At 39.8% G+C, this 72,089-nt stretch overlaps 2 protein-coding genes and 1 pseudogene across 2 annotated transcripts; 2 read left to right on the forward strand and 1 right to left on the reverse strand.

The window, feature by feature from the left end:
• Window positions 1–9,392: 9,392 nt before the first annotated feature.
• LOC114281370 (heat shock protein 83) lies at window positions 9,393–16,220 on the forward strand. Its single transcript, XM_028223813.2, has 4 exons — window positions 9,393–9,737; window positions 9,826–9,967; window positions 10,063–10,343; window positions 14,428–16,220. The coding sequence occupies exons 1-4, from the start codon at window positions 9,600–9,602 to the stop codon at window positions 15,988–15,990; spliced, it is 2,124 nt and encodes a 707-aa protein (XP_028079614.2). The 5' UTR covers window positions 9,393–9,599; the 3' UTR covers window positions 15,991–16,220.
• A 1,811-nt stretch (window positions 16,221–18,031) lies between these two features.
• LOC114281349 (pentatricopeptide repeat-containing protein At3g57430, chloroplastic) lies at window positions 18,032–20,344 on the forward strand. Its single transcript, XM_028223798.2, has one exon. It carries the CDS (start codon window positions 18,143–18,145, stop codon window positions 20,279–20,281), a length of 2,139 nt encoding a protein of 712 aa, XP_028079599.2. The 5' UTR covers window positions 18,032–18,142; the 3' UTR covers window positions 20,282–20,344.
• An 11,880-nt stretch (window positions 20,345–32,224) lies between these two features.
• LOC145805494 (small ribosomal subunit protein eS10z-like) lies at window positions 32,225–40,586 on the reverse strand (annotated as a pseudogene).
• Window positions 40,587–72,089: the final 31,503 nt, after the last annotated feature.

Genomic DNA, 72,089 nt, shown 5'->3' on the forward strand with positions numbered 1-72,089 from the left:
GCTTTGGCCAGGGACCACATCAAGTGATTTCAGGCGATCAGGGTCCAACAGATCGGCCGAGAAGAAAACGGCCGAGCAGATGAGTTGGCCAGCCTTGCTTCTATGGTCGACAGCTCATCTCCCAACCCTCTTTTGATTGAATTCCTTCCGAGGCCCAACATTGAGAAAACCGGGCAGATAGAAGTACTCTGCGCCGAGCTAGGTCCTTCTTGGATGGACCCAATCATCATTTTTCTCAAAGACCGGACGCTTCCAGCCGACAAGAAGGAAGCACATAAAGTGCAGGTGTAGTCAGAGCGATTTTGGCTCTCTCCATCTGGCGCTTTATACAAGAAGTCTTTTTTCGGTTCTTACCTGAAGTGTGTGCACCCGAGTAGCATGGAAGCCTTCCTATACTAAATTCACGAAGGCATCTGTGGCAGTCACATAGGGGGCAAATCTTTGTCCTACCGAGCTATTTCGCAGGGCTACTGGTGGCCGTGCATGCAAGCCGACGCGCAGAAGTATGTTCGCAAGTGCGAGAAGTGCCAGAAGTTTGCCCACCAGATCCACCAGCCAGCCAGGGAATTTCTTCCTTTTACTAGCCCTTGGCCCTTTGCGATGTGGGGGCTAGATATAGTAGGGCCACTGCCAACCGCACTAGGCAACCAGAAGTTCTTCATCGCGACCACAGACTACTTCACCAAATGGGTTGAAGCAGTGCCTTTGGCAACAATCAAGGAGAAAGACGTCAAGTGGTTTGTCTGGCAGAATGTGGTAACGCGGTTTGGCATCCCCAAAATTCTGATCTCTAACAACGGCACCCAATTTGACGGACGCCTTTTCAGAGGATTTTGTGAAGACTTGATAATAGAATTTTATAACTCCACCCCGGTTTACCTACAGTCTAATGGTCAAGTCGAGGCGTCAAACAAGACCATCCTTGATGGGTTGAAGAAAAGGCTGGAGAAGGCAAAGGGAAAGTGGGCCGAGGAACTCCCCAACGTCTTTTGGGCATACCGAACAACCCCACGGCGATCTACCAGGGAAACTCCTTTTGCTTTGGCATATGGCATGGAGGTGGTCATACCTTTGGAAGTTAGAATGCCTACCCTCAGAAGTGAAAGTTTTGAGCCTGAGCTGAACGCCGAAGCCATTGCCCTGGAATTGGACCTCATGGACGAACGCCGAGAAAAGGCTCTCATCCATGTGGCCGTCTACCAACAAGAGCTCTCAAGGAAATACAACAAAACGGTGCACCCCAGACCATTCAAAGTAGGTGATTGGGTCTTGAGGAAAGTCATGGGCAATACCCTGGTGCTAGGTGAAGGCAAACTAGGGGCAAATTGGGAAGGACCCTACAAGATAACCGGTCTGGCGGGCAAGGAGGCATACCACTTGGAGGACTTGGATGGTAGAGGAATACCCCGGCCATGGAATTCAGCCAACCTCAAACTGTATTATTTCTAGCTTTTGTTTTTTTTTTGCGCAAAGGAATTTTTTGCCTTACACTTCAGAATGTAATATTCTTTTTGTCAATATATAAAAGTGTCTCATCTTTGCCTTAGCATTCTGATTGTTGCTTTTTAATTGAGATTGCAACCGAGATGATTTACTCCGGTTGAACGAGTTGATGATTTGCTCAACTCTGAGATTGCAACCGAGATGATTTACTCCGGTTGAACGAGTTGATGATTTGCACAACTCTGAGATTGTAACCGAGATGATTTACTCCGGTTGAACGAGTTAATGATTTGCTCAACTCTGAGATTGCAACCGAGATGATTTACTCCGGTTGAACGAGTTGATGATTTGCTCAACTTTAAAGATTCTCAACCGAGATGATTTACTCCGGTTGAACGAGTTGATGATTTGCTCAACTTTGAAGATTCTCAACCGAGATGGTTTATTCCGGTTGAACGAGTTGATGTTTTGTTTAACTCTGAGATTGCAACCGAGATGATTTACTCCGGTTGACTATGCTGATTATTTATTCAAACCGAGATGTATTGTTCCGGTTGAAACAGTTGATAATTTATTCAATTATATGCTTGCAACCGAGATGTCTTTTTCGGTTAATTAAGTTATGCAAGATGGTTAGTGTTGCCGAAGTATTTTGTCCGGTTGAAGTTACTCAGCTTTAAGACCGTGCAAACACTTGATGAAATTAGAGCTTTTTCATTGATGTGAAAATAAGTACAAAAGGTGGGGAACTTAGCCCGGTTACATGTTCAGACAAAAAGTAAGAAAAAGAAAACTAAGCTAAGGGGGAAAGGTTAGTGAATTCATCATCGGTTGCCTCCAAGTTGACCGTTGGTGATTGGCCTTGGACACCGGTCTCAGTTTGGCCCGGCTGCTCCTACTCTTGGCGGTCCTGTTCCTCAGCATTTGCCTCGATTTCTCCTTTGAGTTCTTTCTCGGCCTCAGCCTGCAACGCGCAGAAGACGTCGTTGGCATACGGCACGAGATAGGTCGATAGCCGGCGGAGAGGCAAACACGTCGGTCCCAGGACCTTGGCCGAGATGATCGCAAGCAGACTTCTAACCCGCTTTGAAGTATATATCTTGGGTGGCAAAGACTTGTTTTTTGTAGTTGTCCTCGGCCTCTTTGAAGCCGGTATTATTTGCGTCCTCCAGCTCCTTCTCCCTGGATTGTTTCAAGGCCTCTAGCTCGGCCTTGATTGCATCTCTTTCGTGCTCGGCAGCACTGAGCTGACCAAACAATTTGGTGTTGTTAGCATTGGCAATTTGGAGTGAAGATTTGGCCCGACCGAGCTCGGTTTGGAGGCTGGTAACCTGACTGGCATTGTCATTGGCCTTTTGTCGCAGACGGTGAATGCGCTCCATGACCAAGTGTTGCTTCTGGATGGCCTGCAAGAAGAGAGTTTGATCAGAGAGGAAACCGTGTAAACACTTGTGAAAATTTGAATAAAAGATTGAGACTCTTACCCTAGTCATGGACTTCACGGCCAACTTCACCAACCGGGTGTCAGGCACGTGGTTGCTGCCGACCACGTCGCTTGGTAGGAGAAGGGCCTTGGAGAGGTCAAAGGCTAGAAGATGTTCTTTGTCGCCCTTTATGGAAGCTGTTGCCGAGATCTCCTTGCCCTGGTGTTTGAGCTGTGGCCTCCATGCCGGTGTTGGGTCGATGGTGACGGCAGGCTGCTCGGTGGTGAGCTCGGAAACCAGTTCAGCAGAAGGATCTACATGAGGTCTTTTGCCTGCCCGGCGAGTGTCTTGGCTTGCTTGCCCGACGGCGGGAGATGCCAACAGCACCACGGCACCGCTGGACTGACCGGCAGCGGGGGAGCGAATTGGGATGCTCGGTATCTCGGTGGAAGTTGCTGTGAGGAGGTTCTTGATGCGACTTCTCTTTGCCATCTCTTCTGCCTCAGTTAATCGGATTAGGGGCACGTCCGGTAGTGTTGGGTCTGGAGGAGGCGATGGAGCACGGAGAAAGTCTGTGACCTTACTCCGGCGTGGAGCAGAGTACTGGTATGTTGGAGTGTAGCTGAGCAGCTCATTACAATCCCGGTTGCAATAACGGAGCACGGTCCTGATGGCTTCTTCGTTGGGATAGTGGTAGTTGGCTTGTAAGGCTTGGATTGCTGCAAAGGAATGAAGAAAAATGTTTAAGTACAAATTATTGAGGAAAGACAATTAACCGAGCTAGTTAGCACGGCTTACATGTCTCAAATTCTTGCTAATGAACCAGCCCAGTACGTCGGCCGTTTCATAATTGCTGGACACCCAGAAGAAGTCGTCGTCGTGTAAGTCTTTGTCTCGGGTACCGGTCACTATTTTTTCTTTGCCCGGCCTAATTTTTAAGTAATAGGCGAGGCCATCGCCGGTGTGCCCAAGGGTGTACTGTCGCAGTATCTCGGCTAAACCTTAGTTGGTCCCTAGCCGGTTATTTAGCTCATGGATGCCGTTGATTATTCGGTAGGTGTTGGTTAATACTTGTGTGGGTGCTAGCCCAGTAAGGCGCAGGAATTCGATCAGCGGAGGGTTGACCGGGAAGCGGAGACCTCCTTCAATGATGGAAAGCACGGTGAAGGGGCACTGGTTTAATCTGCCCCAAGGGGTTGTCTCAATTTTGGCGAGTTCTAGGTGAACGTCTGCTGGGATACCGTAGTCTTCCCGAAACGCGGCCAAGGCAGCCGGAGTGTCAACAAGGAAGCGGAAGCGCCCCATGTGTAGCTGGCTGGATTAGCTCGGCTGAGGTGGTTTGGCACAGACTGGTGTCTTGATGGCTGCTCGGTCTTTGAAAGCCTCAATATTTGGTCAGTGGTCCCCTTGGACTCTGCAGGAAAAGGATGACAATTATAAGTGTGAGCGCGGTCGCGCAAAACGAGCTTGACGTTAGCTCAGTCATGTAGAGTGCCAACCACCTTGGTCGTGAAGGTGAACCAAGGAGCTCGGTCGCTCAAGTGGACCAGATGTTAGCCCGATCGAGCGACCGAGTTCCCTGCCTACCCCGATTTCTACTAAAGGTTTTGATAAGCTAGTAAATTGCTTGGTCTTATTGTATTTTGGGATCAAAAGGTGACCTGGAGCCCGGTCCGCCCCAGTTCTTCGTGTATTCATGTGTTCATCACTGGGATTGAAGAACAACGAAGAGAATAGGGGCAAATGTGGGTTTTGGGAGGGTTATGTCCTAAAACCTACGGATTTAGTGCCCTAAAAGGAGAAATATCAAATGAAATGATAATAAGAAGAGTTGAAGGACTTACCAGTCGAGGGCGGAGACTGCTTCTTCGAGCATGAGTGCAAGAAAGGGTAGGAGTGAAGCTTGCTAGGGATGCTTGAGCTCTAGAACGTTGAAGGTTTGAGGTGAGACAGGAAGAATGAAAGGAAATGAGATGGGGCATGTTTATAGGGGTGGAAAGGCTGCCCAAAATTTGAATTGAAGGGACGTGACTGTTGGCGGCTCAAGGCCAATCAGCGCACGACACGTGTCCCCATTAATGGCAGCGTCAGAGCTGAAGAGACAGGAAGGTCAAACGAGGCGTCGACCGAACAAGTCGAGACACAGGAAGGTCAGATGAGGCGTCGACCGAGCAAGACAAGGAATCGAGCGCAGAAATTAGCCCAGTCGACTTCTTGCAAAACTAAGAACCGAGGAAGTGTTTACCCCGGTCATAACAGGTAATCCCAGTCATGCTTTGGCGGACGGAATTAAGAGGCAATTGAGAGGGAGATTTATGGTTTGGTTTGGGCCGTGGTAATGGCCGGGTAGATTTGGGCCGAACAAGTTTGGGCCGCGGTGAAACGGGCCTATCCTGAAGGGTTTTGCTCGGTTAAGGCAAGGCGTGGTCGGACCGAGCTATTTGGCTTCATGGTATAGAAGCCGGTCAAGCGAGATGTCCGGCGCCAGGCCAGGCATGGTCGGACCGAGCTACGTGGCTTCATGGTGTAGAAGCCAGTCAAGTGAGATGACCGGCGCCAGTCAAGGCGTGGATGTTCCATGGTTCATGAGTTAGCTCGGCAGGAAGGCCGGTGACAAACTAGTATGAGCTGTCCTGAGCTCGGCTATGCCGGGATGCAACCGAGCTCGGTCCTCAATGAGCTTGGCTATTGGAACACTTGGGCTTGAAGTGCGGCATGGTCGTTGGCAGCCGAGATGCTGCAATCCGGCTGCCGAGCTCCCAGTAGAGTGGGCTGGCAGTTGGGTTAGGTGATGTTCAGCAAGATTTATGCTGATAGATGGGATAGCATCACCACGTGTCGAGAGACTAATATGAGTAGATTTGGGGCGCAGAAGGTATATAAGTGAGTCAGTGCCCCCCATACTAGACAGATAACATTTTTGGTGAGATAAACACTAAATAAAACTCAGTCCTCTCTCTCTCTATCCCTGTGTGTGTGTCTAACTTGATCGTCGAAGGGGTTTTCCGACCACACACCGCCGGGTAGCTCACCGTCGTTGTGCTCACAGGTCGATCGGACAGACAGGAGTTTGGAAGAAAGGAGTGCGGGCTTGCTTGAATATTTGCCCCCCACACATGTAGAATTCATCGAGTACTTTATCCTTGTAAAATATTACGTTGATCGGATATCGATAGCTACTTGATCGAATCATATTTTTGTCAATAATTTATTTTGAAAATTATATTTACCGTTAGTAGAAATCTAATATGATCAAGTAGTTATCAATATCCGATCAACGTAATTTTTTACAGAGATAAAGTACTCAACAAGTTCTATACATTGACGGTTCAAATAATCAAAATTGGACTCGAGGTGGGTCCCAACGGATCCAACAATACACTCCAGTCCGATCTCAAACTTGAGAGAAGCCTACCCTAAATAAAAATGTTATGATTAAATTATAAGAGTGACTTTATTGTAACTTGAATTTTAATATTCAACAAAGTCAAAATGACAAGGTATTCTGGATTTTTATGTTTTCCATATATATTTTAGTTTCGTTGCAAATCTTTATTTATTTATTTTTTATTTTAAAGAAATATATAGCAAATGAAAAAATTTGACACAGAGAAAAGTAGTGAAAATAAGAGTTTGTTTGATAATTGAATTTTTCAGTGATTTTTTGTTTTATTTTTATTTTTGGAAAAATTGTGTAAAAAAATAAAAAATATTGACTTTTTGGTTGAATATATCATTCTCAAATAAGACCTATATATACTGATTATAGTAGTAAGAATAAATTTTTTGATAAAATATAATGATTTTACAAAGGGATATATAAAGATAGCTAAGTCGAGTTAAAGTTTAACCAGGTAGAAGAAGTTAACGAGCGAATAAGTGAGGATAACTAGAAAAATGGTTGAATACAATTAATCTGTGGCATCATTAATGAAAAAAAGAAGAAGATATAGACTTGATAATTATTTAATTCAAAAACATTATAGTAATATATATAATATTTTATTATTTAATTTTAAATTAATTTTTATGGGATTGTTTGGTAATGTTTTATTTTCAGTTTTTAGTTTTTATTTATAAAAATTTTAAAAACATTATAAAAACTTGTTTGATAAATGTTTTGGGTTTATAAACGATTGTCTTTTAGTTTGTAAATTTAAGAAAAAATTGTAAACTCAAAAAATGAGTTTACGTTGGTTTTTAAACAGAAAACGAAAGCCCAAAAACGCGGAGCTATAATAAACGTGGAGCTACAGTAACAGGCCATGGTTCGAATCTGCAGAGGAGCATTTTTCAATTTCCCCACTACACTGGTAATATATACATTATCTCTAATTCTACTCATCTTTTTCCTTTATTTTGTTGTTCAAAGAATCCAGAAAGAGAGAGAAAGGGAGAGGGGTACCGTCAATCGAGGCCGAAAGAGTCATGATTGAAGTTGGGGGAGTTACGATTGAGGTTGGAGGAGAAGGATCAAGGCCGGAGGAGAAGTTTCGACGTCAGATTAAGGCCGGAGGGGGAGGATCGACGTTAGAGGAGTCACGATTGACGTTGGACAACTCTCTCCCCCTCTCTCTCTCTCTACAAACAGTTCTTTCCTATCTCTCTCTGTGTGTAACAACACTTGAATCTTCTTACAACTTCCAACAAAGAGGACCTTCTTCATCAAGGAAATTGAATCCTCACTCTCTTGGTGTTCTCTCACTCTCCCTATTTTCTTCTTTCCTTTCGGCTCTCTCTCTCTCTATCGGTTTCCAACAAAGAGGACCTTCTTCATCAAGGAAATTGAATCCTCACTCTCTTGGTGTTCTCTCACTCTCCCTATTTTCTTCTTTCCTTTCGGCTCTCTCTCTCTCTCTCTCTCTATCGGTTTTCTTTATCTCTTTTTGTCTTTCTCAATTATTTCAGCAACTTCTCATTTTTGACTTTACTGAGCATCTCCAATGCACTAGGCATATAATACTTGTTAGTTAAAATGCCTAGTGTGATTCACTTTTTTCAATTCCAATGCACTAGGCATATGATTAGGCATTTTGGCTCAACTCATATTCACTAGCTACATGTAGCTAGCCTTCAACGCTAGGCATAATGTATTAAATCATTAGGATCATTTCCCTCCATCTTTGTTGTTGACGTGGCATTCTATAAAATTAATAGTATTTGAATAAATAGCTAAAATAAAGAGCATAATTGGAGTAAAAACATAAAACAGTTGATAGGCAAAATAAAATATATACTTTATAGTAATATTTAGATAGGTAAAATGCCTACTACCGTTGGAGATGCTCTAATAATGAGATATTTGTTTCCATCAACTAATCCACGTGATTGTAGATTAACTTATATATATATGTATATTTTTTTATTAGTTAATTAATAAATATAAACATTTTAAGTCTTAATAAACATATTTTTTAATTTATGTTTTTAAATTTTTTTAATTATCTTGTCTAAACGAAATACGTTTCTAATTTATATATATATTTTTTAAAATAAAAATTAATTTTTAAATTTTTTATAAACATAAAAAAAAATAAAATGTAAGCTTTACAAATCGTTACCTATATATTCGTTAAAAACCGGGTAAAAACAAAACAAAAAGCTTACTTAAGCACCAGTAACGTAGAAGAGTCTGGAAGCGGGAAAATGAATCGATTCCATAACCTCCCTTTTCACACCATCCCGCCGCTTTCTTCCCACAGAACGAAAAATTATGTGGTGCCCTGGAGCAAGATGTGATGTATTTCTCATCAGAATAATGCTTGGCCCCCTCACCCTTTGCCATGTGATGGGTGGTGATTAGAGGATCAGAAAAAAAAAAGAAAAGAAAAAGAAAATATAACCAATGAGAGAGAGAGGGGGTCAAAAAGGGTGGAAGGAAAAGGAGGATGAATCATTGTTGTTTCTCATCAATCACAATATAATACATTTTATTTTATTTTTTAATTATTTAATATAAATTTATAAATTTTATCACTTTCATTAATCATAATATTATTTGATGATGTCTCCGATCAATCACAATATATTACATTTTATTTTATTTTTTAATTATTTAATATAAATTTATAAATTTTATCTCTTTCATCAATCATAATATTACTTTACGATGTCTCTCGTCAATCACAATATATTAATCTCTTTTTATTTTTTAATTATTTAGGAGTGATTTGGGATGATCTAAGGAGTTATTTGTGATGTACTAAATAAGTGTATTTTTTAATTTTTTATAAAATATAGTTTGAGTTTCAAGTGATGTGGTACAGAGGTGATGTGATTTAAATAAGATGATATGACTTAAATAGGATAGTCACTTTTTAACTTTTTTTGAAGATGCCAAACTAGCCTAAATAAATGTACTTTTTGACTTTTTATAAAATATGTGTTAAATTTGAAATGATGTGATAAAAAGTTGATATGACGTAACTAAGATAATATGACTTAAATAGGATAGTAATTTTTTAATTATTTTAAATTATAACAAACAAAAGATTAATATAAAATCATAAATTTTTCATTAACCGCAATACAATTCGACGCTACCTATGATACCAACTAATAACTTCTCTTCAAGAACACCCGAGGAGAAAACCCTCCCCTCTCTCTACCTGTCACATATAAAACAACAAGCGTCACTCTCTCACATCTATCAACAAGAGTCCTTCACTCACTTCACTCTCTACTCTTTATATACGCATACATATAGCTGCATAGTTCTTGTGATAAGAATCAATGGCGGACGTGCACATGGGCGAAACAGAGACCTTCACTTTCCAAGCGGAGATCAACCAACTCCTGAGTCTCATCATCAACACTTTCTACAGCAACAAAGAGATCTTCCTCCGTGAACTCATCAGCAATGCCTCTGATGTATGTATCAAACAAACATGTATTTATATATTTATATCATTTATATATGTGATATAGGTTTTTGATTCTTCGATGGGTTTTGTTTCAGGCATTGGATAAGATTCGATTCGAGAGCTTAACCGACAAAAGCAAGCTTGATTCTCAACCCGAGCTCTTCATCAGGATCGTCCCTGACAAGGTTAATAAAACCCTCTCCATCATCGATAGCGGTATCGGAATGACTAAAGCAGGTTCTTATCAATCAAATCAAATCAATTTCTTATTTTTTTTTGTATTCGCTTTGAATTCTTTTGTTTCTCATGTAATTTGGTTGATTTGTTATTAGATTTGGTGAATAATTTGGGGACAATCGCGAGGTCGGGGACGAAGGAATTCATGGAGGCGTTGCTAGCAGGGTCTGATGTCAGCATGATCGGTCAGTTCGGTGTAGGGTTTTACTCGGCTTACCTTGTGGCTGACAGGGTCGTCGTGACCACCAAGCATAATGATGATGAGCGGTACGTTTGGGAGTCTCAAGCTGGTGGGTCTTTCACTGTTAGGAGGGATGTTGATGGTGAGCCTCTGGGCAGAGGAACCAAAGTTACACTTTACCTCAAGGAAGATCAGGTACAGTACAAATGCAATCACCTTTTGTACTCTGATTTTGTTGTTTTGCCTGTCTTGGTTAAATGGTTTGCAATCAATGAGAAAATACTTGTGGAGGCTTTGAATTGTTACCCATTTCTGTTCAATTTGAAGTTAGAACTCAATTGAAAAGATAATTGTTAAATTTAAAAATAAAAAAATAAAAAAAAACAACACCACCACCTAATTAGTACACAAACATTTGTTGAAGGTCACCCCATGTGAAAGGGGTGATCCTCATGTCAACAAAGGAAGACAACCAACCAAGTCAAGCTTGGTGGCCACCAACCATGTCAAAAGTCAAGAATGAAGGCTCTCCCACCTACTCCTTTGTGTATAAATAGAGACGGGAGGGAGAGGATGAGATACAGATCAGAAATTAGAGAGTGAGAGCTGTGAGTTGAGTGAGTTTCATCTCCTCCTCTGTATTTTGTATTTTGCTCCATTTTAGTGAAAACTTCTTATTTCTGTCCGTGGATGTAGGCATTGGGCCGAACCACGTAAATATTGTGTTTCCTGTGTGTGTGAGATATATTTTTGGGTGTGTTTGATCCTAACAAGTGGTATCAGAGCCGGTGTTGTGCGTTTTGCGGAAAAACAGAGTGTTGTTCCGAAACTGCCCAGAAATCGTATTGCTCGAAATCAGATTTTGAGCATACCAGGAGCAAGGGCTCGACGAGAGGAGTCCAGAAATATAAAGCAGACACACAACGGAGGCCGGACGCGCCCTCACGCGCCTCTGGAAGTTGGCGCGTGAATCCCAGTCGTGTCACGCGCCTACACGCGCCGTGCAGGCTCCCGGCGCGTGGTTACAGTCTCAGACACGCGCTACACGCACGGACGAAGGTAGACGACGCGTGAGTTGACGCGCGACACGCGCCGCACGCGCGCGCATCAAGCCGCTCGAGCAGGAGCCGCGTTGACCGAGCCGGAGCCGCTGACCGAGCCGGAGCCGCTGACCGAGCCGATGACGCCAGCCTGACGTCAGCATAACTGGAGGAGTAATCTGGTGCTTCGCAGGCGCACCAGATTCTGCCGATCTGCACCGTTAAAATTGTTTTGGCTCGATCTAAGCCATTTGGAGTCCGTTTTTGGTGATCCAATAGTGGTTTCTGACTATTTGGAGTATTCCGGACACATCCGTACGGTCAGATTTTGCAAATAAGTTTTTCAAAAATTCGCAGTTTTATTTTGGCAATCCGAAGTGTTTTTCCGGCTAATTTGAGCAGTCCGGACTTCACAGCAAAGCCTGTTTTTCAAACAGAGATTACTTTCTGGATGATGGAGGAATCCACATCAGCTTCAGGGCCGATGATTCGGTTGAACGCTTCTAATTATGCGATATGGAAGCCGCGGATGGAGGACGTCCTGTATTGTAGAGATTTGTTTGACCCTATAGCGCTAAAGGGGGTCAAACCAGATGGAGACAAGGATGTGGACTGGATAAAAACCAACCGGAAGACTGTCGGTCAAATCAGACAATGGATTGACCACAGTGTGTTCCACCATGTTGCCCAAGAGACAGACGCCTATGCCCTATGGATGAAATTGGAGGGCATGTACCAGTCCAAGACCGCACGGAACAAAGCCTTGATAATGAGAAGGCTTATAAACTTGAAGCTGAAGAATGGTGTGTCTGTTGCTGAACACACCAGTGAATTCCACAGCCTTGTGAACCAGCTTGCATCAATCAAAATGGAGTTGGAGGATGAGATGCAAGCATTATTATTACTCAGTTCCTTACCAGATAGCTGGGAGACGTTGGTGGTTTCTCTCAGTAATTCTGCACCCGAAGGGAAGCTGACCATGGGAATGGTCACAGACGCCTTATTCAACGAGGAGGCAAGGAAGAAAGAGATGGAAGGAGAGCAGTGCCATGCCCTTGTCACAGAAAGTAGAGGCAGAGATAGAGAAAGGGGCAGAGGTAGAGGAAGAAGTAAAAGCAGAGGGCGTTCACAGTTCAGACAGGACAACACGAGGAGGTGTTTTTACTGTGATCAAGAGGATCACGTAATAAGAGATTGCCCAGAGAAAAAGGCGGACAGACAAGCCAAAGAGAAGGCTAAGGGACACGGAGGTCCCTCAACTACAGCAGTTGCAGTGCATTCCTCTGACGATGAAGAGGTGTTGCTTACAATCTCGTCAGAGTTGGAGACACCCGGCTGGATTTTGGATTCAGGGTGTACGTTCCACATATGTGCGGATAAGAAGCTTTTCTCCACTTATCGAAGAGTCAGCGGTAGCACTATCCGGATGGCCAACAACACAGTGAATAGAGTTGTCGGCATAGGGACAGTGCGATTCCTTACTAAGGATGGAAGAAAAGTAATTTTATCTGAGGTCCGACATGTGCCAGGAGTACGGAGGAATCTAATCTCCCTGAGTATGCTAGATCTAAAAGGAAATTGTTTCTCATCTAGTGGCGGGGTTCTTCATGTACGCAGAGGTGATAGAGAAATGTTGCAAGGCAAATTGTGCAACAAACTGTATAGACTGGAAGGAGAAGCTTTGACAAAGATGAGTGTTGTCAAATGCCAGTCAAAGGGTACAAAGAGAGAACATACGCAACCAAAGCGTATGATTGAGCAAGGCTTTCATCAGGAATGGCGAAAACGGTGCACGGGAACGCAAGGAGGCAGTTCAAAGGTGCACAGATCTGAGCCAGTGAAGCCAATCTTGAAGAAAGTTCAGAGCAAAGAAACCAAGTCTGTAGAAACTATGCCAGTGAAGAAGAGAGTTTCTTTTGCTCCCGTGTTAAAGACATTTTGCAACCTCTCAAAAGATGCAAGGGAGGGATGCAATTTCAAGTCGCAAAGTGAGCTTTGCAATGCACTCCAATAAGGGGGTGCAAGCACTATGCACGGAGTTGCATAGTGGTAACTTGTACAGACCGGTGGAAGGTGTCTTGGCAGAAGGGCTAACTGTCAAACATCAGAACGGACGTACAAGTGAGACAGAACCGAACATCAGGGATTGCAGCACAGACAACGGGCGTATGAGATCGCTGGAAGTTGTTCTGAAGTGCAGAAAGCAAAGGCTGGTTGTTCAGAAATAAGCTCCGAGCAAGGAAAATTGAAGATGTTGATGTGTCAAACTCTGAAGTTTTCTAGTTGCTCCCGTGTTTCATCATGCAAGAAGCTGCACGGTAATGCAAGGGTATCCCGAGCAGGGGGTGCAGGGCATCCAATCAGGGGGTGCTTGATACCTTGGCAGCAGGTTTTGTTGTGGATCACCTCACATGGGCTGAGGGGGTGATTGTTGAAGGTCACCCCATGTGAAAGGGGTGATCCTCATGTCAACAAAGGAAGACAACCAACCAAGTCAAGCTTGGTGGCCACCAACCATGTCAAAAGTCAAGAATGAAGGCTCTCCCACCTACTCCTTTGTGTATAAATAGAGACGGGAGGGAGAGGATGAGATACAGATCAGAAATTAGAGAGTGAGAGCTGTGAGTTGAGTGAGTTTCATCTCCTCCTCTGTATTTTGTATTTTGCTCCATTTTAGTGAAAACTTCTTATTTCTGTCCGTGGATGTAGGCATTGGGCTGAACCACGTAAATATTGTGTTTCCTGTGTGTGTGAGATATATTTCTGGGTGTGTTTGATCCTAACAACATTAATATGTGTGTTTGGGAGGGAAGTGCATGCTGTCTTAGACTTGAACCCATAACAAGGTTTAACTGTCATCCCTATAATTGTTAAATAATGGGTGGGAAAAAAAATAATGGTAAAAATATTGTGGCTTTACATGCAAGGCAACATAGACTCAATTTGCACCTCCCATATCTTTGTAATTACTTTAAATTTCACTGATTTGTAATTTCCCTTAAATAATTTGGGTAGTGGATCTCATCTGGGTTTGATGCTTGGCCTAATTTGGAGTTTTGCAATTTGATGTCTGTCTGTGATATGATTTTGTTTAAAATTTTGCAATTCTTCTAATTATGGATTGGGGTTTGGTTGAATGTTGTTGCAATTACTTCCAATGATAAATTATGGGTACAGCATAGGATCTTTAATGGTAGAAGAAGACTAGGTATTGATGTAACTTCATTTTATATGCACAGTTGGAGTACTTGGAGGAGAGGAGGTTGAAGGAACTTGTGAAGAAGCACTCTGAGTTCATCAGCTACCCAATCTACCTCTGGACAGAGAAGACAACAGAGAAAGAAATTAGTGACGACGAAGATGAGGAAATCAAGAAAGAAGAGGGAGGTGATGTTGAGGAAGTCGATGAGGAGAAGGAGAAAAGCACCAAGAAGAAGAAGAAGAAGATCAAGGAGGTGTCCCACGAATGGGAGCTAATTAACAAACAGAAACCTATTTGGCTGCGAAAACCTGAAGAGGTCACCAAGGAGGAATATGCTGCATTCTACAAGAGCCTGACCAATGATTGGGAGGAGCACCTTGCTGTAAAACACTTCTCTGTTGAGGGTCAGCTTGAATTCAAGGCCATCCTCTTTGTACCGAAAAGGTCACCATTTGACCTCTTTGACATGCGGAAAAAGATGAACAACATTAAGCTTTATGTTCGGAGGGTGTTTATCATGGACAATTGCGAAGAGCTCATCCCAGAGTACCTCGGATTTGTCAAGGGTGTTGTGGACTCTGATGACCTACCTCTCAACATTTCTCGTGAAACGCTTCAGCAGAACAAGATCCTGAAGGTGATCAGGAAGAATCTTGTGAAGAAGTGCATTGAGATGTTCAATGAAATTGCAGAGAACAAAGAGGACTACAAGAAGTTCTATGAAGCTTTTTCCAAGAACCTTAAGTTGGGTATTCATGAAGACAGCCAGAACAGGGCTAAGCTCGCTGATCTTCTCCGCTACTATTCGACAAAAAGTGGCGATGAGATGACAAGCTTGACGGACTATGTCACTAGGATGAAGGAGGGGCAGAAGGACATCTATTACATTACCGGTGAGAGAAAAAAGGCTGTTGAGAACTCACCGTTCTTGGGAAAGCTAAAGAAAAAGGGTTATGAAGTGCTCTTCATGATTGATGCAATTGATGAGTACGTTGTTGGTCAGTTGAAGGAGTATGATGGGAAGAAGCTGGTTTCAGCAACCAAGGAAGGATTGACTCTAGAGGATGACTCGGAGGAAGAGAAAAGGAAAAGGGAGGAAAAGAAGAAGTCTTTCGATTCACTCTGCAAAGTGATAAAGGATATCTTAGGAGACGGGGTGGAGAAGGTGGTTGTGTCTGGTAGAATTGTGGACTCCCCTTGCTGTGTGGTGACTGGAGAATATGGTTGGACTGCGAATATGGAGAGGATCATGAAGGCTCAGGCTTTGAGGGACAATAGCATGAGCTCTTACATGTCGAGCAAGAAGACAATGGAGATTAACCCAGATAATGGGATAATGGAGGAGCTAAGGAAGAGGGCTGAGGTTGACAAGAACGACAAATCGGTGAAGGATTTGGTAATGCTGCTGTATGAGACTGCACTTCTGACTTCTGGGTTCAGCCTTGATGAGCCAAGCACATTTGCTGCTAGAATTCATAGGATGCTGAGGTTGGGTTTGAGCATTGATGAGAATGTGAGTGGTGGTGATGGTGATGATGCTGATATGCCTCCACTGGAAGAGGAGGGGAATGAAGAGAGCATGATGGAGGAAGTTGACTAGTAAGAAATGTGGTACTGGCCGTAGAGACGAAGAACTTGAATTCTGCTGTGATGTGAGATCGGTTCAAAGCGACGTTTGTTAATAGCTCCCTTTTGTTTGTTGTTTTTTTTTTTTTTTTTGAAGGTTTTTGTTTTTTTGTTGTTGTTGTTTGGTGTCCTTGGGTCGTTGTCAAATGTAATAATAATCTATGAACAACTTAATAGTAGATGAACGAGACCTAGCTTTTAAAATCTCTCTTGCTCACTTGTATACTATTTTATGTTGACGAGGCATGATGGATGATGTCTATAGAACAATCTCTCCTCTCTTCTCTGCAATTTTTTTTTTTTGCAATAATCAAAATTGTTATTAGAATAATTGTATTTTGAGTTTGAATCATATTTATTTAAATCATAATTGACTGTATTTTTTGTTTAAATTACATATTTAAATTAGTATTTAATTAAATTAATTAGGTTTGAAATATTCAAAATGTAAATAATTTTTTGGGTCAGTTCTCAACTTTAATTGGACTCCGGACGGTGAGATTAATTTTTTTTGGGTCAGTCCAGTGGTGAGGTTAATTTTTTGGATTAGTCCGGTGCTGTTTAAAAATTAAAAAAAAAAAAAGGAAAAAGAAGAAGTTAGGATGGTTATGAAAGCAGAAAAAATATTTAATTTTTTTTTTAAAGAAAAAAAAGGATGAACTATAGTTTATTTTCTTTGAAATTTAGAAAAATTTATAAATGATTACGTTGATTTTTTTTTTTAATAAGATTATAAGATCAAAATAAATATAGATGGCATAAAGACAATGATAATGTGAAAAAAAAATGATAATTGTGAGGACGTAATTTTGAGTTGTTCACATGACCTAGGTTACTAATCGATGTACCATGTGGATAGTTCTTATTTACCGAGGCATGAGCAGATCACACACGGATTCGAGATGTTTGGATGAGGAAAAAGAGTTTTAGATCATGACAAAGTCTCTGTTTGGATAAGTGAAAATTCTAGAAAGAGTTAATCTTAATTCGGATTGGAAGAGTCCAAGATAAGTATTATCTTTGATATAGGGATAAGATTTCTAGGGAAAAGTTGACACTAGTAGTTGTTTGAGATGTGCTATATAAGTGCACTTTTTAACTTTTTGGTTAAGAAAGTAAAGAAAGAAGATGTATGTTTGGGATAATTTTTTGACTTTTTAAGAAAAAATATGTAATAAAATATTGTAGTAAAATTAAAATGACAATTTTACCCTTTTGACTTTTTGAGTAGTTGAATTCATAAGGCAAAATAATAATTTTGTCCTAGTGACTTCCCCCATGAGTTACCCTTGAATAATATAGACTTTTTAACTTTTGAATAAATTACACTGATACCCCTTGAGGTTTATGTTTATTATAGTTCACCCCCTCACATTTGAGAAATTACACTGACTCCCTTGTTAATTTAATTTTATGTATGATGATCATTACGGTGAGGGAGGAACTGTTATAAAACTTTAAACCTCATGAGGCAATCTGTAATGAAACTTTAAACCTTGGGGCGGAGGATGTAATTTTCAAAAGGTGAGGGGAGAACTGTAATAAACATAAATCTCTAGGGGTGTCAATGTAATTTACCCTTAACTTTTCTAGTAACTTTTTGATTTTTTGATTTTATTTTAGTTTATTCCAAACAAGGCTTAACTATTATATAAAGAAGGCACCGTGTAAGTTTAAGGCACGCTTTTACTTTTGAATTATTTGTTTAGCCGATATCTTTAAGAGATAGTCGACTGAATTAATCGTCGGAGTACGATTTTATTGTTTTTCTATGTGCTCATGTTAAGTTTCTCTATTTTCTCACGTACTCTTAATTTCCAAAATCTTGAAAAAGCGATCTGATCTGTTGTGAAGTCATGTTCATAATAATATTATTTTTTATTCGTACTATGAACGAATTTTTAATAAAAAAAGATAAAGTATTATAAATTAAAATATTAAAAAATTTTAATATATTTATATTAAATTTATAAAATACATTGTATTTTTTTTCCAATGTCAAAAAGAGGAAAACAATGAAAGGATTTATAGGCACTACTATTTACATTTTGGTTGGTTTCTATGCAATTTTTTTGGGACTCTTGTTTCATTTTCCTGATGCCAAGGACACCTCAACTTAGGTCAAAATGTACTCTCTCCACCAGCATTCCCTCAGTTCATCTTCTTCCCAAACCCATACTAACCAAGATTTTCAGGTTGACACACACAAGACTAATAATGACAACCCAAAACTCCATCATCTCTCACTTAATGAAGCCATTTTCAGCGACACAGTATCTTCAATACGTATTTGCACCACTGCAAAGAACTTGAAACTTGGTTCTTCCATTCACGCCAAAATTTTGAAATCAGGGCTTCATACCGATGTCTCCATTACCAACTCTCTCCTCAACATGTACACAAAATGCGAGCACATGGACTATGCTTCAAAAGTGTTCGACGATATGCCTAACAGAACAGTTGTGTCCTGGACCACAATAATGTCCTGTTATTGCCAAAAAGGATTTGCCGATGAAGTACTATCCCTTTTTAATCAGATGTTAGAAAGTTTGCCTCCTAATGAATTTACTCTAGCTGTTCTGCTTCAAGCTTGTGCCCAGAAAGGTGACCCGGAACTTGTAAAGGTTATTCACTGTTTCGCGGTAAAATTTGGGTTTCATGATGATAATTTTTTCCAGAATTCTTTGATAGATGCGTACGCAAAATGTGGGATTCTTGGGGCTGTTGAAGAAGTGTTGGAGAGATTTAGTTGCAGAGATGTGGTTTCTTGGACTTCGGCAATTTCAGGTCATGTGGGCAATGGCATGATGAAGAGAGCTCTTGAATTGTTCTTTTTGATGCAAGAAGATGGGGTTGAACCAAATGAGGTAACAATTTTAAGCATTTTACAAGCATGTTCTAAGATTAAGAAATGGCGTGTTTTTCAATGGATACACGGATTGGTTATGAAGACTGGATTGTGTCAAAATGGGCTTGTGATGAATTCTTTAGTTGAGATGTATGCTGTTAATGGGTACTTGAATGAAGCTATGGAAATTTTTTGCCACTTCTGTTTCACCGGTGAAGCTTTGTATCTGAGTTCTGAAACCGTGGCAACCCTTCTTCAGGGTTGTGGTCATTCTGGCTTTTTCATGCTTGGGGAAGAGATCCATGGGTACTTGATTAAACATGGATTTTTTCCAAACACTATTGTAGAGAACTCTCTCATGGACGTGTATGGTGAAAGTGGAAAACTTGATTTTGCATTTCAAATATTTAGAACGATGAGCTTCAAAGATATAATCACTTGGAACACCTTGATGGCATGCCTTGGGAAGAGTGAACGATCCAGTGAAGTATTAAAGCTTCTTAGTGAGATTCACACGTATGGCGAACAAGATAACATTTACCCTGATTTCATTACAATGCTTGCATCGATTCAAGCATGTTCAAATTTGGCATCCTTGTGGCTTGGTCAAGTAATTCATGGATATACAATGAGATCTGGCCTAATTTTAGACATTTTGGTTCAAAATTCTCTTATAGATTTGTATGGAAAGTCGGGAAGGTTAGATTTTGCAGAGCAGGTTTTTGAAGATATGCCTGTAAGAGATCTGGGATCCTGGAATTCATTGATTGCAGCATATGGCATCAATGGAGATGGAGCCTCTGCTTTGCAAATTTTCAGCAAACTGAAGAAATTAGGGATCTATCAACCGAATGCGATTACATTTGTCAACATTCTCTCTTCTTGTGCGCATGCAGGATTGATAGAAGAAGGTTTTGAAATTTTTGACAGCATGAACAGAGATTATGGAATTGATCCGAGAATGGAACATGTTGCTTGTATGGTTAATCTCTTGGGCAGGTCGGGAAAACTCAAGGAAGCAGAAGCTTTCGTGGAGAAGATGACAGTGAAGCCAGGCCCGGATGTGTGGGGAGCTCTGTTAGGTGCTTGTGCTCTCTTTAGTAATGTTGAGATAGCTGAAAGAGCAGCGAGCAAACTTTTTGTGTTGGAACCGAATAGCAGTGTTTGGAGAGTAGCAATGTCTAATGTGTATGCAAGCGTTGGTAGGTGGGAGGATGCGGCAAAGGTAAGAGCGGAGGTGAGGGAATTGGAGGAACTCAGAAAGGAAGGAGGGTGGAGCAGTGTGGAGGTGAAAGGGGACATGCACAGGTTTATGGTAGCTGATATAAGCCACCCTGAGAGTAAGATGATCTACAAGGTCCTCAATGGAATACGGGAACATATTAGAGATAAAATAGAAGAAATAACATTTGTATAATTGGAGCAACTTTGTTAAAATATAATAATAACTAGTCATTTAACTATTGAACCATTCAAGAAAGCACAACTAGTTAAAATTAAATATGAGATGTTCTCTTTTATTGGGTAACTCGAAGTCATCTCTAACCCTAACAATTTAGAAGATTAATTTCTCTGCATGTACAGAATTGCTGAAAACCACATGCTTCGGGAAAACTGGCCACACATCATGAAAATATTTCTTCAAAGGTTTGATCAACAATTTCATATTTAAAAAAAAAAAAAAAAAGAAGAAGAAGAAGAGAGAGAGGACGAAAAGAACAGGTAAATAGCACAGCCATAATTGTAAAACATGATCGTGAAATAACTAAATCTTGGCCATGCCTTCCATTGAGCATTCATTATGCAACAGAGAACAAAAACGTATATATAATGACAAATGACAAATGTTGCTTTTTTAATTTTTTTTGAATTCCGATGCAACAATCTCCGAAGAAAACAAAGAAAAGTGGCTCCCAAACTCTCAATCTAGTACCAAAATGCTGTCAGGCAAGCTACATAGATATCATAAAATCAAATAAGATAATATTTCATTATTCCAAAGATATGGTGACAAAGCAAATTAAAGGAAAATGTTTGAGAGCCACAATTTTTGTGGTCATAATGGTTCAAAACTATCAAAACGACGTCGTTTTGGCATGTTTTGCACCCAAAATGACGTCGTTTTGACTGTTTTGAGCCATTGTGGCCACAAAAATTGTGGCCCTCTAGCATTGTTGCAAATTAAATTCATAAATAGAGGTTTCCAACATCAAACAATTTAGTAACATAATTTGAAAATCCTGTCCCAACATCAAACAATGTAATGCTTATTCACAACATGGAGTGTTCACATTGAAACCACTTAAACTTTGCATAACTGATCAATTTAACATTTCAAAAGCCAAAATAAAGAAGTAACATCATTTGAAGGACAAAGAGTTTCACAAATCATTTCACTTGATTTGAATCAACCATCTAAATACGTTCATGAAATTCACTTGATTTGAATCTCACACAAACACACACTTTCATTAGTCCGTCCGGCAAGACATTCATTCATTCATTCATTTTGAAATCTCTACATAGCTCGATAATTTACACAATGTTAGTATGCACAAACATAAATAAATGGGAGGGTAGTTTGAAAATTATTGCATTGATGGGATGTATGAGGACCAACAGAAAGGTGATTTAATTATTTGTTTCATTTCCTATGTTGACCACTCAAAGTTGTAACTCTTAACTAGATTGGTGGACATTATTCAAATAAAATGCTCCACCAAATAACTTGAGTATTATCACTATTCACCACAAATGATACTGTTAGATTTGACTAAAACATTTTTCTTAAGTTTTTTTGATCAATCGCCAACGATTTAATTTCTAAAATAATGTAGAACCAAGCCCCTAAGAACTTCTAGCAACAACTTTTAGAACAACCTAATAATCCAAGCAATGACATAAATCACTGAACCACATTCTAGTAACCAAAGAGCCACATCAAACCAAAAAACTTAAGCCTTTTTATAATCATGTATTACTTTGGCTTGATTTGAAGGCTTGCAAGGGTTGGGACCAAGCCCTCTACATCCTTTGATAATACATTATTTATTTATTTATAATTAAGAAAAAGTTGCATGGCTCCACGTAAAAGGGTATAGTAGAGGAAATATATTCCCCCACTTTTTTTGTGTGCTTTCTGATTCTATAAAAGGTCATTGGTCATGACCTCTAACTTCCATTATTTTATATGTCACGACCCCAAACCGCCCCTAGTAGGATGGTGCCGTGATGGCCAGTAATCCGAGATTATCGAAGGCCAATTTTCAAAATCCACACACAACAGAGTATAAATATATGGGGCTCACAAGTACAGAAGCAACACATACAATCAGGTTAGTCCATAAGAGCTGTGCGTAAGTCAAATGAAATGGCAAACATCTTCACATGGATTACAACTTAGTACAAATGAAGTAAAGTACTTATTACATCCTGATCAAAAGGCTTCTCAAGCCGACGTGTGCAAAATACAAGTATTACAAGTCGAGAAGCATAATTTTCAAGACTGCCGACGTAAATACAAGTCAAGCCGACATAACAAAAATCCAAAACAAGCTCGTGAATCACATCTAGGCGTCACCGCCTTCTTGCTCATCACCTACATATATATAGAGAGGGTGAGCTTGAATACTCAGTGAATGGTATAAATAATAAAGGGTTTGCATGAATAATAGCCGAAGTCTTTTCAAAACGATACATATCAAAACTTTATATAACAAGGGATGGACCTCGTCCATCTAGCAAATCTTTAAAGCTTCAAGGGATGCTTACTAGCATCAACATATTACAAATGATGACATTCTGGACAAACGAAACCACGCGGTAAACCGTCAGTGGCAAAACAAAACAAAGCAAGGGAGATATCTCAAACAATGGTGCAGTTGCATTATAGTCCCCTGGCACTAAGGACTTTCAAAACAAGAGGTGCAGTTGCATTATAGTCCCCTGGCACTAAGGACTTTCCGAGAAGGTCATCAAAACAAGATAATGCTTGATATACAAAATAGGGACAATCATTCATGCTTAACAAATACTTTTCAAAACAAAGTAAAGCAAAGCTCATCAAAACATTGATAACACAGCTTTATTAAAAATACCACTCACATAGTTCTTCAAACGTCGGGGTCAAGGCAAGTCCAAGTCCTACAAACACATGGCAAAGTCTATTGAATGCACTTCTCAAAACAAGTCTTGCATGCATGCAAATGACCTCGGCATCCTTCAAAAACTAAGTCAAATCAAAACAAAACACAGTTTCTTATCTCGGGAAAACATGCTGGGCAACAACCAGGTCTAGGCCGAGGTCCCACACCTCCTTGCCGAGGTGTGGCCTCGATGGCCACATTCAAGGAAATGAAGTCGGGAAAATCTGGGTTTCCCTCTCTTGAAGAACATGACGAACATGAAGAACATGAACATGAGGAAGATGAATGCAAAGATCATAATTTGCTATTACAAAATCTGAGATTTCATGCTAACAATCCGAAATCATGGACCTGGGTACCCATACTCGAAGATCTTATGAAAACAAACACAAAAACATGAACCTTAATGCAAACTTTCGGATCAAATAAGGTTTTTCTTCAAGAACACATGAAAACCATTCTCTCTTTCTAAAACCAACTTTAAATCAATGCATGACGCGCAAAATAAGTTTGATCGTGCAATGCAGCTAGATGATCAATAAGAACAACAAGAGGTGATTAAGATTCTAACCTCAAAACTCGAATCTAACGGTTCAAACTCCCACGATCAAGCTTGGAAGTTCACTCTCTTACTCAAAGGCTTCACCTTCTTCTTCCTAGAGTCTCTCTCTCTGAAAGGCAAGGCTTGATACAAAAATATATGTTTTTCTCTCGATAGTCACTGACTTAACCCTCTGCTGGGACACGTGGTATCGGCTGATTGGTTCTACTCAAAAAGGCGACCAAGACCATGACAAAGTGTGTTCAACAAGCTAGACGGCAAGAGCACTCCGGTAAGTGATGATCTCGGCTAAGGGCAAAGCTTCGACAAGTAGGGTGGCAATGACCTTGGCTAGGAAGGACAACACTTGACTAAGCTGTGCCACACCTTGGCCTAGATGTGCCACACCTCGGCCTAGGTTGTACCATTCCAGGAACAAAATCACTAAGTGCAAGGATCAGGGATCTAGAACGACTAGATAATAACATCTCGACCTAGATGATGCACATCTCGGCCTAGGTGACGCGTACCTCAGCCTAGATGGTCACATCTCAGCCAATATGCCAGGATGAAGATGGAGGTCAACCGAAGTGGTTCCAAGATAGTTCTAAGTGTGGAAAGGTTCAAAGGTGTCTAGGCTTAAGATGACCTCGGCAACACACCAGGCAAGAACAAAGCATGCAAGCAACACTCAAGCAAAACAAGACAAGATATGCAAATGCACACAACAAAGCAAGATCATACATAAATGTATGCAAGTATGACTAAGTTGAAGTGAGGGTTGTTACATCCTACCCCCCTTAAAGAAGTTTGGTCCTCAAACTTGAGTTACCTTGTTCCAAAAACAATTCTAGATGTCGGACTTTCATTTCCTCTTCCATTTCCCATGTAGCATCCTCACCGTAATGCTCATTCCATTCAACTTTCACCATTGGTATCGACTTACTTTTCAACTGCTTCACTTGCCTATCGCCAATCCGTATCGGCTTCTCTTCGTAGCCTAAATCTTCATTAATTACAATTCTGAAATAGTCGATCACATGTAGTGGATCTCGAATATACTTCCTCAACATCGAAATATGAAACACATTATGGACTTGGCTCAATCCTGGCGGCAAAACAAGTCTGTAGGCAGCGAGGTTAACCTTCTCAAGAACTTCAAAAGGCCCGATGTAACGGGGTGCTAACTTACGCTTCTTCCCAAATCTTGTAACTCCTTTCATCGGCGAAATCTTTAGGAACACATGGTCTCCGACTTCAAATTCTAACTCTCTTCTTCTCTGGTCAACATAACTCTTCTGTCGACTCTGTGCGGTTTTGATTCTTTGCTGAATGAGCTTAACCTTCTCGGTTGTTACTTGAATTAACTCGGGACCAAGCAGAGCTTTGTCTCCTACCTCGGTCCAACATATTGGCGACCTGCACTTTCTTCCATACAGTGCTTCATACGGCGCCATGCCAATGCTAGCTTGATAACTGTTGTTGTAGGTAAATTCCACCAATGGCAAATGTACTCCCCAACTTCCTTGGAGGTCTAATATACATAGTCTAAGAATATCTTCAAGTGTCTGAATCGTCCTCTCTGTTTGCCCATCAGTCTGGGGATGGAAAGCTGTGCTAAACCTCAACTCGGCTCCGAAAGCTCTTTGTAGGCTCTGCCAAAATCTGGAAACCAACTTCGGATATCGGTCCGACACAATTGACATCAGCACTCCATGAAGTCTAACAATCTCATTCACATACAACAAAGCAAGTTTATCGGCGTTGAAGGTGGTCTTAACAAGCAAGAAGTGTGCTGACTTAGTTAGTCTATCCACGATAACCCAAGTCGAATCCATACCCTTTTGTGTCTTCGGCAAACCAACCACAAAGTCCATGGAGATGTGCTCCCATTTTCACTCAGGAATCGGTAAAGGTTGGAGAAGTCCTGCTGGCCTTTGATGTTCTGCTTTCACTTGTTGACAATACAGACACTAGAACGCGAACTCGGCTATTTCTCCTTTCATATTCGGCCACCAAAACGTCTGCTTCACATCCTGATATATCTTGGTGTTCCCTGGGTGAACAGCAAACTTGGAACCATGAGCTTCCTGCAAAATTTTTTCTTTTCAACTCTGGGATGTCGGCCACACACAATCTTCCTTCAAACTTGAGCACTTGATTTTCTATGGTGTATCCTGATCTCGGCTTTGTGATAATCTCATCGGCTACCCTCTTGAAGAATTCATCCTCCATCTGTCTTGTCTTTACTTCCTCAACAATAGTCGGCTCCACTAAGATCGTGGTTAGACATGCCAAATTTCCAACCATCTTTCTGTTCAAAGCGTCGGCTACGGTGTTAGCTTTACCTAGGTGATATTGAATTTGCATGTCGTAGTCTTTCAACAACTCAAGCCATCTTCTCTGTCTCATATTCAATTCTTTCTAAGTGAATAAGTACTTTAAACTCTTATGATCTGTAAAAACCTGACAAGAAGCTCCATACAAGTAGTGATGCCAAATATTTAAAGCAAATACCACGGCCGCTAGTTCTAAATCATGGGTAAGATAATTCTTTTCGTGTGGCTTCAACTGACGAGATGCATATGCTATGACCTTACCTTTTTGCATTAATACACAACCCAAACCCTTATGCGAAGCATCACTATAAACATGAAACTCTTCATTACCTGACGGTAGTACAAGAACTGGTGCTGCGACTAACCTCGTCTTCAACTCCTAGAAGGCTGCTTCCCTATCCTTAGTCCATTCGTAAGTCGTTCTCTTCTTAGTCAGTTGTGTTAACGGAATTGCAATATTTGAGAAATCCTTTACGAACTTTCTATAATAACCTGCAAATCCCAGAAAACTACGAACCTCGGACACATTAGTCGGCCTCGGCCGATTCACAACGGCTTCAATTTTACTAGGATCGACTGAAATACCATTGCTATCAATTACATGGCCCAAAAATGAAATAGTGGAAAGCCAAAACTCACACTTGTTAAACTTAGCATACAATTTCTGATCCCTCAAAGTCTGTAAGGTAAGTCTCAAATGGTCCTCGTGTTCAGCTTTGCTCTTAGAGTAGATCAATATATCATTGATGAAGACAACCACAAACTCATCTAGATATGGCTTAAAGACTCTGTTCATCAAATCCATGAATGCTGCAGGGGCATTGGTCACTCCAAAAGGCATTACTAAAAACTCGTAGTGGCCATACCTCGTCCGAAAAGAGGTCTTCTCAACATCCTCGGCTTTGACTTTAAGCTGATGATAGCCCGACCTAAGGTCAATTTTGGAAAAGACTCGTGCTCCTTACAACTGATCAAACAAATCATCTATCCTCGGTAACGGGTATTTATTCTTAATGGTTACCTTATTCAGTTCCCAGTAATCAATACAAAGACGGAGTGTACCATCCTTCTTCTTAACAAACAAGACGGGTGCTCCCCAAGGTGAAGTGCTCGGTCTAATAAAACCCTTATCTAGCAACTCTTGTAGTTGAAGTTTCAATTCCTTGAGCTCGGCAGGGGCCATCCTATAGGGTGTTTTAGAGATGGGCTGGGTTCCCGACATGATGTCAACGGTAAATTCTACCTCTCTATCAGCGAAGTGACCAGACAAATCATTTAGAAAGACGTCGGGGAATTCATTAACAACTGGGACGTCGGGTATCTCAACACTTCTATTCAGATTACTTAGTACACTACACAAATAACCTTGACACACTTTTTGGACCAACTTATAGGCTTTCATGGATGAAATTAAGTAAGGTGGGGATACTACTCCTTTACCCTGAAACGTGACCTCGGCTAGTTTTGGGGGTTTTAACGTAACACTTTTAGAAACACAATTTATGGATGCGTGTTTTGCCACTAACCAATCCATCCCCAATATAACATCAAAATGAGTTATGTCCAATGGCATTAAATTAGCTAACAATTCAACATTCCCAATCACAACAACACATGCTCGATAGATGGATGCAACATTCATAGATCTCCCAGATGGAGTAGATACAGATAACACATAATCAAGGGGTTCCAGTTTCCTATTAATCTTCTCGGCAAACTTAGCAGAAATGAATGAATGCGTAGAACCCGAATTAATCAATACATATGCATTTTGAGAGCAAATTGGGAGTATACCTGACACCACTATCTCAGCATTCTGAGTGTCTCCTGGTACTAGTGCAAAAACTCTGCCTTGCCTCATCTGTCCTTTCCTAACGTTACCTTTCTCTATGAAACCCGAGGTATTCTCATATTTCTTACCATCATCAGCCTTTGTTTTAGGACAGTCCCTCACAAAATGACCTATTTCACCACATTCGTAACAAGCTCTAGACGCCCGACGACAGACCCCGAAATGTGGCTTCCCACAACTTGAACATGTCGGCTTAGTTCCACTTTCCTTCCTTGGGTTGCTTGAACTTCCAACATTCGCTTTTTTCTTGGTACCAAATTGTGTTCGGCGATTGTCATAATTCTGCCTCTTCCTTTGGTTCTCTCATGAACTCTGATATCTGTTCAAGTTAGCTTCGGCCAGAATGGCTTTGTCCAGTACTCCGGCGTAAGTCGGCATATTGAGCATGTTAACTCGGTCTTGTATCGGTCCACGAAGCCCACTTTCAAACTTCCTAGCCTTCATATATTCATCGTTGACCATGTGGGGTGCATACCTCGCTAACTCGGTAAAGGCATGGTCGTATTCAGCTACTATTCTACTGCCCTGCGTCAAAATCTGGAATTCGGTAGTCTTGCGATCTCGAACACTTAGGGGAAAATGCTTGGTGTAAAACAATTCCAAAAATCGGGTCCAGGTCAAATCTGGATTGCCTTCTCGAACCATCATCCACCATCTGCGAGCGTCATCATCTAGTGTAAAGGCTGCTAATGTCACCTTCTGGGTGTCGGTCCTGGAAAAGATCTCGAACAACTTTTCCATTTCCAAAACCCACGCTTCGGCTTTCATCGGCTCTATACCCACTTGGAATCTCGGTGGCTTCATTTTCTTGAACTCTCTGATCAAAGCTATCGTGCCGTCCCCATATAAAGCTGGCTGTGGGAGCACTTGTGGTACTGGAGGAGGTGGAGGTGGAACTGCATTTCGGCCGTTCGTCTGCTCGGCCTGAGTCGATGTAGCACTAGCGTACTGCTGTCTTGTCTGCCTTAACTCGCGGGCCAAACCTTCAACTAACCTTTCCTGTCTGTTTAATCTGTCCTCGGACTAATCTCGGTCAACTGGAGGTCTACCTCTCCTCATGATACTATGAGTATGCAAAATGTGACTCTAAAACAAAATGAACAAATAAACACGTAGGCAAGTAACAATTAAGCATGCCGAGATGATGCACACCTTGTTCAAATAGCAAGCAATATGATGCAACCCTAACGTCCTTCTAAGGGGAAATCCTATGCTCTTTAGGACTCAAAGTGTGTGAATAACGTATACTAAGGAACTTGTGCTCTGATACCATTCTGTCACGACCCCAAACCGCCCCTAGTAAGATGGTGCCGTGATGGCCAGTAATCCGAGATTACCGAAGGCCAATTTCCAAAATCCACACACAACAAAGTATAAATATATGGGGCTCACAAGTACGGAAGCAATATATACAATCAGATTAGTCCATAAGAGCTGTGCGTAAGTCAAATGAAATGGCAAACATCTTCACATGGATTACAACTTAGTACAAATAAAGTAAAGTACTTATTACAACCTGATCAAAAGGCTTCTCAAGCCGACGTGTGCAAAATACAAGTATTACAAGTCGAGAAGCATAATTTTCAAGACTGCCAACGTAAATACAAGTCAAGCCGACATAACAAAAATCCAAAACAAGCTCGCGAATCACATCTAGGCGTCACCGCCTTCTTGCTCATCACCTACATATATATAGAGAGGGTGAGCTTGGATACTCAGTGAATGGTATAAGTAATAAAGGGTTTGCATGAATAATAGCTGAAGTCTTTTCAAAACGATACATATCAAAACTTTATATAACAAGGGATGGACCTCGTCCATCTAGCAAATCTTTAAAGTTTCAATGGATACTTACTAGCATCAACATATTACAAATGATGACATTCTGGACAAACGAACCCACGCGGTAAACCGCCAGTGGCAAAACAAAACAAAGCAAGGGATATATCTCAAACAATGGTGCAGTTGCATTATAGTCCCCTGACACTAAGGACTTTCAAAACAAGAGGTGCAGTTGCATTATAATCCTCTGGCACTAAGGACTTTCAAAACAAGAGGTGCAGTTGCATTATAGTCCCCTGGCACTAAGGACTTTCCGAGAAGGGCATCAAAACAAGATAATCCTTGATATACAAAATAGGGACAATCATTCATGATTAACAAATACTTTTCAAAACAAAGCAAAGCAAAGCTCATCAAAATATTGATAACATAACTTTATTAAAAATACCGCTCACATAGTTCTTCAAACGTTGGGGTCAAGGCAAGTCCAAGTCCTACAAACACATGGCAAAGTCTATTGAATGCACTTCTCAAAACAAGTCTTGCATGCATGCAAATGACCTCGGCATTCTTCAAAAACTAAGTCAAATTAAAACAAAACACAGTTTCTTATCTCGGGAAAACATGCTGGGCAACTACCAGGTCTAGGCCGAGGTCCCACACCTCCTTGCTGAGGTGTGGCCTCGATGACCACATTCAAGGAAATGAAGTCGGGAAAATCTGGGTTTCCCTCTCTTGAAGAACATGACGAACATGAAGAACATGAACATGAGGAAGATGAATGCAAAGATCATAATTTGCTATTACAAAATATGAGATTTCATGCTAACAATCCGAAATCATGGACCTGGGTACCCATACTCGAAGATCTTCTGAAAACAAACACAAAAACATGAACCTTAATGCAAACTTTAGGATCAAACAAGGTTTTTCTTCAAGAACACATGAAAACTGTTTTCTCTTTCTAAAACCAACTTTAAATCAATGCATGACGCGCAAAATAGGTTTGATCGTGCAATGCAGCTAGATGATCAATAAGAACAACAAGAGGTGATTAAGATTCTAACCTCAAAACTCGAATCTAACGGTTCAAACTCCCACGATCAAGCTTGGAAGTTCACTCTCTTACTCAAAGGCTTCACCTTCTTCTTCCTAGAGTCTCTCTCTCTAAAAGGCAAGATTTGATACAAAAAGATATGTTTTTCTCTCAACAGGCATTGACTTAACCCTCTGCTGGGACACGTGGCATCGGCTGATTGGCTCTACTCAAAAAGGCGACTGACTGACAAGACAAGACCATGACAAAGTGTGTTCAACAAGCTAGACGACAAGAGCACTCCGGCAAGTGATGATCTCGGCTAAGGGCAAAGCTTCGGCAAGTAGGGTGGCAATGACCTCGGCTAGGAAGGATAACACTGGACTAAGTTGTGCCACACCTCGGCCTAGGTCGTACCATTCCAGGAACAAAATCACTAAGTGCAAGGATCAGGGATCTAGAGCGCCTAGATAATAACATCTCGGCCTAGATGATACACATCTCGGCCTAGGTGATGCGCACCTCGGCCTAGATGGTGACATCTCGACCAATATGCTAGGGTGAAGATGGAGGTCAACCGAAGTGGTTCCAAGATAGTTCTAAGTGTGGAAAGGTTCAAAAGTGTCTAGGCTTAAGATGACCTCGGCAACACACCAGGCAAGAACAAAGCATGCAAGCAACACTTAAGCAAAACAAGACAGGATATGCAAATGCACACAACAAAATAAGATCATACATAAATGTATGCAAGTATGACTAAGTTGGAGTGAGGGTTGTTACATTATAAAACATGCAACTATACACTTTCAAACTCCCCAATTTTGCACAATAAATCTGATCCATAGAAATACCACATTGAAATTCTACTTAGGCCCCGTTTGGTAGAGCTGTGGAAAAGTGATTATAACTTATAATTTAACAGATTATGACTTATAGCTGTGAACATAAGCTGTTAACTTGTTTGATGCGGCTGTGGGATTATGAATTTAAGCAGCAGAGTAGTGTTTGGTTAATAAACTGTAAAATATCTTTTTATTGTATAATTGTCCTTTCCACCCTTATATGATATAAAAATGATTATTTTGTCATTTTTTTCAGTTTTAATTTAAAAAAAAAAAATTTCATTATTAAAAGTTAATATAAGTAGTATTAATTAGTATCAATTAATATAAAAATTGATACATTTGCTAAAAATGTAATGGAAGTATTATTGTCATAATTATTTTTCATTATAAATTAATTAGTATCAATTAATACTAAAATTATTAATTAGTATCAATTAATGGCTTAATTAGTCTCAATTAATATTAAAATTATTAATTAGTACAAATTAATATTAATATTTAATTTTTATTAGTATCAATTAATATTAATAATCAACAATTGTTATTAATTAGTATCAATTAATAATTAATTCATTACAAAAGTATACAATATGAATTTATTAATAATTAATACCAATTAATATTGATTTTTTTTTCTTTTTCTTCAGAAATATACAATTTTTTATTTTTTAATTAATATTAATTAATAATATTAATATTTGGGTATTGACGATGGCATTTAAGTAATTTCAGCCCCCAACATCAGCTGCACGCTTAAGTAAAAAATTTAAGCACCCCCTGACCAGTTTTTAAGATAAGTTGAGAAATAGCTTAATTTAAGCTATAAGCAGGTTAACTTAAACTGCACCAAACACAATATTTTAGCTTAAATTAAGTTAAAAGCTGAAATAAACAGCTTATAAGCTCTACCAAACAGGCCTTTACTAATCTTAACAAACATTGAAGGAGAGCTAACAAGTTGCTTCACAGAATATTAAATACAATGGAGGGATAAATTACCCCGAAAGAAGGCTGGTAGTCTGCAGGAGCGCCACCCTTGTCACCACCAAACTCTCCGGGAGGTCCTCCTCGAGGACCTCCACGGTACCCATCTCCATTACCAAACCTCGGCCTATCTCCCTCAAACCGTGGCGGGCCACTAATTTCCAGCAATCAACGAAACCCAAATCAGAAAACAATCAATCAAACAATCCTCCCACATTAAATCACAAATATGCTAATTATAAATCAAATTTACCGGGGGCGATTGCCGGGCGGGCCACACATTGGGTGGCCGACAGGCTTGGTAGACTTCTTCAAAGTGGCAGGAATGATTTCAGAGGGCAAATTGAGACAGGTTCAAAGAAATTCAATGCCGTCATTGGTGAGGTACTAGTAATAATGCATCCAAGCGAAGGTCTCGCGCACGTACTCCTTCGATTTGAAGCTCTGCATCAGCTTTATCACCTGGAGATTCGGCACATCGATTTCTGGATGCTTTGCCAAATTGTAGTCTTTCTTAGCATAGCAAACTCCCTCTGAAAAATTCACAAGAAAATGTGAATCACACATAGCCATAACTAACAATGTGTATGTATGAGTGTAAAAATGTATATAGAGACAGACCTTGGAAGACGTATTTGCAGATTTCTTTGCGATTTTCTCGAGAATAATCTGAAGAGAAAATGGTGTGACGGATTAGACTGAACTGTAGATAATATATATATATATATGTGTGTGTGTGTGTGTGTGTGCAGAGAAAGAGAGAGTTACCATGGTTGCAAGAAGAAGGATTTCGTGCTCTGCTTGCAGAAAAACCCTAAAACGATGAGTAAATAGGGGGTTTTCAATATTTGTTTTTGAAACGAAGAAAACGAATTCCAATAAAAATATTTATAAAATTTTTGGTTAAAAAAATCATTTTTTCATCTCTTTTCATGATTATCATTTTATGTAAACTTTTTAGTTTAAAGTTTTTAATTTGTTATTACTTGGAAATTTGAATTGCACTAAACTCATGGAAGTTCGAATTGGAGAAATAGAAATTTGATAATTAAATAAAATGAATTAAAAGAGATTAAGCGTTTGTTTGGCAATTTACAATTTTAGTTTAAAAATTAAAAAGTCACTAAAAAAATTAAAAAACCAACAATCTATACCAAAAAATTAAAAATTCTCTTTTCTGTATACTTTTTGCATATTTTTTTGTAAAAAATTAAAAATTTATTCCAAACATATTAATTTTTTTTACTTCATATTTTAACCAAAAAACTAAAAAGTTACTAAATAATATATTCCCAAATGAGGCCTAACTGTCAGATTCTGTCCCTACACCTGACAAGATATTTATTAGAGTTGGTGAGGGTAATCTTGAGACCTAAATTGTTGATCCTGACCAGTCCGACAGGTTTCGGATGTTAAAAAAAATGAGATTCAGGCTCGTTGGTGGCAAGGACAAAGAGTACGTTCGTCACGGGATAGAAGTTGTGGACTGGTTCTTCCCAGTTGATATTTGGATGGACTACAAAGATACACTGTTAGGAAATGTTGGAAGTATTCAGAAGGGTACCATATATTTAGTTGCTGCTACTGTTAGTGAAAAAGAATGCAAAATTACGTTAAGGAGTCAAATGTACTTTAAAATTGTTTAGAATTATAAATTTATGTATTTTTATTTGTAATGCTTAGGTGAATGGAGGTGAACAATATTAAAACTGTTGTTGTTGAAGGTGTTTCAGCAAGTGATTTCAGTTGTATTGAACTTGCGTTGCCTAATTTATTTTCTCATTTGAGGTTAAGATAAAAACAAAAGAGTGTTAAAGTTGATAAAATATTTCCCCATTTGCGCATCCAATGCTAGTGGGTTGGTCAGAGTAAATGTGTATGACAAGAGGTTAGATGGTAATGACAGTTTGTAGGCGTACTTTATTTTTCCCGTGGATTGCCAGTGCGAGTTAGTGCATTATGGGAATGGTTGTTGTTCCATTAACGACAAACAGGTGCCATGGATGGTGAAGTATCAACTTAAAAATTTCAATATTAAAAGGGGGATTACGTATTGTAAAATGAAGGGGTATTTGAAGTATTCTACAAGTGACATGCCAGAAGATTCGCAGATGAGGGCCCCATCTACTGTTGTGTTATCTAAAAAATATACTAATGATAATGTTGATATTTGGCACTATGCTCCAACTAAGGCCATTCCGATTCTGACCCGGACTATGTCTGTGGGTTTACCGGAGAGGCGAAGAGATTTGTTATTAGAAGGTTTTGGGAAAAGTGGTTCAGTTATTTATGAACGTAGAGGTCGTCTGAGTTTGTTTGAGATTGATGTATGCAAATATGATAATGGAACTAGTGATGTTGATTTTGGTCCATCGATTTCAGACAAGAAAAGACATTGTCTTGTGTCAACTAATTACATCTAATCTTACATTAATCATGGTTAATATTCAAACACAGAGATTGATTTGATGCTGGTAGCTCGAATAGTGAGAAAGAGGCTAGCAAAATTGGGAAGGAGGTTGCGACGAGAAAGAAGAGTGTGGGGGTGATGGTTGATAGTTGTGGGTGTGGCGAGGATGGTGGTTGACAGTTATGGTGATTTAGGAACTGAGAAATGTTCCGGAGCTCTAGAGCTGCTCTAATGACCTGGCAATTGTCTGGGTCCTACTTTTTTTTACTTGCCCTTCTCTTTCCTTCTCATTATATTTGGTTCCTCATCTTGATTTCAAAATTATTTTCCTTCTCTAATCTTTCTCTATTCGCTTACTGTTTCCTTGTCTCTTTCTCTCTTCGACCTCTCACTCCCCCACGATCTTAGCTCTACTCTAACCCCACTGGCTTGACGATTTACTCTCTCACTCTCTCTCTCTTCGATCGAGCCTCTTTGTCTCCCTCCATCCTCATTCCCGACGATCAACTGTCTCTCTCTCTCTCTCTCTCTCTCTCTCTCTCTCTCATCCTTTATTCGCAATATCTCTCACTCTTTGACGATCTTAGCTCTTCTTTAACCCTACCGGCCCGACAATTTACTCTCCCTCTCTCTCTTTCTTTCCGACTGAGCCTATATGTCTTCGTCCATCCCCACTCCCTATGATCGACTCTTTCTCTCTCATCCTTTATCCACAGTCCCGTCGGACAGTGGAGGAGTCTTTGTCTTCTCTATACTCTCTCTATTACCAAGCCGAAGCTGATCGACTCTTTATCTTCTATTGCCGACCGAGTGTCTGTTCCAACAAGCGACTTGAACCAACGACTCCAACATAGAGGTATATAACTTAGAAATTGATTTAGGGCTTGTATATATGTATCTGCGTGTGTCTGTGTATATATAACAATATAACTTACAAATTGATTTAGGCATTGTAATATAGTGTTTGTGTATATGTAATTTATATATTGATTTAGGGCTTGTATGTATGTTTCTATGTGTATATGACTTACAAATGGATTTAGGGCTTCTAATATAGTGTATGTGTATATATAAGGAGCATTTGAGCTAGGAGGGTGAATCAATCATAAAACGATAAAAAAATAATGTAGTTACATTGTTTTACATATGATTAAGGCTGAATTGTACAACATTGAGGCCGTTAATTAGGATCTCTTAACTTTACTTGCCGGTCAAACTATATATTTTATGTCTGTTTAATGTCAATCAGGTTGTACATAGTTGGAGCAAAAATGGGCCAAAATATAGAATTTGGAGAGAAAACAGCTTCCCGTACGTGCGTTGACTTTTCCGCACGTGCATTGACTTTTTTTGAAAAACAGGCCCGATGTTTTAAACTTGTTTGAAAGACAGCAGAAGCATAAATAGGCAAGAAAGAGGCTGGATTAGGGTTCTGAAATTAATTCCAAGAAGTGGGAGGTTAGGGTTTGGAGGAAAAGAAGGATTCTCAAGCTTTCAATCCAACTTCCATGGGGGCTTCCATCTCTTCCATCTATTCTACCTCTTCCTACTCCTCCATGAGTGGCTAAGCTCATCTTTTTTAGGGTTTTGATGAAACCCTAGCCATGTAATAGGATTTTTCATATGCTTTGATTGTGATTCAGTTTGAATCAATGTATGGATATTTTAGAAGTTTATAATAATTATTATTTTCATCTCTTTAAGTATTTTACTCTCTGTGATTGTTTAATGCTTTCCATACATTAGTTTTCTTTGTGCTTGTGTTCAAAGTACGAGACAAGTTATGCTACGAGAGATGGGTTGTGTTGCTATTGTAGTTTAGAGCAAACACCTCGTGCTACTCGGATGACTCGTGCCTATACGTTGAATGCAACAACCCTCTTGATCAATATTTCAAACTTATAGTTGTGAAATATTGGGTATTTCAAACCAGATTGCAATTGATAGTCAATGTTTAATCTCGTTTATATGGTCAGTGGTGAATTCTTTGCCCTAGAATTTTTCTCAAAAATTAATATCTTAAACCCTAATTTTAATTGTCAATTTAATTTCTTAATTTCATTTAATTCCTTTTTAGTCATAAAATCTCTCAATCTTTTTAATCAGAATTAATTTAGGAATTTAGCGATTAAGTTAGTCTAATTTCATAATTGTCACTGTGGATTGATATATGGACTTGCTATTATTCTAAAAGAATTTGGTATAGTTTAGTGTTTATTTTTGGTATGTGTAATGACCCATCAAATTTTGGCGCCGTTGCTGGGGACTTTTGGCGAAATTAGTTAATTTAAAGTTACATTCTTATTTTAAGTTTTAGTTTAGGATTTTATGCTTTCATGTTGCTAAGTGTGCAGAGTATTTGTAATTGGAACCATCACTGGAGTGCAAGCGAAGTGCAGCCAAGTTTTTAAACAAAAATACCGCAGCACCAAAGTGCTAAAGAAAATAGAAGCAAAGACTCTCAAGCAAAGTACCAAAGTGCTAAGAAGAAAGACAAAGCTCAATTGGAGGTTGGAGACAACGTCTACACGTCAAGCACCCGCAAGACGAGTGAAGCATTTTCGTTAAATCGCTGTAAGTATTACTTCCTTTGGTATTTTGCTTTCATACTTAGTCCACAGAGTCGAAACTTAGTATGTGTGTGTGTGTGAGTAGTGTATGTACGGGCGCCATTCTTGTCGCCCTGAATTGTGGAATTTGGACCTTGAACTAGAAAGGACTCTTAGGAGACTTAGAGCCTTTGCCAGTGTTCCTAAGCTTGAATATTCATATCCATACTTTGAACCATTAGAGATGGAAAATCCAAATGTCCCGAATGGACCCAACCGGACCTTTAAGGACTATTTCACACCCACTGCATACACATCACCATCATGTATACAATTACCCGATACCACTACTGCTCATTATGAGATTAAGTCTAGCACCATACAAATGCTCCCATCATTCTATGGACTAACTCATGATGATCTTTATAAACATTTGAATGAAATCTGGAAATTTGCACTACAGTGAGGATCCAGAATTTTACAAATGAGGCCTTAATGTTGCGATTGTTCCTATTCTCATTAAAGGACAAGGCCAAACACTGGCTGAACTCCTTGCCTGCTAATTCAATCGCAACTTGGGACCAATTACAATAGCGATTTTTGGAGAAGTACTTTCACATTGGTAAGACCAACCAACTGAGGCGAGCCATCACCAATTTTGCTCAAATTGATAGCGAGCAATTTCACGAGACATGGGAGAGACTTCATGACCTTCTCCAACAGTGTCCCCACCACCAAGTGCCTGATTGGTAACTTGTGCAGACCTTTGACTATGGCTTAACTGAGCCTCAACGCCAAATGGTGGATTCTTCATGTGGTGGGACATTTATGTCCAAAAATGATGCCGAGGCATGACAATTGTTTAAGAACCTAAGTGATAATTCCCTTCACCATGCCTCTGCAGCCCAGCAAGTCCGGCAACCAGTAGTTAGAGCCCCGAAAAGATGGGGCATTTATAAGGTCGGGCAAAATCTAGAGTTAGCCCAACAAGTAGAGGCATTGTCCTACAACATGGACCAATTATTAGCTGCGGGACATGCTCCTACCCAGCAAGATCAGCCTCAATTTCACGAGGCATGTGTTATTTGTGTGAACCCTGCTCATGACTTGAGTGAGTGCCCTTCAGTATCACAATTTCCGGAGTTAGTCCAAGAGCCTGTGAATACGACTCAAGGATTCTCTAACTGGCTAATGACCCATACTCTAACACATATAATTCGGGATAGAGAAATCACCCTACTTTTTCATGGAGACCTCATTCACAAGGCACTTCTTACAACCCTCGACCACCAAGGCAGAATTTTAATAATTTTGCCAACCAATCGTCCTACCGGCCACCACAACCTTATCGACCCCCACAACCTTACCGACAACCACAACCCCCGCTTGTTCCTTAAGGCAACTCGACCTTTGAGACTCAGGTGTTAGAAGTTCTTTTAGAGCTTAAGGGGTTAGCACTAGTAGTTTACTTCCATATGCACTTCATTGCCAAGCTAGAGGCCCAATTAGGTCAAATGGCTAACAACATGAATAGGAGAGAGGAGGGAAAATTACCGAGTCAGACTGTGGCCAGCCCTAAGGGTCAATACGGGGCAGAAGGTTCGGGTGAGAATGGAAAACACCATGAGCAGGTGCAAGCTGTGATTACCTTGAGAAGTGGGAGGGAGTTAGCCTAATGCAACTAGAGCTAAGAAGGGTGACCACGGTGGTACATCCAATGAGAGCAAGGGTGATGGGAAAACACCTAAGAGGGATGACTTAGTCCCTAGCACTTCACATGAGCCTAAGGCACCATATGTGCCTAAGGCACCCTTTCCCCAATGCCTTGATACACCGTTCTCTTTCAATAAGAAGACGGCATCCATGGAAGCAATGATGGAGGTCTTTAAACAGGTAAAAATCAACCTCTCCCTATTAGAGGCGATTAGGCAAGTACCCTCCTATGCTAAATTTTTGAAGGACCTTTGTACGCAAAAGCGTAAGTCTAGGACACACGTGTCCCAAAAGTCATACTCATGGAGCAAGTAAACTCCATCTTGTTGAATGACACACCCCCTAAACGTAAAGACGTGGGTGCCCCAAGCATTGCATGCATTATAGGGGACCATTTAATTGATAGGGCCTTATTAGATTTAGGGGTTAGTGTCAATTTGTTGTCGTACTCTGTGTACGAAGAATTTGGGCTTGGCGAGTTGAAGCTCACTACTGTTACTCTCTAGTTGGCTGACCAGTCCTTCAAAGTGCCACGTGGCATGAATGAGGATGTACTAGTGAAGGTCGATCGGTTTTACTTTCCTGTTGACTTTTTGGTTTTAGATATGGAACCGGTAGCTAGTTTTAGGAAACAAATTCCGGTGATCTTAGGTCGACCTTTCTTGGCTACGGCCAATGCATGCATAAATTGTCGTACCGAGGTTATGGAAGTTTCATTTGGGAACATGCAAGTAAAACTTAATGTTTTCCAAGCATCCCAATAACCCCATGAGAGAGAAGAGTGCTTATTTGTGAATGTTGTGAATGGCATTGTGGAGGAAGCTTTACCCTCCATTCTTGTAGAGGACCCTCTAAAGGCTTGTTTAGCTCATTTTGGGTTTGAGAATTTTGATATCGACGGGTCGGTTGAGGAAGTGAACACTTTCCTTAATGCTTCTTCTACACTGGATTTTCCTCCGTGGAAAGCTCGGTTTGAGTCACTTCCTCCTCTGTCGAAAGAGCCCGCCATACCATCTTTGATCACACCACCTACACTTGAGTTGAAGCCACTCCAGGCCACACTCAAGTATGCATTTTTAGGGCCCCAGAATAATTTACCAGTCATCATTGCATCTAACTTGACTGTAGAGCAGGAGAGTCAATTAATGAGTGTTCTCGTGGCACATCGGAGTGCTATAGGGTGGTCGGTGGCTAATTTGAAAGGGATAGATCCCTTTGTGTTCATGCATTATATACACCTAGAGGAGGACACCAAACCTTCTCGTGAAATGCAATGGAGGCTTAATCCCAATATGAAAAAGGAGGTATTAAAATTATTAGATGCGAATATTAGATATCCCATCTCGAATAGCAAGTGGGTGAGTCCCACGCAAGTGGTGCCCAAGAAGTCCCACGCAAGTGGTGCCCAAGAAATCGGGCATCACTGTTGTTGAGAGAGAGGAGAGTTAGTGCCCACACGAACCATTATTGGGTGGCAAGTGTGCATTGATTATAGAAGACTGAATTCCACGACTAGGAATGATCATTTTCCCTTACCTTTTATTGACCAGATCTTAGAGCGGTTAGCGGGGCAGGGTTTCTATTGTTTTCTTGATGGCTACTCGAGGTATAATCAAGTCCCGATGCACCTCGCTGACTAGGAAAAGACCACTTTCACTTGCCCTTTTGGCACTTTTGCTTACAGGCATATGCCCTTTGGGCTATGTAATGCACCGGGGACTTTTCAACAGTGCATGATAGCCATTTTCTCTGACATGGTGGAGAAATTTTTAAAGGTTTTCATGGATGACTTCTCTGTGTTTGGGCCGTCTTTCGAGAAATGTCTCCAGAACTTAACCAAAGTCCTTATTCGTTGTGTGGAGACAAACCTGATTTTGAGTTGGGAAAAGAGCCATTTTATGGTTCGTGAGGGTATAATGTTGGGACACATTGTGTCCCCTCGAGGCATAGAAGTTGACAAAGCTAAGGTTGACCTTATTACAAGCCTTCCTCAAACCAATTTTGTGCATCAAATTAGGTCTTTCTTAGGGCATGCAAGTTTTTACCGTAGGTTCATCAAAGACTTTAGTAAAATATCACGTCCTTTGTATAGTTTACTTACTATGGACGTGCCTTTTATCTTTGATGAGACATGCTTAAAGGCTTTTGAAACACTGAGAATGGCCTTTACCACCGCCTCAATCATGAAATCACAGGATTAGTCACTTCCTTTGAAATCATGTGTGATGCCTCAAATTATGCTGTTGGGGTTGTGTTGGGTCAAAGGGTCAATAGGGTACCATATGCTATACACTATGCTAGTTGCACTCTCTCGGATGCACAACTGAATTACACTACCACCGAGAAAGAGTTGCTAGCTGTGGTCTTTGCCTTAGATAAATTCCATTCCTATCTTTTCGGTTCCAAGGTCATAGTCTTCACTGATCATGTCGCTTTGTGGTATTTACTATCAAAGAAAGAGACCAAACCTAGGTTAATTAGATGGATTTTGTTGCTTCAGGAATTTGACCTAGAGATCCGAGATAAGAAAGGATTTGAGAATATGGTGGCGGATCACCTCTCCCAAATCCTTGTTGAGTATGCTAGTGACCCTTTAATTTTGCATGATTCGTTTCCGAACGAGCAACTCCTTGTGGTGTCACGAGCGAGCCCCCTGTGGTTTGCACATATTGTGAATTACTTGGCCATTGGGAAAATTTCTCAAAATTGGTCTAAGCAAGACAAAGACCGATTCTTTTTGCAGGTCAGGTATTATTTTTGGGAGGATCTGGAGTTGTTTAAATATTACTCCGACCACGTGATCCGACGGTGTGTGCCGAAGAGTGAGGTGTATAACATTCTTACTTTTTGTCATTTTTCTGCATGTGGCAGTCATTTTAGTGGCCATAAAACGATCGCCCAGATTTTACAAAGCGGGTTTTATTGGCCCACAATTTTTAAAGATGTCCATCAATTTTGTAGAACTTGTTTGGGCTGTCAGCAAATGGGTTCAATATCTCGATGTGACATAATGCCAATGTCCCCTATTTTTGTAGTAGAGATCTTTGATGTTTGGGGGATTGATTTTACGGGACCTTTCCCGTCGTCATTCGGATTTGAGTATATTCTCTTGGCAGTGGATTATGTGTCTAAGTGGGTGGAGGCGATAGCTACCCGAACAAACGATCATAAAGTAATAATCAAATTTTTGCATGAAAACATTTTTAGTCGTTTTGGGTTTCCTAGAGCCATTATAAGTGATCAGGGTACACATTTTTGTAGTCGGTTCTTTGAGTCGGTAGTTAAGAAATACTCTATTACTCATAAAGATGGCACTCCATACCACCCTTAAACTTGTGGCCAAGGGAAGTCTCAAATATGTAGGTAAAGCACATAATAGAGAAAATGGTGAGGCTAGATAGGAAAGATTGGTCACAACGTTTGATTGATGCATTATGGGCCTACCACACTGCTTATAAGACACCCATTGGGATGTCACCATATAAGGCAGTGTTTGGCAAAGCTTGCTATATCCCGGTTGAACTTGAGCACCGAGTATTGTGGGCCATAAAGAAGTTTAACTTCGATATGGCTGTAGCTGGGCTCAATCGGAAATTGCAACTCAATGAGTTGGAGGAAATTCAGAATGATGCATATGAGTGTTCGAGAATTTTTAAAGCTTGGACTAAGGAATTCCATGACAAGCACATTAATAGAAAATCCTTTGAACCCGGTCAAAAAGTGTGGCTTTTTAACTCAAAATTGAGACTCTTTCTGGGTAAGCTTAGATCAAGATGGGATGGTCCCTTTATGGTTGTAGAGGTATTTATTCATGGCGCCGTTGAGGTGCAAGATCCAAAGAATGGCAACACTTTCAAAGTGAATGGCCAAAGACTGAAGCCATATATAGAGGGGATTGGGAATGGGGATATGATTGAGTCCATTGCTTTGATGGACCCTTTTTACTATGATTGAGAGATTGATGTCTTGTTCTCTTTTCTTTCCCTTCTATTCTATTCTATTTTTCTTTATTCTTGTTGTGCTTTATTTGTGTCTAGGAGACTTTAAATCCTCTAAATGTGTAATTCTTTTGGTGTCAGCCATGCCCGAACGACATTGTAACATGCTCGGGGGGTATCCGCGTGCGTTAAACGGTTCAGACTCCCGAGATCTCTTTGATCTAGTCTCACGAGTGCAATGTGAAACATAGATGAGAGTCCAGATTTGGAAACTTTCATTGAAAATCTATTTTATTGCAATTTTGTCAAAAATAGACTGCGTCATCAGATCTCAGAATCACCACCTAATATTTATTTTGGGAAATTAGGAAACCCATGACTCGCGCCAAGGCCACTGTTCGTCATAATCAAAGTTGTCTCGGTTTGGAACTTTAGGTATGAGAGGGGAAGGTCATTAATTACGCACCCCAACTTACCCGATCAAAAGATTGGCCTTTACTAACCATGATATGAATTTTAGTTTCTTTATATGTTCATGTTTGATTATTTAGTGTAACAACCCTCGTCACTGTTTACCGAATAACCACTGATTACCGTTAAACTGAAACTGATTATGACTGATAAGTGAACTGAATAAACTACTGAACTGACTGACTGAAATTGAAACTGAATTGACTGAGTATACCTGTTTAATTGTAATTCTATCTGTTTGGTTATTTGATTATCTGTTCGTGTCTTTGTGTTTAAACTGCTAATTGAAGGCCTTATCGGCGGCCGAACTGGAAACCGATTAGTGTTTTATGATCATCGTGATTTATTTGATTTTATGGTGTAATTATCTGAAAATTGATTAGGTATGATTAAATTAGATTAAAATGAGTTAAATTGAACAACTTAGACTTATTTACCATTTTGCCACACTTAGTGGCCCACTACATGAGCCATGTTTGAGACTTATTATATACTTAGGCAACTCTTCATCAGCTCATTTTCATTGTTTTGCCGACCAAGAGAGTTAGGGGGGGAGAAATTGAGTTCTAGATTGTGTTTTGCTTGGAACTTGAAGAAATTGTAGAAGAGATTGCATATTTGAGCTCCCTTCTTGGACTACAAGACCTAAGGTAGATCCATTGCCTCTTGTGTATGTTTTGAATTGATTCTTGCATGGTTTTGAGCAAGTTGAAGTCTAGAGCCAAGTTATGGCTCTTAATTGTTGAATCATGGCTTCATTTCATGCATGCATGTTTGAATTGTTGAATTTCGAGTTGATTCCATGGAGAATTGTCACTTGCATGCTCATGGTTATGTTAAGTCTATGTTTTCATCTTGTTTTTGGAATAATTGGCTCCTTAGAGCATCAAATTGAGCTTTGAAATGGTTTTAATCCGTGCATGTTTGCATGTTCTTCATATTCATGGAAATTGGTTTGAATTGGATTCATTTGAAACACCCTTGGGCTTTGATTTTACAAATTGAGCTTTGAATCATGTTAAAGTATGAGTTTTGATGTGTTTTCTAGAAAATTGGCCCAAGAGGATCGAAATTTATGGTTTAAAACTTGGTTTTGAGCATAAGGTTCAAATCTGGAATTTTCAGAATTTGGACTCACGCTCGAGCGGGGTGACTGGCGCTCGAGCGTGGAAATCGTGCTCCCAGCATTTTGTTCTGTTATGAAGTCCGCTCGAGCGGAATAATTGACGCTCGAGCGGGACATTGTGTCTCATGCTCGAGCGGGTGTCGAGCGCCCAATCGAGCGTGATTTTCGCCTATCCATCACTTTTGACTGTTTTACAGAACGCTTGAGCGGGTAAGTTTACGCTCGAGCGGAAACCTTTGTCTGCATGTCCGCTCGAGCGGAGTAACCTACACTCGAGTGTGACCCCTGTTTTCTAAAAAGTCTGAAAATGCTTTTAAAGTGCATCTTTGCATCCTCATCCCATCCTAGGCATTCTTAGGCCTATTTTAAAACATCTTAATGAGGATATAGATGTAGAACCACACCGAGGCAAATTAGGGATTAAGTTATTATCTTTCCCAACTGTGTAGCTTAGTGTGTGTTCAATCTGTAACTGTGTAGGGTTGGCGACAGGAGACGCTCTAGCTTACTGTAGCCCAGAACTCTGTGAGTAACAACTGTGTAAAGATATGTTCGAAATGATTATCTTCTGAACGATTGAACTGTACTGCTTTCTGAACTGATTACTGTTAACTGAATGAATGTATGTCCTCTATTCTGAACTGTATTGTGGCATCCTTAGCAACTACTGTTATTGACTGTTACTATTACGGAGATCTCTGTCGGTTCCCTTGTTGGAACCACTACTGTTTACTGATTGATGGCCATCACTTACTGTTCAGTCTTTTAAGACCTACTGTTTACTGTACTGTTATGCTAATGGATGTACCACATATGACTGTATCGACTGAACGACTGAAATACTGATTTAATGAACTGTTTTCATTACTGTAAGGACATTCATTCTTAACCCCTTTACGCATTGTGTTATTCACTGGGCTTTACCTCACTGCTCATATATATATATAGGTGTATAGGCACCAGACTGCAGCTAGAAGCGTCGGGGTAAACTCCAGTTTTGTCGAGCCAACCTATGTGCCTCACTGCGAGGTTCCGAGCCTGTTAAGTTATGGCTTAGGGGTGTTTTAGTTCCCCCTTCTGTCTCTGTAACCGTTTTGTTTACTGTATTGTACTGAACTGTTTAATAGGGATTAGGTCCCTGAACTGAATGATTGCATATATGTACATACTGTTTTGTCTGACTGTATATATTTGAATGAAAAGTCTTTTTGCATGCAGATTATCACAGCTCATTGGACATTGTTTATTTACTGTATTGGCTTCCGCCAACCCCTGTACTCTATATTACTGTATTACTGTTAAGCAGGCCTTCAGTAATCTCGGATTACTGGCCGGTTACGGTGCTAAACCCACAAGGGTGGGTTTGGGTCGTGACAGAGTGGTATCAGAGCGATACTTACCACGAGTTATACCGCACACACGTGTCCAAAGGAGCTATAGGGTGTCCTAGAAAAGTAAATAGGGCATCACATGAGCATGATAAGTGTGTGGTTATGAAATTACTGAATATATGCTAACGTGTGAATCTGTTTAAATGAATGACTGCCTATGTTAATAACTGTTATAACTGCTGTAGACGTCCCTGAACGCCCCGGGAGGATGAGTCCCGTTCTGTTCATTTGGGCTCACTACAGCTCAGGACTCAAAGTCACGGTCCTGTATCTAATCTCGCAGAGTGCAATGCAAGACCAATGAATCATCAAAGAGTCCAAATCCAGCAAATCATTTTTGAAAATAAATTTTTTGAAAGAAGTGCCAAACATGGACTGCTTTGCCAGATACGGAGTCGCCACCTAAATGTTTTGTTTTGGGAAATTTAGGAAACCCTGACTCGTTGCCTAAGGCCACGTGTCCGTCATCACCAAAGTTGCCTCGGCTCGGGAACTTGGGTACGATTGGGGAAGGTCACTTTGTGAGCACCCCCGCTCGCCCGATCAAAGATCGGTCTCTACTAACCATGATATCAAGTTTTGAAAACATTATGTGCTCTTATTCCGGTTTATTAGCCTAGATTTACTATGTGATGTGCACAACATACAAGTATAGACCAGGTCGCCTAAATTGGAACAAAACATTTCCAGCTCATTTTTTAAAATGATTTGCTACTCGTAAGTAGGCTTAAAATGCAGATTTTGCCACCCTCGGGTGGGCTTAGAAAAGATGGTTTTGCTACTATCTAGTGGGCTTAAAATTCACAGTTGATGATTTGTTCCAATCTAAATAACCCAACCTTCACCCACAGGCATTCAGGCAAATATATCACACAAGCATATAGCCTCATGGTAAGTATGCTATCATGGCAGTCACTCACACGCATGCAAGGATGCTAAAGCATAAAACTTACCGAGTACTCCAAGCCAAAACAGAAGCTAATTAGAAATCCATGCATGATCCTAACTATACAGAAATGCCTAATGCAACGCATGCAAGATGCAACTAAGATAGGCTCGGCTATTCTAAAGAGGGCATGCGAAATGCTACAACTAACAAGTATTCAACTCGGAATTGAGATATAATGCAGTTAGTATGATGCGCCGAGCCCGGTACATGGAAGACAGATGAATGAATACAAACATGCTATCATACTGTATGCTAATTGAAACATGCCCTAATCTAACCATCATAAGCGGGTGAATAAAAGGGAGAAAGACGTGGGGTTGGAAGACATACATCACACACACACACACTTATTACAGTTGTGCCCTCGCGCAGAGGGTCCGAATAAATGATACAGTCCCAAATGAATAAATAATACAGTCCCGAATAAATACAGAATCCTAATTAATTAACAAATTAATCTAGGAAAGTAGTAAATTGGCACGCAAATCCATGGACCGCCTCAGCTCTGTTCCAAATGATGAATAATGCATGCTCGGGTTGCCTTGTGCGGAGAATCCCTTGCGATGCCCCGGTTTGCCTCTGTTTGCAATTATTCTTGGGATGCGTGCCAGGCTCCGGAAGGTTGCTGATTTCTGATTTGCTGTAACAGAGAGCAACAAAGGGGCATGGCAAAGTACTGTCACATATGTATGCATGACTACTCTTCAGGGAGTGTAGTCTTCGATCCTCGTGCCACCAATCACGCATCTCGATACATGATGGCCGAGGAGTCGATATACACGACTCAATATGAAATGAATGCACATATGGACACAACAAGGCCTAAACTCCATCATGGGTAATCCGAAATGTCGGCGATAGGGAATTGAGACACGTTTCGTCACTCGGAGTACGAAACGTCCTTCATTTCCCGTGCTTGGGCTAACTCCTATCCCAAGCACAATGCAATATGCATGACATGCATGAATGCAATCCTAACATGCAACCTAGCATACACAATGTTATGAAATGGCATACACAATGCACGATGTAACGAGGCATACACAATGCTCTAACATACAACCTAGCATACACAATGCTGCGAAATGAAATGGCATATACAATGCACGATGTAACGAGGCATACACAATGCTCTAACAAGGCATGGCAAGGGATGCAAGATGGCATGCAAACTCACAAATTCCATCACTAAAATATGATGCTAAACAGCCCCGAAACATGGAAAAATGGCACCCGATGCATGAGATGAACCCCGAAACTCGAAACTAGGTACATGGAATGACTTATAGCTATACAAAGCATGCATTATTTGATCATGAAGTACAAAGACAGAGCCAAGGCAGTCCCAAAATATGAACATTTCTAGTTCAAAGCATGGCCAAAAGATGCTAGCATGGTGGACAAAAATAGCATGCAATTTTGACTAGCAAACATGGTTTACATGACAAGTATATGAAGCAAATGTAATCTCACCAAACCAGCAAAAATCAGTGAATAAATCTTGTGAAAATAGGCCCAAATAACCACTGATATGCAACCATGGTATGCAAAAATAATGAGCTCCTTTAGAGGGCCATGTAAGGAGTTATTAAGCACATGCAAGGTAGACATTTAGCATGGCATAAACAACTATAAAAATAAAAAATGGTAGTCCTAAAACTCACCAAATTGACCCTGGAAAGTGACTTCGAAGCATGCAAGATAGGGTCTCTTTGGAAGGCCAAAATGACCACCAAACAAGTCAAGGAGAGAGGGGGTCACCCCCCTCTGATTTGGAGGCTCCAAATAGTGTGCTAGCCACTGAAAATCCATTGGATTTCAGTGGCTAGAAGGCCAAAAAAAGCATGCAACAAGAGCTTAGGTGTAAGGCTCAAAACAAGGGACAATCAAGCATAAAAGGAAGCATATGACCCCAAACAAGAAAATGCCCTTAATCAAACATGAAGATGATGTCAAAATGAGACTTTTTCCAGTTTATAACAGATCTCAAAAGTGAACACAGATAGGGCTAATCTATCATGCAAAAATGGCCCTAAAAGAGAGGATAGAGACAAGGGACAGAAGCTGGCCTCAAACAGTGAAGATCCCTTCAACAAAGTTGAAGAAAGGCTCAAAATGAAGCACTTTACAGTTTGTCTCGAAGCCCAGAAATGCTTACAAACAGGGCTAACATATCATGCAAGAAATAGCCATAAAAAAGGGATAAAGAGGTAAGTGGTAGCAGCTGACCTCAAACAGAGGAGAGCCCTTCAAAAACGTTGAAGAGGGGCTCAAAACAAGACATTTCATAGTTTATAATCAAGTCCAAAAGAGCTCAAAAATAAGCCTAAAATATCATACAAAAAAAGGCCTAAAAGAGAGATAAAGAGGCAAGTGGCAGTAGGAGACCTCAAACAGTAAGAAATCCTTGATCAAACATGAAAAGGAGCTCAAAATATGACTATTTTTAGTTTGGGTTGGAGCCCAAAAATGCAAGAAACAAAGGCTAAGAAAGCATGCAAAATAGGGCAAGAAAAGAGGAAATAGAGACTCACCCTTGTAGCCTAAGTCTCCAACAGCTTTTGGTCCAAATTTCTGAGCTTCCAACCTCTGCAAATGGCCTCCAAGTTGCTGGAATGGAGTGTGGAGGTGTTATGCTATGGGCTGGTGTGTAAATGGTGAAGAACCAAGGTGTTTGGAGGCTTGGATGAGAGAGAGAGAAAGTTGTATTGTAATGGTGCCTTAGCTGATTTTGTAACCCTTCAAAATGGAGCTGGGGTGCTGGTTTTATAGAGGGAGAGAGGCCAAGGAAAGGGGGGGAAAAACCAATTCAAATTTCCCCTCCAAAAGGCACCCCCCCGGATACAAAATCTGAGGGGAAACAGAGGGTATAGCTGGAAGGCAATTGGACAGGGGATTCTGGCCGGCCAGGTTCAAAAGGTTTAGCTGGCCGGCCGGTCACTCCCCCTGGCCTGCCGGCCAGGGGTCAAAAGGGTCAATGAAAATTGCTGGCCAGCCACCCCAAAAAGGTGGCCTCCCATGCGTGCACAACACAAATATGTGGTCAAAACCTAGAAAATGTGAACCAGGAGAGAGAAAAACCAACTTTTTAGAGGGGTCCAAAAGGGTCAAGGACAATTACTGGCCGGCCTATACGTATTGGTGTCCTCCCAGGTGTTTACAACACAAATATGGGGCTTATGGCTAAAGAAAGTGGCCCCAGGGTGGTAACATTAGCTTTTTAGTGAGGAAAACGGGCGACGGAGAGCGATGAAGAAATAAAGCTGGCTTTTCAGAACAATTGCTGGTCTCCCACCCTCCTACAAGCTTTCTAACAATGAAAATAAGGTCTCCACCAAAAATGAACCAAAACGGATGCAAAATGGAGGTTCGGGGACAGAAACGCGCGGCCCGGGGCCCCGAAAATGGGCTGTTAAACACCGGAGGTGGCATTCGACCACGAAATTGGTCTCTCGGGTGACAGTGTCTCCCAAAAGGGATTAAATAAGATGTGTGCCAAAAATCGGAGCAAACAAAGGTGGTTGGGCGGTCCCGAACCGAGGCACACGGCCGACGGCTCCGAAAAATCGAAAACCGGACTCCAAATGGGAAAAATGGCCTACGACCAGAAAACATAGCCTACGTCCACTGAGAGATGGTCTACGAGACCTCTCCCTCCCTTTGGGAAGAGAAAACAGAGAAAACGGGACCCAGTTCGCAAACTGAGACAAAGCACAAAAGAGCCCCGAAGTCCGGAGGCAAGGCTCGCAGCCGAGACTCTAAAACTTCAGAACTAGCACAATTTGCAACATCACCAAGCGCTCAATTGGTGACGTCTGAGTCTTAAGGTCGGTCAAAAATGGGGTGTCTACAACTGCATATAGTGAAATGGATAATGCGAGAACTGCAAATGAATCCGAAACCTCATCCTCTGAGGCAAGAATGGCAAGACTGGAAAGAATGATAGAATTAATAACTGAAAGACTGGACTAACAACAGAATCAATAGCCCCCACCTCCTCCTCCGGTACAGCCGGAACAGAATGCTAATGTTAATGATGGGGACATAATTGCTCTCACCCACAAGTTCAGCAAAATGAAACCGCCATCCTTTCAGGGAGGCCTTGAACCGTTAAAAGCTGAAGCATGGGTCCTTGAGATTGAAAAATTGTTTGAGGTTTTTCCGTGCTCTGAAGCACATAAAGTGCTATTGGCCACCTTTACTCTGCAAGAAGAAGCCAGAAGGTGGTGGATGCTTATCCGTGATAACAACACCGTAGTGACTTGGGCTCAATTCAAAGGAGCCTTCTTCGAGAAGTATTTCCCTCAGTGTGTTAGGGACAGAAAAGTGACAGAATTTGAACAACTGAGACAGGGCACGATGTTCGTTGCTGAATATGAAACAAAATTTACTGAACTTGCCCGTTATGTACCACACATGGTGGACACTGATTATAAGAAGGCCAAAAAGTTTGAAGGCGGCCTTAATGTTGCAATACTGGACAGAATTAATGTTTTGAAGCTACCGAACTATGTAAATGTTCTTGACCGAGCCTTGATGGCTGAATCGAACATCGAGGCATTGAAAACTAAAACACCAGCGTCTGAATGGCGTGGTAAAAGGTAGGGTTTTAAATTCAAGAAAGGCAAGCATAACCCATTGAACAAGAAACAGAATACGGGGTCAACAACTAGCCCCAGCCAAGGAAGTGGTTTCATACCACCCTGTTCTGAGTGTGGCAAGAAGCACAAAGGGGTCTGTTACAAAATATCTGGAGCCTGTTACAGGTGTGGCAAGGTGGGCCACATGGTTAAAGACTGCCCCTCTGCTCCACAAGCCAATAGTAAAGCTGCACCAAGCGTGGCAGCATCAACTGTTGCACTAAAACAGAACCCTAAAGCTACCGGGAAAGAGCCCATGAGGCAAGGCCGAGTGTTCGCCCTAGTACCGGGAGACGTGCAGAATACCGAGACCGTTGTGTCAGGTATTCTCTCTATTTGTACTCAAAATGCTTATGTACTGATTGATTCGGGGTCTACGCATTCGTATGTGTCGTATGCTTTTTCGCGGAAGCTGAATAGACCATTAGAACCCATGAATCATCTGTTAGCTGCATCATCACACATTGGGGAATCTATGACCTGTGCATATATGTACCCTGCTTGTGAAATTATTGTTGGAGATGCACATTTGTTTATTGACTTACTGCCTCTGAACATTGATCATTTTGATGTAATATTGGGAATGGACTGGTTAACGAAATATCATACTACCATAGACTGTGTAACGAAATAAATAATTTTTCGTCCACCGGGTTTACCCGAATTTGTGTTTAATGGGGTTGGAGTAGTACCTCCTCCGTATTTGATTTCATCTGTGAAAGCTGTTAAATTGATTAGAAAGGGGTGTAAGGGATATCTGTGTTCTGTATTGACTGTATCTACTGATGATAATGCTAACGTGAACAGTATTCCTATAGTCAGAGAATTCCCAGATGTTTTCCCAGATAATCTGCCAGGGGATTTGGCTGACAGAGAGATTGAATTTACCGTTGATGTGATTCCGGGAACGCAGCCAGTATCTAAAGTTCCTTACCAAATGGCTCCAACTGAACTGAAAGTATTGAAAGTGCAACTGCAAGAATTGCTGGATAAGAAGTTCATCAAGCCTAGCACTTCTCTATGGGGCGCTCCTGTTTTATTTGTGAAGAAGAAAGACGGCTCACTGAGACTGTGTATTGACTATCGTGAACTGAACAAGGTAACTGTGAAAAATAAATACCCATTGCCACGTATTGATGACTTATTTGATCAGTTACAGGGTGCTCAAGTGTTCTCTAAGATCGACCTCAGATCAGGATACCATCAGTTGAAGGTTAAACTAGAGGACATTGAAAAAACTGCTTTTCGAACGAGGTATGGACATTACGAATTTTTAGTTATGCCTTTCGGAGTTGCCAATGCACCTGCTGCATTTATGGACCTCATGAACAGAATCTTTAAACCATACCTTGATGACTTTATTGTAGTATTCATTGATGACATACTGATTTACTCCAAAAGTATAGAAGAACATGAACATCATCTAAGACTTGCCCTACAGACCCTAAGAGAATAGAAACTTTATGCTAAACTGTTTAAATGCGAATTTTGGCTTGACCATGTTATGTTTTTGGGGCACGTTGTTAGTAAAGATGGAATTTCTGTTGATCCACAGAAAATTGAAGCCGTAGTAAACTGGCCTAGACCAACAAATGTGACAGAAGTCCGAAGCTTTTTGGGACTAGCCGGGTATTACAGAAGAATTGTCAAAGATTTCTCCAAAATTGCCTTGTCGTTGGCTCAGTTGACTCAGAAGGGGATATCGTTTGACTGGACTGACCAAAGGGAATCTGCTTTCCTAGAATTGAAAACTCGACTTGTAACTGCACCGGTTCTTACCCTACCTTCAGGTACAGACGGTTATACTGTATTTAGTGATGCTTCTCATAAGGGTTTGGGATGTGTTTTAATGCAGAATGGGAGAGTTATTGCTTATGCCTCCTGACAACTGAGACCGCACGAAAAGAACTACCCGACCTATGATCTGGAACTTGCTGCAGTAGTATTTGCACTGAAAATCTGGCGTCACTATCTGTATGGGGCGACATGTGAAGTACATACCGACCACAAGAGTTTGAAATATTTCTTCACATAGAAAGAACTGAACATGAGACAGCGGAGATGGCTAGAACTGATTAAAGACTATGACCTACAGATTTTGTACCATCCGGGAAAAACCAACACCGTTGCCGATGCACTGAGCCGAAAATCGATTGAAAATTTAGCCTGTTTGCTTACCGGGCAGAAAGAATTGCTTTGTGACCTTGAAAAATCTGAAATTGAAATTGTTTTACGAGAACAAGATGGAACCTTAGCTGCTATTTCTGCTCAACCAGCATTGATTGAAGAGATTAAAGAGAAACAGCAACTGGATGACTTCTTGAAGAAGATCATCGAAGAAAGGGAAACTAGACCAAGACCGGGTTTCAAATTTGAAAATAATGTACTGAAATTTCAAGAAAGACTGTGTGTACCAAATAATTCTGAATTGAAATGAAGAGTTTTGCAAGAGGGCCACAATTCAAAATTTTCTATCCATCCAAGGAATACGAAAATGTACCAAGACCTGAAACTAAATTTCTGGTGGCCGGGAATGAAGAAAGAAATTACTGAGTTTGTATCGAAATGTCTTCATTGCCAACAAGTCAAAGCCGAACATCAACGACCCACAGGCTTATTGCAGCCCTTATCCATACCAGAGTGGAAATGGGAACATATCACCATGGATTTTATTGTGGGATTGCCTCGCTCCAGTAAAGGTATGGACTCAATTTGGGTTATCATTGATAGACTGACTAAATCTGCTCACTTCTTACCTGTTAAGATAATTTATAATGCGGACAAATTGGCTATACTCTATATTGATGAAATTGTTAGACTGCATGGAGTGCCTGTGTCCATTGTTTCTGACAGGGATTCGAAGTTCACATCGAGATTTTGGCAAAGCTTACAAACTGCATTGGGTACTGAATTGAGACTAAGTAGTGCTTATCATCCTCAGACCGATGGCTAGTCAGAAAGGACCATCCAAACTCTGGAGGATTTACTGAGAATGTGTGTCCTTGATTTTCAGGGAAACTGGGAAAGCCATTTGCCATTGGCTGAATTCGCCTACAACAACAGCTTCCATTCAAGTATTGGTATGGCGCCTTTCGAGGCATTATATGGCAGAAAATGTAGATCTCTGATTTGCTGGGCAGAGGTTGGAGATAGGCTTTTGCTTGGGCCCGAGATTGTATACGAAACGACTGAGAAAGTGAAACTGATACAACAGAGACTGAAAACCGCACAGAGCAGATAGAAAAGTTATGCTAATGTCAGAAGACGGGATAGAGAATACGAAGTGGGTGATCACGTGTTTGTAAAATTGACACCGATGAAAGGCCAGACTCGTTTTGGAGTCAAAGGCAAGTTAGCGCCGAGATACGTCGGACCATATGAGATTATTGAGAAGATCAATCCGGTGGCGTATCAAGTTGCGCTTCCTCCTGAAATGGAGCATATGCACAACGTCTTCCACATTTCTATGTTGAGAGACTACCTCCGGGATCCTTTCCATGTGATAGAGCCTACTCGTGTACTGCAGAGTGATAACTACACTTACAAGGAACGACCTATTTAGATTGTAAACAGACGGATCAAGAGATTGAGAAGCAAAGAGATCCCGTTAATGAAAGTTGACTGGCAAAACCACGGTGGCGTGTATGCCAGTTGGGAAAGGGAAGACGACATGGCTAAAAGATATCCTGAACTATTTCCACTGAATCCTGTTTTCTTCTAAAATGAAGGTAACTCGAGTTTAGATGACTAAACTCTTTTTAAGGAGGGGAGACTGTAACAATCCTCGTCACTATTTACCGAATAACCACTGATTACCGTTAAACTGAAACTAATTATGACTGATAAGTGAACTGAATAAACTGCTGAACTGATTGATTGAAATTGAAACTGAATTGACTGAGTATACCTGTTTAATTGTAATTCTATCTGTTTGGTTATTTGATTATCTGTTCGTGTCTTTATGTTTAAATTGCTAATTGAAGGCCTTATCGGCGGCCGAACTGGAAACCGATTAGTGTTTTATGATCATCGTGATTTATGTGATTTTATGGTGTAATTATCTGAAAACTAATTAGGTATGATTAAATTAGATTAAAATGAGTTAAATTGCACAACTTAGACTTATTTACCATTTTGCCACACTTAGTGGCCCACTACATGAGCCATGTTTGAGACTTATCATATACTTAGGCAACTCTTCATCAGCTCATTTTCATTGTTTTTCCGACCAAGAGAGTTAGGGGGAGAGAAATTGAGTTCTATATTGTGTTTTGCTTGGAACTTGAAGAAATTGTAGAAGAGATTGCATATTTGAGCTCCCTTCTTGGACTACAAGACCTAAGGTAGATCCATTGCCTCTTGTGTATGTTTTGAATTGATTCTTGCATGGTTTTGAGCAAGTTGAAGTCTAGAGCCAAGTTATGGCTCTTAATTATTGAATCATGGCTTCATTTCATGCATGCATGTTTGAATTTTTGAATTTCGAGTTGATTCCATGGAGAATTGTCACTTGCATGCTCATGGTTATGTTAAATCCATGTTTTCATCTTGTTTTTGAAACAATTGGCTCCTTAGAGCATCAAATTGAGCTTTGAAATGGTTTTAATCCATGCATGTTTGCATGTTCTTCATATTCATGGAAATTGGTTTGAATTGGATTCATTTGAAACACCCTTGGGCTTTGATTTTACAAATTGAGCTTTAAATCATGTTAAAGTATGAGTTTTGATGTGTTTTCTAGAAAATTGGCCCAAGAGGATCGAAATTTATGATTTAAAACTTGGTTTTGAGCTTGAGGTTCAAATCTGGAATTTTTAGAATTTGGACTCACGCTCGAGCGGGGTGACTGGCGCTCGAGCGTGGAAATCGTGCTCCTAGCATTTTGTTCTGTTTTGAAGTCTGCTCGAGCGGAATAATTAACGCTCGAGCGGGACATTGTGTCTCATGCTCGAGCGGGTGTCGAGCGCCCAATCGAGTGTGATTTTCGCCTATCCAGCACTTTTGACTGTTTGGCAGAACGCTCGAGCGAGTAAGTCTACGCTCGAGCGGAAACCTTTGTCCGCATGTCCACTCGAGCGGAGTAACCTACGCTCGAGCGTGACCCTTATTTTTTGAAAAGTCTGAAAATGCTTTTAAAGTGCATCTTTGCATCCTCATCCCATCCTAGGCATTCTTAGGCCTAGTTTAGAACATCTTAATGAGGATATAGATGTAGAACCACACTGAGGCAAATTAGGGATTAAGTTATTATCTTTCCCAACTGTGTAGCTTAGTGTGTGTTCAATCTGTAACTGTATAGGGTTGGCGACATGAGACGCTCTAGCTTACTGTAGCCCAGAACTTTGTGAGTAACAACTGTGTAAAGATATGTTCGAAATGATTATCTTCTGAACGATTGAACTGTACTGCTTTCTGAACTGATTACTGTTAACTGAATGAATGTATGTCCTCTATTCTGAACTGTATTGTGGCATCCTTAGCAACTACTGTTTCTGACTGTTACTGTTACGGAGATCTCTATCGGTTCCCTTGTTGGAACCACTACTGTTTACTGATTGATGGCCATCACTTACTGCTCGGTCTTTTAAGACCTACTGTTTACTGTACTGTTATGCTAATGGATGTACCACATATGACTGTATCGACTGAACGACTGAAATACTGATTTAATGAACTATTTTCATTACTGTAAGGACATTCATTCTTAACCCCTTTACGCATTGTGTTATTCACTGGGCTTTAGCTCACTGCTTATATATATATGTAGGTGTACAGGCACCAGACCGCAGCTAGAAGCATCGGGGTAAACTCCAGTTTTGTCGAGCCAACTTATGTGCCTCACTGCGAGGTTCCGAGCCTGTTAAGTTATGGCTTAGGGGTGTTTTAGTTCCCCCTTCTGTCTCTGTAACCGTTTTGTTTACTGTACTGTACTGTACTGTTTAATAGGGATTAGGTCCCTGAACTGAATGATTGCATATATGTACATACTGTTTTGTCTGACTGTATATATTTGAATGAAAAGTCTTTTTGCATGCAGATTATCACAGCTCATTGGACATTGTTTATTTACTGTATTGGCTTCCGCCAGCCCCTGTACTCTGTATTACTGTATTACTGTTAAGCAGGCCTTCGGTAATCTCGGATTACTGGCTGGTTACGGTGCTAAACCCATAGGGGCAGGTTTGGGTCGTGACATTTAGTAAATCCTAAAATTTATTATGTGAAGCATACAAGTATTGATTATGTCACTCTTTTTGGAACAACTTGATTTCATGTAGTTTTGAAAGAGTTTTGAATATGTACAACCCAAATAAATTGAGTTTACAAACATGAAAATCAACATCATTCCAAATTAAACGGCATAACCTCCATTCACTGGCATTCATAGAGTTATATCACATAAGCAAATAGCCTCATGGTAGAATGCTAAACATAGTAAGAAAAACACACACAAACGGGATGCTAAAACATAAAAAATTACATGTTTGACGTCCTGCGAACAAGCTACAAAACAAAGTTAGTAAAACATGCATGATCTTATATACAAAATCCTAATGCAATTCACTCATGAGATGCAATTAAAGATTCGGCTTCTAAGATATGACATGTGAATCATCTCAAGAACATGAGGTAGAACACATAACCACATAGGAATTGATTAAATCCACAAATACAAAATTAACCGAATCAAGATGCATAAAATATGAATGCAAAGCATGAATATAATGAAGACAAAATATGATGCATATTCATAGATAAAGAAATCAAGTTAAAGAACGGGATAGAAAGAAGCAAGGCGGGGAATTATTACAACACTTGAAAAAATAATTACAAACCAAATTAGAGAGGGATGAGAAGAATATTACATCAAAATAAAAGCCTCGCAAAACACTCAAAATAAAAATAAATAAAATAAAAGCTTCATGTTCCTTGGAACTGTCAGCGAAAAATTGGTCAACATTGAGAGATTACGCCATCTTGTCCGGAAGAAGCTAACTGACCAGCCAAATAGGTCGGCCGGCCAACTAGGCCGAGCAAAACCTGTCTTGTTGCGAAACCAAGAAAAGGAACAAATAAAAAAATATGTAGGTGGCTCAACTAACCACTACCGGTTAGATTAAAAATAAGAAAACAAATATAAAATTAAAAAATGCAAAATTATAACATAAACCTAAAACAATAAAACAAATATAAGATAGAACATGCAATATTACAACAAAACTAATATGAGACTAATACAAGAAAGATAAATATGGGGTAGAACATACAAGATCACAACAAAATTAATATGAAATTAAAGCATGCGAATAAAAATAAATAAATAAATAATTATGAGCTAAACAAACTACTAGGATTATAACAAAACACTATGAAATATAAAGTTAGAAATTAATATGAGATAAACAAACCACTTGGATTATAACAAAACACTATGAAATAAGAAGCAAGAAAATAAATATGAGATAAAATATAAGAAAATGAAAGACTAGAAATTCACATTCCAAAGAAAGATTGAACTTCTTGATTTCCAAACTTCCTCTTGATCACCCTCAAGTGTAGGAAGTGTGTTCTCAAATCCTCAATTCGAAATTATGGAGTTTATGGTATGGCAAGTGGCTAATAACTCTCTAGTTTTTCTTACTTTCAATCACTAAACACCCTTCCTTATGATCTAGGCAACTGATCTTTGGGTATATCAGAATTTTTGGAGTGGTTTTGGTGTATGGAAATGAGGAATTTCAGTAGCTATGGAAGGTATGGGGTATATATGGAAGATAGGAGTATTTTTGGCTCAAAAACTCAAATTTTCTCTATTTTTTCACCCTTTTCTCACTCTTTTCTCTTCAATTTCGTGATCCTCCCTCTCTCTTACAATATGATCATTCTATATAGGTAATGAGGGAGATTGAAGGTCAAAAAGAAGGTGGGAGACAAGGTGGGAGACAAGAATGTGATAGGAGGGCAAATTTCAAGGTGGTTACATGAGATATTCCTTTATGGATGCAAACAAAACCTCTTTTTGACAATGGGGGATGAGTGGAAATAATGGAGAATGATTGGGTGCACTTGAATGGATCAGAAAATAGGTGAATGGATCAGAAAATAGGTAAATGGGATGTCCCAACCGAACCAAAACCAAGAAAAATGGGGCTGCTGCTATTTTGGGCTGAGTCAACAAAATCTGCTATTAAGCCCAACTTCAAATGGGTATATCTCCCTCATCTGGACTTGGATTTAGGTGGTTCTTGGGTCTAAATTGAAGCTCCAGAAGTCTAATTTCCAATGGTGGTGGCCTCATATTTAAATTCCAACTGTATAAAGAGATATGCCTAATTTAGTGAAGGCTATTCATTTCCCTCGGGCCAGGTCAACAAAATTTGCTCGTAAGCTCAACTTCAAATGGGCACATCTCCCTTATCTGGACTTGGCCTTAGGTGGTTCTTGGGTTTTAATTGAAGCCCCAAAAGTCTAATTTCCAATGGTTATGGCCTCACATTTAAATTCCAAGTGTACAAAGAGATATGCCTAATTTAGTGAAGGTTGTTCATTTCCCTTTTAATGATTTGATTCTCATTCTTTTCCTAAACTAGTTTTTTTCCATCCCCTCCTATTTCCTTCAACTCCAAACTTATAAACAAGATGTTTTTAAATATTTCTCAGGTCTAAAATAGTTTGGCCAAAAAATGTGCAAAGGTTGGAATTAAAGTTTTTCCATCTCTCTTAATGAGAATTCTGTGAGAAACACATTCTACTTGTCATCATCAAGTAATCAAAAGAAAGCGCCCAAGTCTTAGAGCTGGTCAAAATGGGGTGTCTACAGGCATCTGACGGTCTGGTATAGCCACCTAACTGTGTTTGTAGTGAGTTCCTAGGAGACCAACTTAAATGGTGGAAACTAGAGTTCGAATGGCAAAGCCTAGAAAGCAAAGGTTTGGAATTTCCGAGACTAAAGTCTGGTTTGAATACCCAGGGGTGTGGAGATTGCTTCAAAACCACCCCGGCTTAAACTCTATATAGCAGCCCCATAGGTCGAGTTAGCCTTAGGCGCCTCGATTTTGGATATCGAATCAACCTCGTCTGTCACCCTGTTAGAGAATAGGGAAAGTTACAAACACTGTTAGGGAGAAAAGTAGTACCTGTGGTTTTCGCGTGAAGATTATATTATTGAACTTTTATTTCTTTTCATAGGCTATTCTTATTTTGATTATGAAATAATGTACAAGTTGGGTTGAGAGAGTTTAAAAAAAAAAAATCCTGCACGTGCGGTAAAACCCACCACACGTGCGGCCAAAGTGTCTAGTCCCCAAATTTTCTATTACTTTAAAAGCAGGTGCGTAGAGGAGGTGGGGTGTGTGTCCGCACGTGCGACGTTCTCTCCCGCACGTGCGGAGAGGCTTTGAAAAAAAAAAAGTTTTTTTATTTTTATTTTTATTTATGCAGGTGCGTGGTTTGCACGCCGCACATGCGGCCTGGGCCCCGCACGTGCAGGAAATTTTCTGAATCAAATAGGCTGCCTGCTTTATATGCACGAGTGTGGCTAGGTGCGAGGTGATCCCGCACGTACGTGGAACAATCCTACACGTGCGTGATGACGTTCCAACAAAAAAAAAAAAAATGGGGTGATTTCTTTCTTGTATATATATTTTTATTTTATCTATTTCATTTTAACTTATTTTTATTTTTTATTTGTTTATTTATAGTTTTTTTTAAAAAATCCTGCGTAGCTCTTTATTTGTTTCATAAGTTATTTATTTATTTGTTTAGTTGTTTATATTTCTGTTATTTTATTTATTTAGCTTTTTTGTTTGTTTATTTTATTTGTATTCATTTAGTTGTAGTATACTAATTTAGTTGTTTTCATTTTATTTTTCTTTGTGTTTTATTTTAGTTCATTTATTTCTCTCTTTAAAAAAATAATAATAATAAATACCAAAAATATATATATATACATATTTTAATGCCTAACTTTTCTAATTCACTGTATTTTTCATCTATTTATTTAGTTGTTTAAATGTATTCTATTATCTTAGTATTACTTGTTAGTTTAATTCAATACTTGTTAAAACATTAATATGTAAGTTTATATTATTCTATTTTATTTTGTTTTAGTTTTCAAAAAAAAAAAAAATAAATAAATAAATTTTGAGAATTGCATATGGTACTTCAGTGGGCAGACTTGTTCTTAAATATCTTATTTGATTCTCATGCTGGTTTCACAGGTATATGTGTCTATTGTTGGTGTGTACAGGACATGAGTCGACGGATATCCGTTCAGGCCTCCAAAAAAGCGAAAGGTTCCACCTCCTCAGCGCCACCACCGCCACTGTCGCCACCATCCTCGTCACCACCACCGGTTGACTTGCCACGGCCGGAGTGGGCTTCACGCCCGCTTCACAAGCTCACATAGTTCCAGCTCAACTATTTTCAGAATGACCCAGTCACCTTTTGGGCCGTTGAGCAGCTCCAACTCCGGCAACAGTTGGGCCTTTGCACTGTGACAGTGCTCATTTATCCTCGTCTGGTATGACTCTTCTACCAGAACCTGGATGAGTCACTCATCGAGGTAGGACTATTGTCCACCATTGATGGCCATCTTTTTAGCATCACCGAATTCATGATTGCCGACGCGTTAGGGTTTTTCTCTAAGACGGAATACCAGACCTTCCCGAAAATTGAGGACCAACAATCCATACACACCCTCATTCAACAGTATTTCTCGGGCTCATGTTGACACAAGCTTTACATGCTTGCACTGGAGCAAGCTACCTGACCGCTTGTTATTCATTGACTCCGTCATGCATAAGAATGCCCTTCCACTTAGGCATAAAGCTGAGCGCCGCTAGGAGTTTGTTTGGGTCTTACACGGTTATCAGTATAGGTCCTGCTTGTGCACATCATCTGGATGCATATGCGAAAATTTCTACGGGAGGCAGTTCGGTTTCAACCTATGGAGAACCTGACTTGGCCGCTGCCATTTGCCAATTTGCTCACACTTATCTTCGAGCTGAACGACCTTCCCATTGATTCGACTGAGGAGATTGATAGAGCTTATCCGACTTTCGGGCAACGGGAATGGCAGCATAGCATTTCTTACATCCCGCAGCAAGTTGGTGCACCGGTTGATGAGGCCCAGGACCTCGTCTAAGACCAACCACCTTATCTTGCCTCCCTTGTGCATCCCCAAGAGGACCCATTCTACATGACTCGTGATGAGTACTTATAGCTTCAGCACTCTGTGGATTAGGTCCACAGTACTCTTCGTGATCACCACCAGAGTCACATGGGGTTGCGCACGGATTTTTAGGTGCATCGAGACTATTCTTAGGCGGCTTTTGATCAGCTCAACGCCCGCTAGCTCGACATTCAGCAGTTAGTTGCATTACTGTAAACTGACTTTTACACATATCGAGAGTTGAGCCAACAGCGTTTGACCAGCTCGGCGCACGAGTTCGAGATGAAGCATTCGAGACGTGATCATTAATGTACACCTTGTTTGCCCATCATTTTCCGCTGCCACCGCCACCGCCACCGGATTCTCAGTAGTACTGACCTATATTTTGCTTTCTCTCTTTTATTTCTATTTTTCTTTTTAGTTATTTCTTCTTTCGTAAAAAAAAAAAAAAAGAAAAGAAAAAGTGCAATGTGTGTGTGTGTTACTATTTGCCTACCTGGATGTGCACCTACAATTTCTGGTAATATTCTCTCATTCCTAGTTACTTGGCTTTTACTTCCATTGAGGACAATGTCATATTCAAGTTGAGGGATGAGGGTATTTTCTTTTGTGCATTTTTATTTGGCTCATAATTCATGCTTATACCTGTTTTACTTGATTGCATTACTTCACTTGATGTGACTTGTTGTTAGTAGGGTGATGATATTTGCATATATTAATTGGGGAGTATAGTAGACTTGTATGAAAAAGGGTTTATTAGATAGATACTTGCATGTGATGTTTGCACTAGAAGAATTGTATGTGTTTATGGTATTAGTACACTTGTCATGAGTATGCCTTAATTCACATGAACACACTATCATAGCAGTAACCTCTTTATTATAATTCTTGGTGTACATCATTGATAATGGCTAGGGTTGCAGAAAAGAATAAATGAGCAGCCAAGATTCTTTAACAAAATAAAAAATAAAAAAAATAAAAATAAAACTAACAAACAAACAAACAAACAAACTTGACTTGTTTGGATTCGTAGCCTTTTTTAACTCGAGTTATTAAGCCTGTAGGGGTGTCTTTACACCTAGTGCCCTAAAACCGTTTGGTTTGGAAGTCATTGGCCCAATACTTGCTACATGGGTTAATTAGAAAGCTTAAGGGACTTAGACATTGTACAGTTAAGGAAAAATAAGGAGAATGACTTGTTCGGATTCGTAGCCTTTTCAACTCGAGTTATTAAGCCCATACGGGTATCTTCACACCTAGTGCTCTAAAACCGTCTGGTTTGGGAGTCATTGGCCCAATGCTTATTACATGGGTTGATTAGAAAGCTTAATGGATCAGGACATTGCATAGTCATCTAAAAAAAAAACTTTTGAGAATGTTGGTTGCAACAGTTTTGTTTTTTAGTATATGTTGGATGTTATTATGAGTTACACTGGGCTATTATAGTGGACAGTTAACTAATATGGAGATTGCACTTTACATCGAGGGTACTGATGATTTGTCTACTAGCATGCACAAGTACAGGAGACTTTACTTTTGTATTAACTGAATTGTGATTTTGACTCAATAGATTCCTTCATGCTTGTCCATTGTGCCTTTAATGACTCATTATGTCTTAATATCACAGTATAGTGGCACATAAGTTGATTGTTAAGTGGAGTGGTGTGGTTAATTGTTGAGCATATATAAATATGTTAATGTTTGTGGGTATCATTTCTGGAAACCCTCATAAGACTTTACTTGTCCACTTGGGATAACTTTGTGGTTTAAAGGCTTGTTGCACATGCTAAATGCAATCGTTTTCCCACGAAAAAGGAAATAGCTAGATTTTGTTTAATTTAATTTTATTTTTATTACTTGCTTGAGGACTAGCAAGTTGTAAGTTGGGGGATGTGATTAAGGCCGAATTGTACAATATTGAGGTCGTTAATTAAGATATCTTAACTTTACTTGCATGTTAAACTATATATTTTATGTCTGTTTAATGTCAATCAGGTTGTATATAGTTGGAGCAAAAATGGGCAAAAATACAGAATTTGGAGAGAAAACAGCTTCCCGCACGTGCGTTGACTTTTTTGCACACGTGTATTGACTTTTCGCAAAAAAGGGGCCCGATGTTTTAAACCTGTTTGAAAGACAACAGAAGTATAAATAGGCAAGAAAGAGGCTGGATTCGGGTTCTGAAATTAATTCCAAGAAGAGGAAGGCTAGGGTTTGGAAGAAAATGAGGATTCTCAAGTTTTCAATCCAACTTCTATGGGGGCTTCCATCTCTCCCATCTCTTCTACCTCTTCCCATTCCTCCATGAGTGGCTAAGCTCATCTTTTTTAGGGTTTTGATGAAACCTTAGTCATGTAATAGGATTTTTCATATGCTTTGATTGTGATTAGGTTTGAATCAATGTATAGATGTTTTAGAAGTTTACAATAATTATTCTTTTCATCTCTTCAAGTATTTTACTCTCTGTGATTGTTTAATGCTTTCCATACATTAGTTTTCTCTGTGTTTGTGTTCAAAGTACGAGACGAGTCATGCTACAAGAGATGGGTTGTGTGTTGCTACTGTAGTTTAGAGCAAACACCTCGTGCTACTCGGGATGGCTCGTGCCAGTACGTTGAATGCAATAACCCTCTTGATCAATATTTCAAACTTGTAGTTGTGAAATATTGGGTATTTCAAACCAGATTGCAATTGATAGCCAATGTTTAATCTCGTTTATATGGTTAGTGGTGAATTTTTTGCCCTAGGATTTTTCCCAAAAATTAATATCTCAAACCCTAATTTTAATTGTCAATTTAATTTCTTAATTTCATTTAATTCCTTTTTAGTCATAAAATCTCTCAATCTTTTTAATCAAAATTAATTTAGGAATTTAGCGATTAAATTAGTCTAATTTTACAATTGTCCCCGTGGATCGATACCTAGACTTGCCATTATTCTAAAAGAATTTGGTATAGTTTAGTATTTATTTTTTGTGTGTAACGGCCCATCAACATATGTTCTATGCAGTTCATGTCTTTGTGGATTTTCAATTCATATTTATGTTGCTTAGAAATAGTGCAATTTTTACAGTTCATATTTCTATTGCTTAGAAATAGTGCACTTAGAAATACTGCAATTTTTGCAGTTCATATATCTGTTGCTTTAAATAATTGATTGCTAATAAATAATAGTTGATTTTCAGTTTATTTTCAATTTTCACATATGATTTATTGAACTTCTTTTAAGGGTTACCAAACTAGATTTAGATTACTAGAATAGCTATATGGAAGGTGGAAGTAGGATAGTTTGATCACAAATTTATAACCAACATGAGTTGAATAACTTCTTCTTTTTTTTTTTTTTTTTTTTTTTTTTTTTTTTTTTTTTGAGAATGTGTAGTCTCCAAACTGATATGCCCCTGTTTTTGTTCAATCCCACTTGACAAGTTGATAAGTACTTCAATGGATATGCTTGCTTGAACCTTCTGAGTTTGCTCAAATTAGCATTGGTGGTAGTGCTTTCTATTTGGCATGATTTATTGAACCTGTGCCAATAAAGGAATCAAGTTGGTGTTGTGAAGGAGAGAAGGTCGTGTAAATTATTCAAATTTGACTTTATATTTTTGTAGATGTCAACTTCAAATGTTAACGGCAGTATCTCAGATCAATTGACATATTGCAACAAAAAATTGTCCTAAACGTCGTAAAAAAACAATTATTCGAATTTTTGAGACGAAGCAAAACAAAAATAAGTTATTCTATTGTTGTCATGACTACGATGGTTTTATTGGATGGTGTTTGCCTACAAATTCATAATGTAGAGGTGAATGACAAGTATAAATAGACAATATGCCAACTATCACCGAACATCTTCGACTTATGGACGAAAAACTTCGACTTATGGATGAAAAACTTCGATTTCCAAGCAAACAACTTCAATTTCAGAGCGTGGAGATGGAAAAATTGCAAATAGACATAAATCAAAATTAGTGTTATATTTATGGGATTTTCATCTTGCTTGTAATTGGTGTTGTATCAGTGATGAAGATGTAATAATATATATGCAAGTTACAAGTAGAAGTACATGATATGTATGAAGGTAGATGGTATATTACAATTAATTTTGAGAAGTATGAAGATGTAATGATGTAGATTGTTTGTTTTGTTTTGTTTTCAATTTTGTAGGTATATATCTCCCTGATTGTGCATTTTTTCGTTGATTCTTGTTGTGCAAATAGGTTAGAGATTATATTGTTTTATAAAATTTTGTTAGTTTTTTTATTATGGATACTTAAATGTTTGTGGTGTTCATTATATGATTTTATTTGTGCGCGTATTGTTTATTTTATGATAATAGGAAAGTTGATTTTGTAAAAAACATTTACTCTAAAAAGTAAGAATTTTGAACACAGTATGTATACCACCTATGCATATGTTAATTTTGGTGAGTGTGAAGTCTGACGATTTCTGTAGAATTTTCTTCATTATATGCCATAAACACCATCGATGTCGAGTATTTGGAAAGACAATTTCTATAGCATTTTGCATAACTTTGGACTAATCAGTTATTATAGCTTTTGGGAGATAATTTGACATGCAATTTAACCATGATTTGAATAGCCAAACAAATGTATCAGTGTCTTCACTAGATAACAACCCACAACCAAGCAAATGGACTGTCCATGGTAGTTAACTCCTACAAACGGAGCAAATGACATATCATATTTGTTAATGAAATAAGTTGTGTAAAATGAAACAACATCTCCAAATTCTTCATAAGCCACCCGACTCATTGCATCCGGCCAAAACAAGTTTCTAATGCAAAAATCAGAATCAGCATCAATCATATAATAGAAACTCGAATTTTGTGCTTGCATCCTCAAAAATTATTTTTGAAGTGCATCGGAATCTCCTTTTCCAAGCCTTAATTTTATAGCTATTTTAATGTAATTCCTTGCATCTCGCTCATCAAATGTTAATGACTCATAGCCCCCATCTTCAACAAGCATTGAGTGATAATTCTTAGGCACCCAAATCCCTGCTTCATCATTAATTTCTAATCTTCTCTTCACATGAGAGAGAATTTTCTTATTCATTGCAAAATGACGTGAGTCGGTGGGAATCAAGTCATGATTATGCTCAAGGTTAACTGTGGTTAACATAAATCTCACATCCTTTTGTAGGCTCGCTCATACCCTTGGTTTGTAACCAATTTTTGTGGACAAAGATGATTTTAGAGGGTTTACTTCTGATTTTTGGGTTCTTTTCCCCGATCGAGAACATTTAATCCCAAAGTATCTTAATTCCCCATCATCGCCAAAAACTTGTGTTCTATAAGCTATAGAAAAACCAACTTGTTTAGAATATTTGGCATAAAATATGTACACTTTTTTCTTTGAGCTAAAACACATACTCCTCGTAGGTTTCTTAACTTCTTTACTCTCATTTAATAAAGGATTCTCACCATTATTTGAGTCAATCTCCATTTCTGATCATTCAAAATTGAAACTGAAATTAAATGATTTTAATTCTATTACAGTGTAAATATCAAAATATTTATCTGTTGTGAAGTAATCTTGATTATTAGACAAAAATGGAGGCTGTATTCAATGCGTTAGTTGGTTGCATTAAATGAGTTTGGTTGCTGCATTCAATGCGGTGGTTGATAGCTGTATACGCATTGAATGCATTCACACTGATAGCCATAGTTGCATTTAATGCGTTCACATTGTATGCTTTTATCTATATATATAGCTATGTTATTGTAAGGTTTCAGTGTGTGTGGGAGAAAGAAAATAAAAGAGAGAAGAGTGTGTTCATGCTCTGTATTTGTTTCAGAATTGTTGTGAGTGAATTTAATTTCAGTTTAGTTCGTTATTAAACCTCTCTTTGTGAATTACCAATAGTGGTTCGCACTCCATTCCCACCAACAGTGGTATCAGAGTTGAAGGTAGCTTGAATTTGCAGCCATTCTGCAAAATTTTCAAAACAGAGTGTGTTTTCAAAAATTGCACAGAAATCAAAGTGGTTGAAATCCATTTTTGATCACATCAGATTAAAGCTCCCGACGAGATGAGCACAATTGTGAAAATCGAGTTGGAAAATCAGATCGGACGGCCTTGCACGCGCCACATGCGCCTCCTGACGCCGTTCTCACGCACTACCATGCGCTGCCAGAGGAAGAAGACATGTCATTCAACGCACAAGCACGCGCCACATGTGCGCGCACCAGAGCCTGACGTCATTCACTGACGTCATCTGAGCCACTAACCAGCTTTGACAGAGCTGAGCCGAGCCGACGTTGACCTAGCTGAGCTTGAGTCGAGCCGCTGACCAAGCCGCGTTGACTGAGCCGTTGAATGAGCCGTTGACATCAGCATGCGGAGGATTAATCCAGTGTGACGCGGCTAAGCTGCAGCCGCAGATCTAAACCGTTCAACTTGTTTTGGCTTGATCAGAGCCATTTTGAGTCTGTTTTTGGTGATCCAATAGTGCTTTCCAACTATTTGGAGCATTCCAGACACATTTGTACGGTCAGAATTTGCAAATTCCTTTATGAAAATTTACAGATTTTTGAAGACAACCAATAGCCAACACAAACAACTTATTTCAGTCCCAGTTTTCAAAACTCAGCAAGGAGAACTATGAAAATTGGAGTATTCAAATGCAAGTTCTACTAGCCTCACAAGATTTGTGGGAGTTAGTGGATCGAGGATATGACGAGCCAGCTACTCTTGAAGATGAAGGAAGATTAAATGATGCTGAGAAGACGACATTAAAAGATTCAAGGAAGAGAGATAAAAAGGCCTTGTATCTACTCTATCAAGGCATTGATGAGTCAAGCTTTGAGAAGATTTCAGTAGCAACAACTTCTAAAGTGGCATGGAGTATTCTTCGCAATTCACACCGTGGAATTGAGAAGACAATTAGAGTTTGACTCCAGGTGTTACGTGGCGAATTCGAGATGTTGCACATGAATAAAAATGAGTCAATTTCTGAGTACTTTAACAGAACATTGACCATTGTTAATTAAATGAGAAGATATGGAGAAAAGATGGAATTTCTTCAAGTGATAGAGAAGATTCTTAGATCACTTAGTCCCAAGTTTGAGCATGTGGTTGTAGCAATAGAAGAGTCCAAGGATCTCAGTGCCATGACCACCGATGAGTTGATGGGCACACTTGAGATTCATGAACAAAGGATCAACAAGAAGACTCCCTCAAGTTCTCTAGAGCAAGCTTTTCAATCAAAGCTGCCTTTCAGAGATTACAGAAATGAGTAAGAGGGGACATCACAAAGAAGCCGAGGAAAAGGTCGTGGTTACAATAACCGAAATTTTGGTTTTTGAGGAAGAGGCGGAAGAGGTCCAGCCAGAGGAGGAAGAAGTCAACCACACTTTGCTCTAAGAGGAAGAGCAAGAGGTAGAGGAGGTGGTTACAACAACCGACCAGGATTTGACAAAAGTAATGTTCAGTGCTACTAGTGCCACAAGTTCAGGCATTACAGCAATGAGTGCCGAAGTAAAACAACAACAGAAGCTAGAGACCAAGCAAATTTTGCCGAGCAGGAAACAAACAAAGTTGGACCTACAGTCCTGTTTGTCCACCATGGAGACATTGAAAACCAAAACAATGTTTGGTATCTAGATTCGGGAGCCAATAATCACATGTGTGGTAAAAGAGAGTTGTTCGTTGAGCTTGACGAGACTGTACAAACACAAGTCTCATTTGGTGATTCTTCAAAAACTCTATTGAAAGGAAGAGGTAATATTCTGATCAAGCTCAAGAATGGAGATTGTGATTACATCTCCAATGTTTATTATGTTCCTGCCATGAAGAACAATATTTTGAGTATGGGACAACTCCTAGAGAAAGGATACGACATCAGCATGAAAGATTGTCATCTTACCATCAAAGACAATTATGGTAATTTGATCGCTCGGGTAAGAATGTCCAAAAATCGGATGTTTGCATTGAACATCCAACATGATGCTGCGAAGTGTTTAAATGCCATCATCAAAGACAAAGACTGGCTATGGTATTTGAGGTTTGGACATTTCAACTTTGGAAGCTTGAAGCTGTTGTCAAGCAAGAATATGGTGAAAGGGCTCCCTCGTATTGCTCATGCTAATGAAGTTTGTGAAAGTTGCATTCTTGGCAAGCATCACAGAACTAGCTTTGTCAAAGAAGTGAAGTGGAGAGCAACAAAGCCACTAGAGCTAGTGCACACTGATGTGTGTGGTCCATTGAAGCCAATGTCAAATGGACAGAATAGATACTTTCTCACCTTCATTGATGATTATAGCCGAAAGACATGGGTGTATTTTCTTAAAAGAAAGTCGGAGGTGTTCAATATCTTCAAAGAATTCAAAGCCTTTGTAGAGAAGCAAAGCGGCTACTACATCATGACATTGCGATCAGATCAAGGTGGAGAATATACATCAAATGCTTTCGAGAATTATTGCAAAGAGCATAGAATCAAGCATCAAACAACACCATCCTATACGCCAAAGCTGAATGGTGTTGCTGAAAGAAAGAATTGCACAATCTTAGATATACCTTTTTCAAACAACCAAGACCAATGAGAAATTTGCAAGAGATATATGAAGCTACAGAAGAAGCAGATCTAAATTTGTTCTACTTACTTGCAGATAGTGATCCACTTACCTTCTCAAAAGCCATCCAACAAGATAAATGGAAGAAATCAATGGATGAAGAAATTCATGCCATTGAGAAAAATGACACATGGAAGCTTACCAGTCTACCAGAGGGGTACAAACCAATTAAAGTGAAATAGGTATACAAGACAAAGAGGAATACACAAGGCGAAGTGCAACGCTACAAAGCAATTAGTAGCAAATGGTTACAAGCAGAGAGCTGGAATTGACTATGGAGAGGTGTTTGCTCCAGTTGCCCGATTGGAGACTATCAGGCTAATGATTTCTTTGGCTGCCCAGCACAAGTGGAAAATTTATCAACTTGATGTGAAATCTGCATTTCTTAATGGTTTCCTTAAAGAAGAGATCTATATTGAACAACCTTCGGGGTATGTTCAGAATGGCCATGAAGACAAAGTGTACAAATTGAACAAAACACTTTATGGATTGAAGCAAGCTCCGCGTGCATGGAATACTAGAATTGATCAGTATTTTCATGACAATGGTTTTGAAAAATGTCCATATGAGCACGTACTATATTTGAAGAAGAAAGCTGATGGAAGCATGTTGCTTGCTTGTCTTTATATTGATGATCTAATCTTCACCGGAAACAATCCAGCCATGTTCAAAGACTTTAAAAGAAGCATGGTCCAAGAATTTGAAATGACAAATATTGGATTGATGACTCATTTTCTCGGCATTGA

This window comes from Camellia sinensis, chromosome 13 (assembly GCF_055761805.1).
Source record: "Camellia sinensis isolate YWXY chromosome 13, ASM5576180v1, whole genome shotgun sequence".
NCBI lineage: Eukaryota > Viridiplantae > Streptophyta > Magnoliopsida > Ericales > Theaceae > Camellia > Camellia sinensis.

What these genes read in the sequence shown, in the direction of transcription:
- LOC114281370 (XM_028223813.2), top strand. Translation starts at nt 9,600, where the DNA reads ATGGCGGACGTGCACATGGGCGAAACAGAGACCTTCACTTTCCAAGCG. An exon ending in TCATCAGCAATGCCTCTGAT is followed by an intron (nt 9,738 to 9,825) that starts GTATGTATCAAA and finishes GTTTTGTTTCAG; the next exon opens with GCATTGGATAAGATTCGATT. An exon ending in TTTACCTCAAGGAAGATCAG is followed by an intron (nt 10,344 to 14,427) that starts GTACAGTACAAA and finishes TTATATGCACAG; the next exon opens with TTGGAGTACTTGGAGGAGAG.
- LOC114281349 (XM_028223798.2), top strand. Translation starts at nt 18,143, where the DNA reads ATGTACTCTCTCCACCAGCATTCCCTCAGTTCATCTTCTTCCCAAACC.